The sequence below is a fragment of the Archocentrus centrarchus genome, chromosome 13 (assembly GCF_007364275.1).
Source record: "Archocentrus centrarchus isolate MPI-CPG fArcCen1 chromosome 13, fArcCen1, whole genome shotgun sequence".
Taxonomy (NCBI): domain Eukaryota; kingdom Metazoa; phylum Chordata; class Actinopteri; order Cichliformes; family Cichlidae; genus Archocentrus; species Archocentrus centrarchus.
Genome location: NC_044358.1, coordinates 17,233,320 through 17,303,009, shown reverse-complemented (window position 1 = coordinate 17,303,009; position 69,690 = coordinate 17,233,320). Strand labels below are relative to the sequence as shown.

The 69,690-nt window shown below is 42.2% G+C and overlaps 8 protein-coding genes across 8 annotated transcripts; all 8 read left to right on the top strand.

The window, feature by feature from the left end:
• The first annotated feature begins 7,971 nt into the window (after positions 1–7,971).
• On the top strand, positions 7,972–8,943 carry LOC115790377 (olfactory receptor 2AT4-like). The gene is made up of 3 exons (XM_030744215.1): positions 7,972–8,447; positions 8,550–8,767; positions 8,798–8,943. Exons 1-3 carry the CDS (start codon positions 7,972–7,974, stop codon positions 8,941–8,943), a joined length of 840 nt encoding a protein of 279 aa, XP_030600075.1.
• A 4,355-nt stretch (positions 8,944–13,298) lies between these two features.
• Positions 13,299–14,231, top strand: LOC115790376 (olfactory receptor 2AT4-like). The gene has a single exon (XM_030744214.1). The coding sequence runs from the start codon at positions 13,299–13,301 to the stop codon at positions 14,229–14,231; it is 933 nt and encodes a 310-aa protein (XP_030600074.1).
• A 5,490-nt stretch (positions 14,232–19,721) lies between these two features.
• Positions 19,722–20,699, top strand: LOC115790374 (olfactory receptor 2AT4-like). The gene has a single exon (XM_030744213.1). It carries the CDS (start codon positions 19,722–19,724, stop codon positions 20,697–20,699), a length of 978 nt encoding a protein of 325 aa, XP_030600073.1.
• A 3,223-nt stretch (positions 20,700–23,922) lies between these two features.
• On the top strand, positions 23,923–27,589 carry LOC115790373 (olfactory receptor 2AT4-like; the record flags this gene model as incomplete). Its single annotated transcript, XM_030744211.1, has 2 exons — positions 23,923–24,633; positions 27,569–27,589. Coding segments are annotated over exons 1-2 (732 nt in total), but the record flags the coding sequence as incomplete, so codon positions are not given.
• A 5,016-nt stretch (positions 27,590–32,605) lies between these two features.
• LOC115790372 (olfactory receptor 2AT4-like) lies at positions 32,606–33,580 on the top strand. The gene has a single exon (XM_030744210.1). It carries the CDS (start codon positions 32,606–32,608, stop codon positions 33,578–33,580), a length of 975 nt encoding a protein of 324 aa, XP_030600070.1.
• A 5,581-nt stretch (positions 33,581–39,161) lies between these two features.
• Positions 39,162–40,737, top strand: LOC115790371 (olfactory receptor 52E8-like). The gene is made up of 2 exons (XM_030744209.1): positions 39,162–40,113; positions 40,712–40,737. The coding sequence occupies exons 1-2, from the start codon at positions 39,162–39,164 to the stop codon at positions 40,735–40,737; spliced, it is 978 nt and encodes a 325-aa protein (XP_030600069.1).
• A 5,545-nt stretch (positions 40,738–46,282) lies between these two features.
• LOC115791040 (olfactory receptor 1500-like) lies at positions 46,283–47,260 on the top strand. The gene has a single exon (XM_030745125.1). It carries the CDS (start codon positions 46,283–46,285, stop codon positions 47,258–47,260), a length of 978 nt encoding a protein of 325 aa, XP_030600985.1.
• A 15,514-nt stretch (positions 47,261–62,774) lies between these two features.
• On the top strand, positions 62,775–64,314 carry LOC115790998 (olfactory receptor 1500-like). Its single transcript, XM_030745056.1, has one exon. The coding sequence runs from the start codon at positions 63,337–63,339 to the stop codon at positions 64,312–64,314; it is 978 nt and encodes a 325-aa protein (XP_030600916.1). The 5' UTR covers positions 62,775–63,336.
• The last annotated feature ends 5,376 nt before the right edge of the window (positions 64,315–69,690 follow it).

The following is a 69,690-nucleotide window of genomic DNA, read 5'->3' as shown; positions in this document are numbered from 1 at the left end:
GAAAAGCACAATGGTTCTGCACAGATGTACTCACAACACAAAATTGTCCACAAAACCGTTGAAGTCCAGGGCTTCTGACACCATGTTGTGTGTTGTGGCAAGAAAGGATCCGATCACAGTGATGTTAACCTGGTTCCATTTAATGACGAACAATGTCAGTCGTTACAGCTCACATAGCGGTAACCAGTGGCAACCAACGGCAGGGCAAAACAATGACATAACCCCCAGCGCGCATGCGCAAAACCCAGAACCACAGCATCTGTGAAGGCTCAATACTACTGTGTGCACACTGCACAGTCAATATTCTACAATCCACTTAGTGTCAAAGGGAATCCGTTGCAGCGACGGAGGGCTTTATAGAATCGGAGGGGTTTTCTAACTCCTGATCCCCCACTCCATTCCAGTAGGTGGCGGTAATTCAACTCTGGTTTGGTCAACCGCAAACCCACAAGAAGAAGAAGACGACAGAGAACTGTTAGTGTAACACTCACATTAGCTGGATCAGATCGGATTGCACTTTTTATTTCTTTCCGATATCCAATCCAGTAATTTAGGCCAGGATCAGACCGATACCGATAATGAATATCAGATCGGCACATCCCTAATAATAAGCTGGCCAAAGGAGGAGATGGAAGCCACTGATGTTAAGACAAGAAAGCTCCTTACGATGCATGGAGGGTTTCACCCCAAATCCAACACCCTGAGACTGTATGTTAAGCAGAAAGAAGGAGGCTGAGGACTAGTGAGTGTCAGAACCACTATCCTAGATGAAACAACGAAGATCCATGGATACATCAGGAAGATGGCCACAAAGGATCATGTGCTTAGTGAGTACCTCAGGCAGAAGAAACCTGAGAAAGAAGAGGAGGAAGAAGAACAGGAACCATCAGGGAAGGACAGGCCTCTGCACGGCATGTACCACCGGCAGATAGAAGAAGTGGCTGACATAGAGAAATCCTACCAATAGCTGGACAAGGCTGGACTGACAGACAGCACAGAGGCACTAGTCATGGCAGCAAAAGAGCAAGCTCTGAGTACAAGATCAATAGAGGCTGGGGTCTACCACACCAGGCAAGACCCCAGGTGCAGGCTGTTGGAGTTATGGTATAAATTCCATTCTGTTTATTATGAATTATCATATCTTCTGTTTGTATATTTTCTATAAGTTGTTCTATGTACATATGATACTGTTGTTTTTATGTTTGAAATGGAAACACGTGGTGACATTTTTTACAAAGGAAGTTGTAGTTACCTGCAGGCTGCTCTTAGCCTGCAGAGAACACATATAGGATACGTGTCTCGTATACGCCATGTTACATGCGCACATGTCACAGTATGCTTACGACCATATATGGTAAGGAAAAAGCCAAGAATGTTGTTTATTACATGCTGTAAACTGTGTTTGATGTAACCCAAGTGATCTTATTGTGAAAATCCGAATAAAAGCGCTGCGCAGGAAGCGGTCCTTCAGGACAGATAACTTCCGCTCAGCCGCGAGCTGAGTTCAAGGAACGGATCTCTCCTCCTTGCGCAAGTTCAAAAGAGTTGTGTGTTTGTTCTCTGAGTTATTAAAATGATCTGAACCTATCACAGGCTGTGCAGAGATGCCCCTGAGACAATCCAGCACATAACAGCAGGGTGCAAGATGCTAGCAGGCAGGGCATACATGGAACGCCATAACCAAGTGGCCGGCATAGTATACAGGAACATCTGTGTCAAGTATGACCTGGAAGTCCTGAGGTCAAAATGGGACACACCCCCAAGGGTGGCTGAGAACAACAGAGCTAAGATCTTGTGGGACTTCCAGATACAGACAGACAAACTTGTGGTGGCTAACCAACCGAACATCGTAGTGGTGGACAAATAAAGGAAGAAGGTGGTGATAGACGTTGCAATAACAAGTGACGGGAACATCAAGAAGATGGAACACGAGAAGCTTGACAAATACCAAGGGCTCAGAGAGGAGCTGGAAAGGATGTGGAAGATGAAGGTAACAGTGGTCCCCATGGTAATCGGAACACTCGGGGCAGTGATCCCCAAACTAGGAGAGTGGCTACAGCAGATTCCTGGAACAACATCCAAGATCTCTGTCCAGAAGAGCGCAATACTGGGAACAGCTAAGATACTGCGCAGGACCCCCAAGCTCCCAGGCCTCTGGTAGAGGACCCGAGCTTGGAGGGAAAAAATAGACTGCCTGTAGGGGCGAGCTGGGATTTTTATGCATGGTTTTAAATGCCTGGATCAATTTTACATAAGTCATGCAGTACAACAATCATTTGTGTATATATACACAAATGATTGTTGTACTGCATGAAAGAGACCTTTGCTGGGTTCATGTAAAAAAGAAAACTGGCACGTAGTGGATGTTCAGTGGCATCTATTACAGGGTATGTGTGAAGCCACCCTCAATTACATTTGCAGGAGTTACGGGCCCCAGGAATGGTGCCACCATAACAAAAATGAAATCCCTGCAAATACAGGTAAGGTTCAAGAGCAATGAAGACACAGTGCACTCGGTTTGCCTTCTAGATTGCATCTTATTTAAATTTTCATAAACATTAACAACATTTATGTGTGCATTATTTTCTTTAAGTTCCAGTGTCTTTACAATTCACATATGTCCATATTTCCAATAGTTATAAGCATAGAAGTGAATGTGCTCACACATCAACACTCCAGTATCTTCAATTTACAACCTCTCTGTGCAGGTGGGATAAAATTACACAGTTGCCCCTCCATAAGCAATGAAAAGGTACTACATGTCTATAGTGCACCTTACAGTCATTCTCAACTGTATTTAAAATAACGCTTTTAGCTGTTCAAATTTACGGTAGATACTGTATCTGTTCTGGATACTGAAATTAAGCAATTAATCACACGTTCTTAACAGCACTGTGAAAATAAAACAGTCCCTTATAACGTGAAACATTCATACACTCATTCAGTCTTAACTTTACTTAAAGTGCCAAAACATCTTAAAAATACATCTCTAGGGCACCTGGGAGGCTTAGTGCTGAAGCCAGCGACCACATACATATGCCACGTTGCGGTGCGGGTGGCGCAGGTTCGAGTCCTGGCCCGTCGCCAATTTGCCCCTGTATCTTTCCCCCGTTTCCTGTCTCTCTCTGCTGCTGTGGCCAAAAAAAAAAAAACAAAAAACACATCTCTATTCTAAACAGTAAGGTGTGTGGGAGTACAAATAGCCATCATGTAAAGCAAATAAACCTACAGTGACACTCCTGCAAGACAACACTCAGGGCATATGACCCACAATACTGCAACGTTACTGTGACATACTGTATTTTCTGGACTGTAAGTCGCACTTTTTTTCATAGTTTGGCAGGGGGGTGCAACTTATATTCTGGAGCGACTTATATGTGAAATTATTAACACATTAACCAAAACACTCAGACACTTGACATCTCTGTGAACCGGGGCGCTTTAAGGTAGTCTTGCGTAACCTGTGGGAGCAGTGGATGATAGATGGAGAGCACAGGTTAACAGCGACTGGGAGAATGCGCCACCCAACTTACCTGGAAATCATTGGATGGATCAATAAAGCATGGGCTTCAGCGACAACCAAAATCATCCTGTCGGGATTCAGAAAGGCCGGAATAATTGGAACTACAACTGACGACGAGTCTGACGAAAGTGACATAGAAGAGGAAGCAGCGCTTCGTCTACCTACGGAGTTGGTGGAGTTGTTTAGAAGTGACACCAAGGATGAAGAATTCAATGGACTGATAGTTTGGAAAACTTGTTAGGATGTTCTTTATGCTATGGTTATCTGAATAACTGTTAATGTTACGTTAACATACCAGACACGTACTCAGTTTGTAGTCTATGCGTCATGTAGCTGAATGTGTTACGTTAGCATACCATAGGCGTAACCCTATTCGGCCTGTTCTTTAATCCATTATTAATCTAAATTGCCTTTCAAGATGAAATGTTTTTTTCTTGGTCTTGGATTTTATCAAATAAATTTCCCCCGAAAATGGAACTTATAGTCCAGTGCGACTTATATATTTTTTTTCTTCTTTATTATGCATTTTTTGGCTGGTGCGACTTATACTCCAGAATGACTTGTAGTCCGAAAAATATGGTATTTGCTAGTGGCCTGCATAGCCGGTCCTCTGGCTGAGGCTGCTGCAGGTCTCCAAACTGCTGTTCACAAGTGCAAAATTATGTGACTTTACAAACTTAGCATGCAGAATAATCTTTTCTCCAAATGATAGACAGTGGTATTGTTTTTTTTACCAAGTACTAACCTGCAAATACAGGTAAGGTTCAGGAGCAATGAAGATGCAGTGTGCTCGGTTTGCCTTCCAGATTGCATCTGATTAGTGGACGGAAATTCACCCCCTAAAGCAACCGGGGTGAATCTTCCCTGTAACCAACAGTTCCACCTGAGGTGTTACTCCAACTTTACTGTCCTTCTGTATAGTCCATGTTGCACAATAAATCATCACAAATGTTGGTAATGTTCCCAAAAATATTTTGAGTCCTTGTTGCTGGAAATCACAGATAAGCAAATTAAATAAATTAAGTGAAAAGATTAACACAAAAGTGGAAACACATTTTGGGTGTGCCACACAGGCATTTCCTGATTCCTGGCATGTGATTGTTTATTGCTTTTGTTGACCCCAAAAAAATTATTGCCGAGATCTTCCAAGTTACTGTTGGAGCACAAAAGGAGTTCTATATTAATCAAACAGAACAAGCTTAGAACTTACAATGTCTCCAACAACTTTTCCATTTCATTTGTGGCCCCAACCAATCTAAAAATTTTCTCTCATGGGCCTTCCTACTAAAATAATGCACTTTTTCTTTTGAACTCCAGCAAAGAGATTTTTTGAAATGAAAAAACACACAAAGACAAGCTCTGTACTGTCCCAAGTTTAAAAAACAAAACAAGACCTAAGTGCCTGTTTAACAAGGAGACTGTTTTATTTTTTTCTGCTTTTGGAATTCTTCATTTTTATTTATTCTTTTTTGGACTGTAATTATAGAATAAATTAATTGTCTTGTCCAAAAAAAAATCCATCCATTTTCTTCTTCTTATCTTGGACTGTGTTGCGAGGCAGCTGCCTAAGGTGAGAAACCCAGGCCTCTCCATAGCCACTTCCTCCAGTTCATCCAGGGGGAATCAAGGAGTTCCCAGGCCAGCCAAGAGATATAATCTCACCAGCATGCCCTGAGGCCTCCTCCAAGTAGGACATGCCCAGAACACCTCACTAACGAGAAACCCAGGAGGCATCCTAGTCAAATGCCTGAACCACTTCAGCTGGCTCCTTTTGATGTGGAGGAGCAGCGGCTCTACTCTGAGCCCCTCCTTTGAGCTTATTTCTGATGCTTGTATTCTTTTGGTCACTACCCAAAGCTTGTGACCACAGGTGACTGTAGGGACATAGACTGACCGGAAAATCAACAGCTTCACTTTCACGTTCAGCTCCCTTTTTACAGTGACAAACTGGTGCAGTGTCCACATTACTGCAGACGCAGCCTTAATCTGTGTGTCAATCTCCTGCTCCCTTCTCCCATCATTCATGAAAAAACCCAGAGATACTTAAACTCTTTGAATTGGGGCAGCAACTCATCTCTGTGCCGGATTGGGCACTGCAACCTTTTCCAGCTGAAGACCATGGCCTCAGACTTAGTGGTGCTAATCTTCATGCTGGCCACTTCACACATGGCTGCAAGCCACCACCTGATGAAGCCAAAAGGGACGCATCATCCGCAAACAGCAGAGATTTTGAGGACAACAAGGCAGAAGCCTTCCACCACATGGCTATGCCTAGAAATTCTGTCTATAAAAATTATGAACAAAATTGGTGACGAGGGCAGCCCTGGGCCCTGCCACCAAGGAGTTGTTTAACCACCTCAGTGACCTCACCCCCCGTGATAGGCGACATGTCCCCAGACTCTGGTTCCTCTACAGATGGCTTGTCAGTTGGATTAAGGAGGTCCTCAAAGGATTCCTTCAGGTTGTGGTGAGTTGGATCAGGTGATGATGAGTTGACAGCTCAGCTCCTCTCTTCACCCGAGTGTCCTGAACATACGGCCACAGATCTGATGATACGATTACAAAATCAATTATCGGTCTGCGACTTAGGGTGCCCTGGTGCCACGTGCACGTATGGGCATCCTTATGTTTGAACATGGTATTTGTTATGGACAAACTGTGGTTTGCACAGAAGTCCAATAACAAAACACCACTCTGGTTCAGGTCAGCCAGGCCATTCCTCCCATTCACGCCCCTCCAGGTCTCACTGTCATTGCCCACATGTGCATTGAAGTCTCCCAGTATGATCACCATAAGTCACCAGATGGAGCACCCTCGAGCACCCCGCCAAGCGACTCCAAAAAGGGTGGGTACTCTGAACTGTCATTTGGCACATAAGCACAAACAGTCAGGACCTGTTTCCTGGTCCAAAGGTGCACGGAGACAACCCTCTCACCCACCAGTGAAAACTCCAACATACAGGGAGTAAGTCGAGCAGATACAAGAATGCCCACCCCAGCTTACTGCCTCTCACACTGGGCAACTCCGGACTGGAACAGAATCCAGCCCTTCTCCAGGAGTTCCAGAGTCCAGGCCATGTGTTGAGGTGAGCCCGACTGTATCTAACCAATATCTCTCAACCTCATGCACTAGCTCAGGCTCCTTCACCTCCACTGAAGGAGCCTGAGCTGAAGGAGGACGTGACATTCCATGTCCCGATAGCCAGCCTTGATAGCCAGGGATCGGTCCGCTAGGGCCTCCGCCCTTGGCCACTGCCCAACACACATTACACGTGACCCTTATGATGCCTCCTGTGGGTGGTGGGCCAGCAGGAGGGCAAAAAAAAAAAAAAATGCAGCTAATAAAAAATAATTTAACAATAAAATGCATGATTTTTACGCTAGGATTTATTATTAAATTTAGAGGTAATTTTTTGCAGGGCTGGAAAAGGTGGAACAGTATAAGATTAACACTATACTTCACAAAGAAATTGAGCAGAAATTGCATTTCAATGGGGAAAAAGACAAAAATTATTATAAATAAATAAAAATATTATGATTTCATAAAAAATTTACCTTTGCTGTCACAAAAAACAACAAACTGGCTCCAGAAGACAAGTACATCAGTGTTTCTAGTTTGAGAAGAGATGACTCACAGTCATCAACTGCTGCCCTCAATAAATAGCCTCAGTGTGGCAGCGACTCCAGGATGCTGGCCTTCGTAAACAAGAAATGCAATTTTCTAACAACAGCAAACATATTTCTGAGTGGGCTTTAGCTTTTGAGAGTACTATTAAACCTTAAAAGCAGAAACAAATCAAATTGAAAAAATTTTAATTTTTGGTACTTCAGCATGTCGCACAATCAATACTTTGAACAGGTACATTATTCACTTTGCTAATCTTAGAAGTCAGTTTTGAAAGTCTCTCTTTCTTAAAACTAAAATAAAAAATAAACTGACATTAATGTAGATCTGATTGAATGAATATTGAGCACTGACTGATCCACTGAGAATACAAAGATGGCCTGTAACACAGCTTCATCACAAGGTCGTGCTGAAAGAAGCCTTTTTAAGGAGAGAACCAGCAGGCAACACAGCAGGGTATTCTCCCTGCTGTGTATGAGCAGGGCACATGGAATCAGAGCTTATTAAAGTCTTACTCATGCATATATTATATGTATTAAGGATTCACCATAAAATTAAATGTCTATTTTTTTGCATGCAGGATTGAAACTAAAGACTCTGTTAAATAAAATAAATGAAAACAGGATTTTAAAATAATTTATTATAACAATATAGACACATGAAATAGTTTGATATAGTTTAGCGTGCAACAACAGTTGGATAAACTGGTACATTACATGCTGCACTGTACTCTGCGTTTCAATGTCATCATGTAAATGAGGCTTAACTATTTTATCTCAAGCATTGTATGTTTACCAGTGTTTTCAGGAAGTTCCTGACCCGTCATGGCTCAGCGAAATCAAAGCATTGTGACTGAGTTCATCCTTACTGGATTCCCTGGACTTCATCAAGAGTACTATGGTCTTGTCTCAGCTGCATTGTTTTTAGTATATTTGGTAACTATGATAGCAAATGCTACAGTTATTTTTTTATTTGCAACTGACTGCAGCCTTCATAAGCCAATGTATTATATCATTCTAAATCTGAGTGTATGTGACGTTCTCTTTAGCACAACCACTTTACCCAAGATCATAACCAAATATTGGTTTCAGTCAGGGAGCATTTCATTCACTGCCTGTTTTGTCCAAATGTACTTTGTTCACTATCTTGGTACAGTTAATTCTTATATTCTCTTTCAGATGGCTTTAGACAGGTATTTGGCTATCTGCCATCCTCTCAGATATCCACATTTTCTCACAACATCTAATATTCTAATTCTAAGTATTACTGCATGGACTACTGCCAAAGCAGGCCCTCTAATGTTAGTTATAAGGGCATATCCTCTTCTTTACTGTGCCCCGAACATAATCACTCACTGCTACTGTGATCATATTGGCATAACAACATTGGCGTGCACTGACAGGGCACCTTATGCCGTTCCTGCTTTTGTAACTGCAATGCTTACGCTACTGGGGCCTCTGGCGTTTATAATTTTTTCATATTGCTCTATAATTATAGCAGTTTACAAGATAGCAAATATGCAGGGTCGCCTGAAATCACTGTCCACTTGTAGCACTCAGCTGAGAATAATCTCCCTCTATTATTTACCCAGATGTTTTGTATATTTAGCCAGCAATGTTGGTATTACATTTAGTGCTGATGTGCGAGTAGTGATCATCATGCTGTATAGCCTTGCCCCACCAGTGATCAATCCACTCATATACTGTTTAAGAGCTAAGGACATGAGAGATAGCTTATTGAAACTATTCTGCAGACGAACCGTTCCAGAAAAAGCACAGATTGCAGCCAATAAATAACAACTCTCTTAAACAGGCCTCAATTTATGCCATTCTAATATGGAGGCAACATGAATGTTATGCTGCATGAAAGAGACCTTTGCTGGGTTCATGTAAAAAGAAAAATAGCACATAGTTGATGTTCAATATTAATTAAATAGGTTGAACTTGCAATATTTCAAATAGCTTTTCCATTTTACATATTTGTGGCCCAACCAATATAACTTTCTTCTCTCCTGTACTTTGTCTTTTGAAGTCCAGCAAAGAGATTTAAATGAAAAAACACACAAAGAAAAGATCTGTACTGTCCAAAAAGTTAAAAAAAAATATATAAAATTTAGTTCCTGTTGAATAAGGCACCTGTCTCTTTCATTCTGTTACTTCAAATATAGTATAAATTAATTGTGTTGTCTGTAAAAAAAAAAAAAAAAAAAAAAAAAAAAAAAGAAGTACAATTAAAAAACTGATTAACAAAATGCATGATTTTTGAACTATGGTTTAATGTTACAGTTAGAGGTAATTTTTTTGTAGGGAGGAAAGATTTGAAATAGTGTAAGATTAAAATGATGACATAGCATCAGGGAAACTGAACTTCAGAAAGAGAGCTGAAATATAAATCATGATAAATAAATACAAGTTTTTAAGATTTCATTAAAAATTACCTCTCACAAAATAAAACAATCTGGCTCCAGAAGACAGAGTTTCAGTCTTACATGCCTCTCTGCACCTTCTCTTCTCCTGCCATCCCCCAAAAGCCCCATCCCCTTAGAGACGGTGCCTGCTCCCAGACCATTCAAAAACAAACCAAAAAATAACAAACAACTTAAGCATAAAAAATTGCAAAGAAAGAAGAATATAGCATCCTCAACTGCACCAAAGAGTAAAACTGTTAAATATGCATTATTAAACATTAGGTCTCTCTCTTCCAAGTCCCTGTTAGTAAATGGTTTAAGACTTGATCAACGGATTGATTTATTCTGCCTTACAGAAACCAGGTTACAGCAGGATGAATACGTTAAGTAAGCACAGGCCGAGGAGGAGGAGTAGCAGCAATTTTCCCTTATAGCTTATTAATTAATCAAAGACCCAAAGTTTTAATTTATTTGGCACAGCAGTGGGGAATAAGTTTTATTACAGTAAAAGTCTTTCTGAAAGTGCTTTAAGTTTAAGGATATAATTCCTCCATTATTATGCTCATCAATGCCATGTGCGAGCACAGTGCAGAGCAGCTACCTAAACTCCTGCTCGCAATGAGGTAGATTATCTCATCAATAGTTTTACATTCTCAATGCATATGACTCTGGATCCTGTAGCTCCTTAGTTAATAGACTGCAATTTGTTCATGTAAATGGGGAGTCTTCTTCATGCATTCAGGTTAATTATGGAGTTCCGCAGGCTTCTGGGCTAGGACCAGTTTCAAGGTCTAAGGTGGGTGAACTCAAAAGACAGACTCCTAGGGAAAGTTCAGGTAGGTTTATTTACAAGTCCGATAAAAACGTGGGATAATGCAGAGTCTTCTTTGGGGAGGGGTTTTTTTTTTTTTTTTTTTTTTTTTTTTTTTTTTAAAAGCCTGTCATGTCTGGTAGATCTTGCAAGCAGAACTGTGATCTGAATGCGTTGTTGTGCCAAACATATTTGCTATTTCAAGATGAGCTCTATAGGTTCTCAATAGGCTCTTCTTGTTGATGTTTTAACCCTTTATTTTATTTATCTGAGTTATTTTTCCACATACTATGTAACAGCCAGAGCTGACAGGCTGAAGAAGAGGAAAATAAAGAGAAGAAAAAGGGAGAGAGAAAGGGAGCAAAAAAAAAAAAAGGGGAAAGAGCACAAGTCTATTAATCAGATACTTCATCACTTTAACATATAAAAAAATACTATCAATACTTGCAAAAATAAATTTGTGTGTGAAAAACAAACTTAACAAAGCATGTTACGCACACCAACAATTTTGTTGAGTTGTGATTGAGTGGGCGTTTGTGTCTGTGTCATGTTTGTGTCTGTGTCATGGAACGTACTTACCAGTGAGGGCAAAACGCTGCAGCTCCACCCATCAGAAGCCAGAGGCAGGTACGGAAAGCCCCCGGAACCCCAGGCCACCAGCAGCCCACCAAGGGCCAGGAAGACCCCCGGCCACTCAGTCCAAAGACAACCGCACACCTACCCCAGCAGACGGGAGAGGGTGGTCTCAGACGGAGCCCCCCCAGTCGAGGAGCGAGGGCTCCAGGGAACCCAAGGCGATGAGAAGCCAGCCCCCCCCCAGCGGCCAGCCCCCTGCACTGGCCGGCGGCAGGGCTCCCGGGCCCACGGCACCCAAGGACCGCCCGACCCTCCACAGAGCCCCTTTGGGGAGGGGTTTTGCAGGGCTTCCAGTTCAGGTCTGGTTTCCAGTATGCTCTTTAGGTCTGTTTGCCAAGAAATGAGTTGTCCCGTCTCTCCCTCCACTCTCAATAATCTGTGCACAGGAAAAAACAGGTAAGAATACAGCCAGGCAGCACAGAAAGAATTGCAGGCATGGAGTGTGAGTCAGCCAGACTACCTGTTTCACACTCAACGATCCAGTGAAGACTAGATGTCACTTGTCTGCTTAAATAGGAGCCATGATGAGCACATCAGGAACAGGTGCGTGAGCCAGCCTCCAACAACAGCCGGCTCAGCAGGCGGAGACCAAGGCTAGCCCAGCTCAGAACCACAGGCCAGAAAACAAAGAAACGAGAGAGACAGACAAACAAAAACCAGCAGAGCAAACCCAGGGCCACCACTATAGATGCTTCCCTTAGACAATATTATTAGAAAGCAATGCATACATTTTCAGTGTTGTGCAGATGATAGCCAGCATTATCTAGCCATAAAATCCTTCAGCTGATCCAAAATGCTGCATCTAGAGTACTGACAGGGACTAGAAAGAGAGAGCAGATTTCTCCCATATTGGCTTCTCTTCATTGGCTTCCTGTTAAATCCAGAATGGAATTTTAAATTCTTCTCCTCACATACAAGGTCTTGAATAATCAGGCCCCACCTTATCTTAAAGACCTTATAGTACCATATAACCCTACTAGAGCACTTCGCTCTCAGACTGCTGGCTTACTTGTGGTTCCTAGGATACTTAAGAGTAGAATGAGAGGCAGAGCCTTCAGCTTTCAGGCCCCTCTTCTGTGGAACCAGCTTCCCATTTGAATTCAAGCAGCAGACACTCTCTCTACTTTTAATATTAGGCTTAAAACTTTCCTTTTTAATCATGCTTATAGTTAGGACTGGATCAAGTGGCCGTGAACCATCCCGTAGTTATGCTGCAATAGGCCTAGGCTGCTGGGGTGGGGATCCCCATGATGCACTTGGTGTTCTTTTTCATCCACTTCTTTTCACTCTAGTTATAGACCACTCTGCATTTAATCATTAGTTATGATTAATCTCTGGCTCTCTTCCATAGCATGTCTTTTGTTCTGTCTCCCTCCCCTCAGCCCCAGCCGGCCACAGCAGATGACTGCCCCTCCCTGAGCCTGGTTCTGCTGGATGTTTCTTCCTGTTTAAAGGGAGTTTTTCCTTCCCACTGTCACCAAGTGCTGCTCTTAGGGGGTCGTTATGAGTGTTGGGTTTTCAGGGTGTATAGTTTTTTCTTTACAATATAACGTTCCTTGAGATGACTGTTTGGATTTGGCACTATATAAATAAAGCTGAATTGAACTGAATATTCTTTATTAAACCTTAAAAGCAGAAACAAATCAAATAAAAAAAAACTTCACTTTTTGTATTTCAGTGTGTCACACAATCAATACTTTGAACATGTACATTGTTCACTTTGCTGATCTTAAGAGTAATTGTTGTCTTGTCTTAAAAAATGAAATAAAAAAATAAACTGCCATTAATGTGGCTCTGATTGACTGAATATTGAGCACTGATTGATCCACAGAGAATACAAAGATGGCCTGTAACACACCTTCATCACAAAGTCGTACTGCAAGAAGCGTTTTTAAGCAGAGAACAGCAGGCAACACAGCAGTGTATTCCCCCTGCTGTGTATGAGAAAGGTACATGTAATTGGAGCTCATTAATGTTTTACTCATGCTTATGTTTATGTATATTGTTGAGGATTCACCATAAAATTAAATGTCTATTTTTTTGCATGCAGGATTGAAACTAAAGACTCTGCTAAATGAAATAAATGAAAACAGGATTTTAAAATAATAATTTATTATAACAATATAGATGCAAGAAATGCTTTGATATAGTTTAGAGTACAATTACAGTTGGATAAACTGGTTCATTACATGTTGCACTGTACTCTGAGTTTAAATGTCATCATGCAAATGAGGCTTAACTGTTTTATCTCAAGCATTGTATGTTTACCAGTTTTTTCAGGAAGTTCCTGACCCGTCATGGCTCAGCGAAATCAAAGCATTGTGACTGAGTTCATCCTTACTGGATTCCCTGGACTTCATCAAGAGTACTATGGTCTTGTCTCAGCTGCATTGTTTTTGGTTTATTTGGTAACTATGATTGCCAATGCTACAGTTATTTTTTTATTTGCAACTGACTGCAGCCTTCATAAGCCAATGTATTATATCATTCTAAATCTGAGTGTATGTGACGTTCTCTTTAGCACAACCACTTTACCCAAGATCATAACCAAATATTGGTTTCAGTCAGGGAGCATTTCATTTACTGCCTGTTTTGTCCAAATGTACTTTGTTCACTATCTTGGTTCAGTTAATTCTTTTATTCTCTTTCAGATGGCTTTAGACAGGTATTTGGCTATCTGCCATCCTCTCCGATATCCACATCTTCTCACAACATCTAATATTTTAATTCTGAGTATTACTGCATGGACTACTGCCAAAGCAGGCCCTCTAATGTTAGTTATAAGGGCATATCCTCTTCCTTACTGTGCTTCGAACATAATCACTCACTGCTACTGTGATCATATTGGCATAACAACGCTGGCATGCACTGACAGGGCACCTCATGCCGTTCCTGCTTTTGTAGCTGCAATGCTTACGCTACTGGGGCCTCTGGCATTTATAATTTTTTCATATTGCTCTATAATTATAGCAGTTCACAAGATAGCAAATGTGCAGGGTCACCTGAAATCACTGTCCACTTGTAGCACTCAGCTGATAATAATCTCCCTCTATTATTTACCCAGATGTTTTGTATATTTAGCCAGCACTCTCGGTATTACATTTAGTGCTGATGTGCGAGTAGTGATCATCATGCTGTATAGCCTTGCCCCCCCAATGATGAATCCACTCATATACTGTTTAAGAGCTAAGGACATGAGAGAAAGCTTATTGAAACTATTCTGCAGATGAACCATTCCACAAAAAAAGCACAGGTTGCAACTATTAGTAACCAAAAAAATAAAATCTCTTTTAAACAGGCCTCAATTTATGCCATTTTATTATGGAGGCAACATCAATGTTATACTGCATGAAAGAGACCTTTGCTGGGTTCATGTAAAAAAGAAAAATGGCACATAGTTGATGTTCTATATTAATAAAATAGGTCAAACTTGCAATATTTCAAACAACTTTTCCATTTTACATATTTGTGGCCCAACCAATATAACTTTCTTCTCTCCTGTACTTTGTCTTTTGAAGTCCAGCAAAGAGATTTAAATGAAAAAACACACAAAGAAAAGATCTGTACTGTCCAAAAAGTTTAAAAAAAAAATAGAACTTTAGTTCCTGTTTAATAAGGTGCCTGTTTTATTCTGTTACTGCAAATATAGAAAAATTCATTGTGTTGACTGTAAACAAAAATACAATTAAAAATTATTTAATAGCAAAATGCCTGATTTCTTAACTATGGTTTAATGTTACATTTAGAAGTAAATTTTTTTGCAGGGGTGAAAGATTTGAATAGTGTAAGATTAAAATGATCACATAGCATCAGGGAAAACTAAACTTCAGAAAGAGATTGAGCTAAAATTGCTGTTCAATGGGGGAAACAGACAAAAAAAGCCATGATAAATAAATAAAAATTATTAAGATTTCATTAAAAATTACCTTTCACAAAATAAAACAATCTGGCTCCAGAAGACCGATTTGCAGTCTTACATGCTTTTCTGCAGCTTATCTCCTCCTTCCATCCCCCCAAAATCCATTCTCCTTAGAGACGTTGCCTGCTCCCAGGCCACTCAAAAACAAACCAAATTAAAGCCACAAGCGGCGATGATAGGGCCCTCGCACCTGCCACGCATTGACCCGTGGTGTACCTGAGCTGTGCTGTGCTCACAGGTTTTTTGATCGGATGGTGTACAGAATGTCTGTAACCAATTTGATTCATTTATGGTAAACTATATCTTTTGCTCTTCATATATACCTAATGCAATATTTGGAGGGTGGTCACAACTCCAGCGTGCAAGATGGGGCATGGGTCTAATTGACTTTTTTGATCATGATAGTGTACAGAATGTCTGTAACCGATTTCATAAATTTCCAAGAAACAAAATTTTTGGTCTCCATGTAAACCCAATGGGTATGGTCACGGCTGTGGCGTGCAAAATAAAGCCTGGGTCTCATTCACTTTTTTGATCAGGATGATGTCAGGAATGTGGAAACAAATTTTCATGCATTTCAGAGAAACTAAATTCAGAGAAACTAATTCTGTGGACCATCATACAAATATTCATTTACTTCTGTAGGGGGCGCTATTGCACTTATAGCCTTGAATTCGTAGTTATGGGTTCAGCCTGAGTTTGTACATGAGTGTTTACATTTTTAGCTGATCAGGCAAAACATGTGTCAACGAGTGCACAAACATTTTGGGGCAAGGGAGAAAAACAAAGGCCAAATTCAATGGCCTGGTGTGACAAGGTCATTGAATATTCTATAAAACCATGAATATCTTTTGATGGGCTACTTGTGTAGATGATCTGGACTCATTTTGGTCTCACTGGGTCAAATGCCGTAGGAGGAGATGATTTAAATAGCAGGCCTGAAAATGGCAAAAATTGACACCTTCAATTGAAAATGGCTAGCTTCCTGTAGGATTTTGGGTATGGGTCCAAGAGACTTTCTTGTACATCTTAAGATGTTACGTGAGCCTGCACAATTTCAGATATGTAGATAAAATGTAGATTCGGGGCTACACAAAAAGCATGGTATTTCATGATATTTCCAGGTGTCACTAGGTGGCGGTCTAACGTTTAGGGACTTTATGCATAACATTGTGTTCAGGGAGGGAGGCTTATCAAACCACTAAAGTTTGATGCAGATTGGGCAACGTGGCTTTGAGTTACTGCCATTTTTGTCTTCATGGTGAAGCATTGTACTTTGCCATTGTGCCAGGGTCACGGCCTTTGGCGAAAAACTCACAGTTCTGAAAACAATGTAAGGCCAACTCCTTAAGGCTTTCCAGGGGAAATTTGAGATGCTTCTGCTCAACAACCTTGGAGCTGTACCTCAAAGTTTAAAACATGACATTTCCTGTACCCACTGGGTGGCACTGCGACTGTCAGTAAATATTATATGTATGGGTTTAGGGGAGAATCGTCATCCTACTGAAGTTTGATCCAGATTGGATAATGTAGGTTTGAATGAGAGGGAATCAAAATTTCCTGGCGAATGATTGAAATTCACTGTGGTGTCACGGCCACGCCCTCTGGTGAAAACTCGCCATTTTTGAAATTTAGATTCCCCCTGGTGTGTAGATAAGACAACACAAATATGAAGTTGATAACATCCAAAACCTATGAGTTATTAGAGAAAGTATGAGGCCAGGAAATCAGCCATTTAATTCAAAATTGCAGACTTCCTGTTGGGTTTAGGGCATTGGACCCTTGGTCTTTTTTGTTCATCTGGACATGTTACATATGTGTACCAAATTTCATACATGTACCTGAAACACAACAGTGGCAATTGAACTAAAGGTGGCTCTGTAGAGCCATTTTGAAAGGGCCATGTCGGAAACCATTAAAATACTTAAATTTTCACCAGACCTAACATGTGTGCACAATTTCGTGAATTTTTGAGCATGTTTAGGCTCTCAAAAAAGCAATTCATTTACCTCAATGTCCAAAACAATTACAATAGGGCCTTCACACAGGTTGTGCTCGGGCCTTAAAAATAACAAACAACTTAAGCATAAAAATTTGCAACGAAAGAAGAGTATAGCATCCTCAACTGCACCAAGAGTAAAATTGTTAAATATGCATTATTAAACATTAGGTCTCTCTCTCTTCCAAGTCCCTGTTAGTAAATGGTTTAAGACTTGATCAACGGATTGATTTATTCTGCCTTACAGAAACCAGGTTACAGCAGGATGAATACGTTAAGTAAGCACAGGCCAAGAAGGAGGAGTAGCAGCAATTTTCCCTTATAGCTTATTAATTAATCAAAGACCCAGAGTTTTAATTCATTTGGCACAGCAGTGGGGAATAAGTTTTATTACAGTAGAAGTCTTTCTGAAAGTACTTTAACTAAGTTTAAGGATATGATTCATTATTATCCTCTTCAATGCCATGTGCCAACACAGTGCAGAGCAGCTACCTAAACTCTGCTCCCAGTGAGGTAGATTATCTCATCAATAGTTTTACATTCTCAATGCATATGACTCTGGATCCTGTAGCTCCTTAGTTAATAGACTGCAATTTGTTCATGTAAATGGGGAGTCTTCTTCATGCATTCAGGTTAATTATGGAGTTCCGCAGGCTTCTGGGCTAGGACCAGTTTCAAGGTCTAAGGTGGGTGAACTCAAAAGACAGATTCCTAGGGAAAGTTCAGGTAGGTTTATTTACAAGTCCGATAAAAACGTGGGATAATGCAGTCTTCTTTGGGGAGGGGGTTTGCGGGGCTTCCAGTTCAGGTCTGGTTTCCAGTATGCTCTTTAGGTCTGTTTGCCAAGAATTGAGTTGTCCCGTCTCTCCCTCCATTCTCAATAATCTGTGCACAGGAAAAAACAGGTAAGAATACAGCCAGGCAGCACAGAAAGAATTGCAGGCATGGAGTGTGAGTCAGCCAGACTACCTGTTTCACACTCAACGATTCAGTGAAGACTAGATGTCACTTGTCTGCTTAAATGGGAGTCATAATGAGCACATCAGGAACAGGTGTGTGAGCCAGCCTCCAACAACAGCCGGCTCAGCAGGCGGAGACCAAGGCTAGCCCAGCTCAGAATCACAGGCCAGAAAACAAAGAAACGAGAGAGACAGACAAACAAAAACCAGCAGAGCAAACCCAGGGCCACCACTATAGATGCTTCCCTTAGACAGTATTATTAGAAAGCAATGCATACATATTCAGTGTTGTGCAGATGATAGCCAGCATTATCTAGCCATAAAATCCTTCAGCTGATCCAAAATGCTGCAGCTAGAGTACTGACAGGGACTAGAAAGAGAGAGCAGATTTCTCCTCATTGGATTCCTGTTAAATCCAGAATGGAATTTTAAATCCTTCTCCTCACATACAAGGTCTTGAATAATCAGGCCCCACCTTATCTTAAAGACCTTATAGTACTATATAACCCTACTAGAGCACTTCGCTCTCAGACTGCTGGCTTACTTGTGGTTCCTAGGATACTTAAGAGTAGAATGAGAGGCAGAGCCTTCAGCTTTCAGGCCCCTCTTCTGTGGAACCAGCTTCCCATTTGAATTCAAGCAGCAGACACTCTCTCTACTTTTAATATTAGGCTTAAAACTTTCCTTTTTAATCATGCTTAGGACTGGATCAAGTGACCATGAACCATCCCGTAGTTATGCTGCAATAGGCCTAGGCTGCTGGGGTGGGGATCCCCATGATGCACTTGGTGTTCTTTTTCATCCACTTCTTTTCACTCTAGTTATAGACCACTCTGCATTTAATCATTAGTTATGATTAATCTCTGGCTCTCTTCCATAGCATGTCTTTTGTTCTGTCTCCCTCCCCTCAGCCCCAGCCGGCCACAGCAGATGACTGCCCCTCCCTGAGCCTGGTTCTGCTGGATGTTTCTTCCTGTTTAAAGGGAGTTTTTCCTTCCCACTGTCACCAAGTGCTGCTCTTAGGGGGTCGTTATGAGTGTTGGGTTTTCAGGGTGTATAGTTTTTTCTTTACAATATAACGTTCCTTGAGATGACTGTTTGGATTTGGCACTATATAAATAAAGCTGAATTGAACTGAATATTCTTTATTAAACCTTAAAAGCAGAAACAAATCAAATAAAAAAAAACTTCACTTTTTGTATTTCAGTGTGTCACACAATCAATACTTTGAACATGTACATTGTTCACTTTGCTGATCTTAAGAGTAATTGTTGGAGGTCTTTCTCTTGTCTTAAAAAATGAAATAAAAAAATAAACTGCCATTAATGTGGCTCTGATTGACTGAATATTGAGCACTGATTGATCCACAGAGAATACAAAGATGGCCTGTAACACACCTTCATCACAAAGTCGTACTGCAAGAAGCGTTTTTAAGCGGAGAACCAGCAGGCAACACAGCAGTGTATTCCCCCTGCTGTGTATGAGAAAGGTACATGTAATCAGAGCTCATTAATGTTTTACTCATGCTTATGTTTATGTATATTGTTGAGGATTCACCATAAAATTAAATGTCTATTTGTTGCATGCAAACACAATTAAACTTAAAGACTCTGCTAAATGAAATAAATGAAAACAGGATTTTAAAATAATAATTTATAATATTAACAATATAGATGCAAGAAATGCTTTGATATAGTTTAGAGTACAATTACAGTTGGATAAACTGGTTCATTACATGTTGCACTGTACTCTGAGTTTAAATGTCATCATGTAAATGAGGCTTAACTGTTTTATCTCAAGCATTGTATGTTTACCAGTGTTTTCAGGAAGTTCCTGACCCGTCATGGCTCAGCGAAATCAAAGCATTGTGACTGAGTTCATCCTTACTGGATTCCCTGGACTTCATCAAGAGTACTATGGTCTTGTCTCAGCTGCATTGTTTTTGGTATATTTGGTAACTATGATAGCAAATGCTACAGTTATTTTTTTATTTGCAACTGACCGCAGCCTTCATAAGCCAATGTATTATATCATTCTAAATCTGAGTGTATGTGACGTTCTCTTTAGCACAACCACTTTACCCAAGATCATAACCAAATATTGGTTTCAGTCAGGGAGCATTTCATTCACTGCCTGTTTTGTCCAAATGTACTTTGTTCACTATCTTGGTTCAGTTAATTCTTTTATTCTCTTTCAGATGGCTTTAGACAGGTATTTGGCTATCTGCCATCCTCTCAGATATCCACATCTTCTCACAACATCTAATATTTTAATTCTGAGTATTACTGCATGGATTACTGCTAAGGCATGTCCTCTAATCTTAGTTCTAAGGGCATATCCTCTTCCTTACTGTGCTTCGAACATAATCAGTCAGTGCTACTGTGATCATATTGGCATAACAATGTTGGCATGCACTGACAGGGCACCTTATGCCGTTCCTGCTTTCATATTTGCAATGGTTGTACTATTGGGGCCTCTGGCGTTTATTATTTTTTCATATTGCGCCATAATTATAGCAGTTTACAATATAGCAAATGTGCAGGGTCGCCTGAAATCACTGTCCACTTGTAGCACTCAGCTGATAATAATCTCCCTCTATTATTTACCCAGATGTTTTGTATATTTAGCCAGCAATGTTGGTATTACATTTAGTGCTGATGTGCGAGTAGTGATCATCATGCTGTATAGCCTTGCCCCCCCAATGATCAATCCACTCATATACTGTTTAAGAGCTAAGGACATGAGAGAAAGCTTATTGAAACTATTCTGCAGACGAACCGTTCCAGAAAAAGCACAGGTTGCAACTATTAGTAACCAATAAATAACATCCCTTTTAAACAGGCCACAATTCATTCCATTCTAACATGGACACAAAATGATTGTTGTTCTGCTTGAAAGAGACTTTTGCTGGGTTCATGTAAAAAAGAAAACTGACACATAGTTGATGTTCTATATTAATAAAATAGGTCGAGTTTAGAACTTGCAAAGTTTCCAACAGCTTTTGTACTTTGTGTATTTGTGGCCCAATCAATCTAACTTACTTCTCTCCTGTACTTTGTCTTTTGACGCCCGGCAAAGAGATTTAAATGAAAAAAAAACACACATACAAAGAAAAGATCTGTACTGTCCCAGAAGTGCAAAATAAAATAAAAATTTTAGTGCCTGTTTAATAAGGTGCCTGTCTGGTTTATTCTTACTTTTTTGGAAGTCTTCATTTTTTAAATTATTTTTTTTTAGAAGATAATCTATTGGACTGTAAATATAGAATAAATGCATTGTGTTGTCTGTAAAAAAAAAAAGAAAAAGAAAAATACAATTAAAAAATTATTTGACAAGAAAAAGCATGATTTCTGAATTATGGTTTAATGTTACATTTAGAGTTAAAATTTGTTGTTGGGATGTAAGATTTGAAATAGCATAAGATTAAGATGCTGATATAGCATCATGGAAAACTGAACTTCAGAAAGAGACCTAAAACTGATATCCAATGGGGGAAATAGAAAAAAAATCATGATAAATGAATAAAAAACATTAAGATTTCATTAAAAAAAAAATTACCTTTCACAAAATAAAACAATCTGGCTCCAGAGCACAGAGTTGCAGTCTTACACGCCTCTCTGTAGCTTCTCTCCTCCTTCCATCCCCCCAAAATCCCATCTCAATAGAAATGGTACCTGCTCCCAGACCACTCAAAAACAAACCAAAAATCACAAACAATTTAAGCATAAAAATTTGCAAAGAAAGAAGAATATAGCATCCTCAACTGCACCAAAGAGTAAAACAGTTAAATATGCATTATTAAACATTAGGTCTCTCTCTCTTCCAAGTCCCTGTTAGTAAATGATTTAATAACTGATCAACATATTGATTCATTCTGCCTTACAGAATCCAGGTTACAGGAGGATGAATACATTAGTATAAATGAATCAACACCCCAGAGTCACACTGACTATCATAATGCTGAAAGCACAGGCCGAGGAGGAGGAGTAGCAGCAATTTTCCCTTACAGCTTATTAATTAATCAAAGAACCAGAGTTTTAATTTATTTAGCACAGCAGTGGGGAATAAGTTTTATTACAGTAAAAGTCTTTCTGAAAGTGCTTTAAGTTTAAGGATATAGTTCCTCCATTATTAACCTATTTAATGCCATGTGCCAACACAGTGCAGAGCAGCTACCTAATCTCTGCTCCCAGTGAGGCAGATTATCTCGTCAATAGTTTTACATTCTCAGTGCATATGACTCAGGATACTGTGGCTCCTTTTCTAATAGACTACAATTTGTTCATGTAAATGGGGAGTCTTCTTCATGCATTCAGGTTAATTATGGAATTCCACAGGCTTCTGAGCAAGGACCAATTTTATGTAAACTATACATGCTTATCAGACAGTATTAATAAAAGGCATTGCATATATTTTCATGGTTATGCAGGTGATACCCAGCTGTGTTTATACCTGAAATACTATATCACTCCAATAGAGCACTTGAGCACTCAGACTGCTGGCTTACTTGTGGTTCCTAGGATACTTAAGAGTAGAATGGGAGGCAGACATTTCAGCTTTCAGGCCCCCCTTCTGTGGAACCAGCTTCCCGTTTGAATTCAGGCAACAGACACTCTCTCTACTTTTAATATTAGCCTTAAAACTTTCCTTTTTAATCATGCTTATAGTTAGGGCTGGATCAAGTGACCATGAACCATCCCGTAGTTATGCTGCAATAGGCCAAGATTGCTGTGTGGGAATCCCCATGATGCACTCATTGTTTCTGTTTCATCCACTTCTTTTCACTCTAGTTATAGACCACTCTGCATTTAATCATTAGTTATTTTTAATCTCTGGCTCTCTTCCACAGCATGTTTTTTGTCCTGTCTCCCTCCCCTCAGCCCCAGCCGGTCACAGCAGATGACTGCCCCTCCCTGAGCCTGGTTCTGCTGGATGTTTCTTCCTATTTAAAGGGAGTTTTTCCTTCCCACTGTCACCAAGTGCTGCTCTAAGGGGGTCGTTTTTAGTGTTGGGTTTTTAAGGTGCATAGTTTTTGCTTTATAATATGAAGTGCCTTGAGATGACTGTTTTGATTTAGCACTACATAAATAAAGCTGAATTTAACTGAATATCTTTATTAAACCTTAAAAACAGAAACATCATATTGAAATAGAAAACTTCATTTTTTGTATTTCATTGTGTCACACAATCAGTACTTTGAACAGGTACAGTATTCACTTTGTTAATCTCAAGAGCAATTGCTGGACAACTTTCTCTTGTCTTAAAGAAATAAAAAATTTTTAAAAATTAAAAGATAAAGTGTCTGTGTAGGTTCTCAGTCATCCAGGTTATAATAAGAAAAAAACTGCCATTAATGTAGCTCTGATTGACTGAATATTGAGCATTGACTGATCCACTGAGAATACAAAGATGGCCTGTAGCACAGCTTCATCACAAGGTCATACTGAAAGAAGCCTTTTTAAGCAGAGAACCAGCAGGCAACACAGTATTCCCCCTGCTGTGTATGAGAAAGGTACATGTAATCAGAGCTCATTCAAGTTTTACTCATGCTTATGTTTATGTATATTGTTGAGGATTTACCATAAAATTAAATGTCTATTTTTTTGCATGCAAACACGATTAAACTTAAAGACTCTGCTAAATAAAATAAATGAAAACAGGATTTTAAAATAATAATTTATAATATTAACAATATAGATGCATGAAATAGTTTGATATGGTTTAGAGTACAATTACAGTTGGATAAACTGGATCATTACAGGCAGCACTGTACTGTGAGTTTCAATGTCATCATGTAAATGAGGCTTAACTGTTTTATCTCAAGCATTGTATGTTTACCAGTTTTTTCAGGAAGTTCCTGACCCGTCATGGCTCAGCGAAATCAAAGCATTGTGACTGAGTTCATCCTTACTGGATTCCCTGGACTTCATCAAGAGTACTATGGTCTTGTCTCAGCTGCATTGTTTTTGGTATATTTGGTAACTATGATTGCAAATGCTACAGTTATTTTTTTATTTGCAACTGACCGCAGCCTTCATAAGCCAATGTATTATATCATTCTAAATCTGAGTGTATGTGACGTTCTCTTTAGCACAACCACTTTACCCAAGATCATAACCAAATATTGGTTTCAGTCAGGGAGCATTTCATTTACTGCCTGTTTTGTCCAAATGTACTTTGTTCACTATCTTGGTATAGTTAATTCTTTTATTCTCTTTCAGATGGCTTTAGACAGGTATTTGTCTATCTGCCATCCTCTCAGATATCCACATCTTCTCACAACACCTAATATTTTAATTCTGAGTATTACTGCATGGATTACTGCTAAGGTATGTCCTCTGATGTTAGTTATAAGGGCATATCCTCTTCCTTACTGTGCTTCGAACATAATCAGTCAGTGCTACTGTGATCATATTGGCATAACAATGTTGGCATGCACTGACAGGGCACCTTATGCCGTTCCTGCTTTCATATTTGCAATGGTTGTACTACTGGGACCTCTGGCGTTTATAATTTTTTCATATTGTACCATAATTATAGCAGTTTACAATATAGCAAATGTGCAGGGTCGCCTGAAATCACTGTCCACTTGTAGCACTCAGCTGAGAATAATCTCCCTCTATTATTTACCCAGATGTTTTGTATATTTAGCCAGCAATGTTGGTATTACATTTAGTGCTGATGTGCGAGTAGTGATCATCATGCTGTATAGCCTTGCCCCCCCAATGATCAATCCATTCATATACTGTTTAAGAGCTAAGGACATGAGAGAAAGCTTTTCGAAACTATTCTGCAGACGAACGGTTCCACAAAAAGCACAGATTGCAACTATTAGTAACCAATAAATAACATTTCTTTTAAACAGGCCTCAATTTATGCCATTCTATCATGGAGGTAAATTGATTGTTGTACTGCATGAAAGAGACCTTTGCTGGGTTCATGTAAAAAAAAAAAAAAAAAAAAGAAACTGACACATAGTTAATGTTCTATATTAATAAAATAGGTCGAGTTTAGAACTTGCAATGTTTCCAACAGCTTTTTTATTTTGTGTATTCGTGGCCCAACCAATCTAACTTACTTCTCTCCTATACTTTGTCTTTTGAAGTCCAGCAAAGAGATTTAAATGAAAAAAAAAAAAAAGAACACACACAAAGAAAAGATCTATACTGTTCCGGATGTAAAAAAATAAAATTAAATAAATAAAAAAAAACTTAAGTGTTTGTTTAATAAGGCACATGTGTGGTTTATTCATTCATTCTTTTTTATTCTTTTTTTGTTTTTTTAAGAAGAGTGTATTGAAGTGTAAATATAGATAAAATCATTGTGTTGTGTACAAAAATGAAAAATACAATTAAAAACATTATTTGACTAGAAAATGCATGATTTCTGAACTATAATTCAATATCACATTTATAGGTAAAAATTTTTGTAGCAATGAAAGATTTGAAAACGTGTAAGATTAAAATGATGACATAGCATCAGGAAAAATTGAACATCAGAAAGCGATTAAATTAAAACTTCTATTCATTGGGGGAAACAAAAAAATCGTGATAAATAAATCTAAAATTAGCAACAAATTATTTAAAGATAAAAATTTGCAACGAAAGAAGAATATAGCATCCTCAACTGCACCAAAGAGTAAAACAATTAAATGTGGATTGTTAAACATTAGGTCTCTCTCTTCCAAGTCCCTGCTAGCAAATGATTTTAAAATTGATCAAAGTATTGATTTATTCTGCCTTATAGAAACCTGGTTACAGGAGGATGAATACATTAGTATAAATGAATCAACACCCCAGAGTCACACTATCATAATGCTGAAAGCACAGGCCAGGGAGGAGGAGTAGCAGCAATTTTCCCTTACAGCTTATTAATTAATCAAAGACCCAGAGTTTTAATTTATTTGAAAGGCTGATTTCTATCCTTGTCTACCCTGATTAAAAAACTTGTTTTATTTGTTATTATCTATCGTTCACATGGTCCCTTCACTGTGTTTCTGTCTGATTTCTCAGACTTTTTATCAGATTTAGTGCTCAGTTTAGATAAAATAATTATAGTGGGTGATTTTAACATCCACGTAGATTCATTTGGCTTTTCTCAAAATGTAAATTACCCACCCACCACTTTAACCATACTCTGGATCTTATCCTGACATATGGTATAGAAACTGAAGACTTAATTATATTTCCTGAAAACCCCCTCCTGTGTGATCATTTCTTAATAGCATTTAGTTGAATGATGGCACAGCAATGGCGAATAAGTTTCATTACAGTAGAAGTCTTTCTGAAAGTGCTGTAAATAAGTTGAAGGATATAATTCCTCCGATATTATGTGCTTCAATGCCATGTGCCAACAGTGCAGAGCAGCTACCTAAACTCTGCTCCCAGTGAGGTAGATTATTTTGTCAGTAGTTTTACATTCTAATTGCATACGACTCTGGATACTGTGGCTCTTTATCTAATAGACACCAGTGTGTTCATGTAAATGGGGAGTCTTCTTCATGCACAAAGGTTAATTATGGAGTTCCAGAGACTTGTGAGCTAGGACCAATTTTCAATCAATTTTATTTATATAGCCCTAAATCACAACAAACAGTCTCCTCGAGGCACTTTGTGTTGTGGGTAAAGACCCTACAATAATACAGAGAAAACCCAACACTCAAAATGACCCCAAGCATTTGGCAACAGTGGGAAAGAAAAACTCCCTTTTAACAGGAAGAAACATCCAGCAGAACCAGGCTCAGGGAGGGGCAGTCATCTGCTGTGACCGGTCGGGGCTGAGGGGAGGGAGACAGAACAGAAGATATGCTGTGGAAGAGAGTCAGAGATTAATAATAATTAATGATTAAATGCAGAGTGGAGTATAAACAAAGTAAATAAGGTGAATGAAAAGAAACAGTGGACCATGGGAACCCTCCAGCAGCCTAGGCCTATAGCAGCATAACTACGGGGTGGTTCAAGGTCACCTGATCCAGCCCTAACTATAAGCTTGATCATAAAGGAAAGTTTTAAGCCTAATTTTAAAAATAGAGAGGTTGTCTGCTGCTTGAATTCAAATGGGAAGCTGGTTCCACAGAAGAGGGGCCTGAAAGCTGAAGGCTCTGCCTCTCATTCTACTCTTAAGTATCCTAGGAACCACAAGTAAGCCAGCAGTCTGAGAGCGAATTGATCTATTGAGGTGATGTGGTACTATAAGGTCTTTGAGATAAGGTGGGGCCTGATTATTCAAGACCTTGTATGTGAGGAGAAGGATTTTAAATTCTATCCTAGATTTAACAGGGAGCCAATGAAGAGAAGCCAATATGGGAGAAATCTGCTCTCTCTTTCTAGTCCCTGTCAGTACTCTAGCTGCAGCAGTTTGGATCAGCTGAAGGCTTTTCAGACAGCCTGATAATAACGAATTACAATAGTCCAGCCTAGAAACAGTAAATGGATGAATTAGCTTTTCAGCATCACTCTGAGAAACGATGTTTCTAATTTTAGAAATATTGCACAAATGTAAAAAAGCGGCCCTATATATTTGTTTAATATCTGCATTGAAGGACATATCCTGGTCAAAAATGACTCCAAGATTTCTCACAGTGTTACTGGAGGCCAAAGTAGTGTCATCCAGAGTAAATATCTGGTTTGACACCATGTTTCTAAGATTTGTGGGGCTGAGTACAAGAACTTCAGTTTTTTCTGAATTTAGAAGCAGGAAATTAGAGGTAATCCAGGCCTTAATGTCTTTAAGACATTCCTGCAGTTTAACTAATTGATGTGTACCATCTGGCTTCATTGATAGATAAAGCTGAGTATCATCTGCATAACAATGAAAATTGATGCAATGCTTTCTAATAATACTGCCTAAGGGAAGCATGTATAATGTAAATAAAATTGGTCCTAGCACAGAACCCTGTGGAACTCCGTAATTAACTTTAGTGTGTGAAGAACAAATAGGACTCTATTAGATAAGTATGATTCAAACCACTGCAGTGCAGTACTCTTAATATTTATGGCAGGCTCTAATCTCTATAAAATGTTATGGTCAACAGTATCAAAGCTGAACTGAGGTCCAACAGGACAAGAACAGAGATGAGTCCACTGTCAGAGGCTGTAAGAAGATCATTTGTAACCTTCACTAATGCTGTTTCTGTACTGTGATGAATTCTGAAACCTGACTGAAACTCTTCAAATAAACCGTTCCTCTGCAGATGATCAGTTAGCTGTTTTACAACTACTCTTTCAAGAATCTTTGAGAGAAAAGGAAGGTTGGAGATTGGCCTATAATTAGCTAAGACAGCTGGGTCAGTGATGGCTTTTTAAGTAGAGGTTTAATTACAGCCACCTTGAAGGCCTGTGGTACATAGCCAACTAATAAAGACAGATTGATCATTTTTAAGATTGAAGCATCAATAATTGGAAAGACTTCTTTAAACAGCCTAGTAGGAATGGGATCTAATAAACATGTTGCTGGTTTAGAGGAAGTAACTATTGAAGTTAACTCTGAAAGATCAACTGGAGCGAAAGAGTCTAAACAAATACCAGCAGTGTTGAAAGCAGCTGAACATGAAGATAAATCTTTGAGATGGTTATGAATAATTTTTTCTCTAATGTCTAAAATTTTATTTGTAAAGAAATCCATGAAGTCACTACTAGTTAAAGTGAAAGGAATACTCGGCTCTACAGAGCTCTGACTCTTTGTCAGCCTGGCTACAGTGCTGAAAACAAACCTGGGGTTGTTCTTATTTTCTTCAATTAATGATGAGTAGTAAGATGTCCTAGCTTTACGGAGGGCTTTTTTATAGAGCAGCAAACTCTTTTTCCAGGCTAAATGAGCATCTTCTAATTTAGTGAGATGCCATTCCCTCTCCAGCTTACGGGTTATAGCTGCACATTTGTGAATGATACCACACAGTCAGGAACTTCTGATCTGAGGCTTTCTTTTTCAGAGGAGCCACAGTATCCAAAGGCGTACGCAGTATGGATGTAAAACTATTGAGAGCAGAGTTTAGGTAGCTGCTCTGCACTGTGTTGGCAAATGGCACTGAAGAGCATAATAATGAAGGATTTATAATCCTTAAACGTCACTACAGCACTTTCACAAAGACTTCTACTGTAATAAAACGTATTCCCCACTGCTGTGTAATCCATTAAAGTAACTGTAAATGTTACTAAGAAATGATCAGACAGGAGGGGGCTTTCAGGGAATACTGTTAATGTCATCTACCAGCTATGTGGCAGGCAGAAAGAGAACCCCAATGCAGGACATGCCAGGCAAAGGTAAAAGAAAATTCCACTTTATTTACTGGTGTTCAACATAAAGCCAGACTAGGCAGAGCTGGTAGCAAAACTCAGGGCACAAAATACTAGACTTAATACCAAGGAAGAGCAGGACACACAGCAGGAGAAACATACAAAGACAACACAACAACAGGCAGCAAAAACACGGGACTTAAATACACAGAAGGGCTGATGAGGGAAGAGGAAACAGGTGGGAACACAGGTGATGCTGATTATCTTGACAAGACTGGGGAAGCAAAACTGAAGACAACAGACAGGGACCAGACAACTATCAAAGTAAAAGAGGAAGACAGAAGAGGGAGACAAAGACACAGATTTGGCACCAGGAAAACATAAGGAACTAGAAATAACAAACTGAAGCCCAATACACAGATAACAAAAAACACTGGGCCACCGGCCCAGGACCATGACAGTTAAGTCTTCAGTTTCTATGCCATATGTCAGGACAAGATCCAGAGTATGATTAAAATGGTGGGTGGGCTCCTTTACATTTTGAGAGAAGCCAATTAAATCTAATAATAGATTAAATGCAGTGTTGAGGCTGTCATTTTCAGCATCTACATGGATGTTAAAATCACCCACTATAATTATTTTATCTGAACTTGTCATGGCGTGCTGTGTGGCAAATGGAGGCAGACCCCAAAATGCAGGACACGCAGGCAAATGTAACAGAAAGGTGGTATATTGAGAAATGATACATGAACAGAGCTAAACAGGGCTGGATGGGAGCCCGGAATTAAATACTAACGGACAGGGCAACACAGCAAAGGGAATGTAGACGATGATGCAACAAGGAACAGACACAGACTGAGCATTTAAATACACACACTAGGTTATCGGGGAACAGGCAACAGGTGAGGGGCAAAGCTGAACGTAATTAACCAGACGAGACAAGGGGAAGCAAAACTAAACACAAAGCACCAGGAACACAGGACTATCAAAGTAAAACAGGAAACACATACAGACACAGGACAGAGATGCAGGGGAGATAGGAACAAAAGGAACTAAACCAAAACTATAACAAAAGAAAACTAATAAACATAATCAGAGTTATAACTTAAACAAAACCAAAAGAACACAAAACACTGGGCCACTGGCCCAGGACCATGACAGAACTGAGCACTAAATCAGCTGAAAAGTCTGAGAAATCAGACAGAAACTGAGTAAGGACCAGGTGGACAATAGACAATAACAAATAAAACGTTTTGTTAATTTCCCAATTAGGATAGACAAGACTAAAGACTTTCAAAAGAATTACACTTTGTCTGGGTCTTTGATTAATAAGCTGGAATTGAAGATTGCTGCTACTTGTGGTGTCTGTACTGCTATGTTAAATTCTATAAATGCATATATGGTCTGTTTCCTTAAAGCCTTTGTTGGTTTGTGCAGAAGGGTAACTTGAGATGCAGCACAAAGGAATGCAAAGAGGGCCCTTGTAGAGTCTCTGGCCTTCCATATAAGGAGTTGACCATATGTCCAGTATAAGGTTGTAGGTTGAAGTTGTTTTCATAGCCATGTATGAAAAGTTAGGAATGTGGGGGGTTTTACCAACCCTATATAACCTTTGTTTTCCCCTTGCTGAGTTGAGTTAGGGTGACTGGAAATACCCTCTCCCAGGCTGCAAGGAAAAGCGCCTGTTTTGATATTGTCTTTTTGTAATAAACTTTGTATATGCATTAAGACTTTGTCAGCGAAGGATTTCTTCAAACACAACATTATGGCATCAAGATCAAGAAACAACATACTCCTCCTCCTCGACCTGTGCTTCGAGCATTATGACAGTCAGTGCGACTTGGGGTGTTGATTAATTTAAACTAACATATTCATCCTGCTGTAACCAGGTTTGTGTAAGGCAGAATAAATTAATATATTGATTTTATGTACACTATACATGCTTCTCTTAGACACTATTAATAAAGGCATTGCATACATTTTCATTGTTCTGCAGATGATACCCAGCTTTATCTATCCATGAAATCCTTCAGCTGATCCAAAATGCTGCAGCTAGAGTACTGACAGGGACTAGAAAGAGAGAGCATATTTCTCCCATATTGGCTTTCCTTCATTGGCCTCCTGCTAAATTCAGAATTTAATTTTAAATTCCTTCTTTTTCACAGACATACTGTAGTCTTGAATAATCAGGCCCCGCCTTAGTAGTACCATAGTACCATATCACTCCAATAGAGCACTTCACTCTCAGACTGCTGGCTTACTTGTGGTTCCTAGGATACTTAAGAGTAGAATGGGAGGCAGAGCCTTCAGCTTTCAGGCCCCTCTTCTGTGGAACTAGCCTCTCGTTTGACTTCAAGTAGCAGACACTCTCACTACTTTTAATATTAGCCTTAAAACTTTCCTTTCCTTTTTATAGTTAGGGCTGGATCAAGTGACCATGAACCATCCCGTAGTTATGCTGCAATAGGCCTAGGCTGCTGGGGTGGTGATTCATTCACTTCTTTTCACTCTGGTTATAGACCACTCTGCATTTAATCATTAGTTATTTTTAATCTCTGGCTCTCTTCCATAGCATGTCTTTTGTCCTGTCTCTCTCTCCCCTCAGCCCAAACCGGCCACAGCAGATGACTGCCCCTCCCTGAGCCTGGTTCTGCTGGAGGTTTCTTCCTGTTAAAAGGGAGTTTTTCCTTCCCACTGTTGCCAAGTGCTGCTCGTTTTGACTGTTGGGTTTTCTCATTGTATAGTTGTATACTGTTTACAATATAAAGCACCTTGAGATGACTGTTTGTTTTGATTTGGCACTATGTAAATAAAACTGAATTGAATTGAATATTCTTTATTAAACCTTAAAAGCAGAAACAAATCAAATTAAAAAACAACAAAAAAACTATTTTTTGTATTTCAGTGTGTCACACAATCAATACTTTGAACAAGTACATTGTTCACTTTGCTGATCGTCAGAGTAATTGTTGGAGGTCTTTCTCTTGTCTTAAAAAATAATATAAATAAAACTGCACTGATTGATCCACTGAGAATACAAAGATGACATATAACACACCTTCATCACAAGGTCGTACTCCAAGAAGCCTTTTTAAGCAGAGAACCAACAGGCAACACAGCAGTGTATGCTCACTGCTGTGTATGAGAAAGGTACATGTAATCTTAGCTAATTAAAGTTTTACTCATACTTATGTTTTTGTATATTGTGAAGGATTCACCATAAAATTATATGTCAAACTGTAAATGTAAACTTAAAGACTCTGCTAAAAGAAATAAATGAAAACAGGATTTTAAAATAATAATTTATAATATTAAAAATATAGATGCATGAAATGCTTTGATATAGTTTAGAGTACAATTACAGTTGGATAAACTGGTTCATTACATGTTGCACTGTACTCTGAGTTTAAATGTCATCATGTAAATGAGGCTTAACTGTTTTATCTCAAGCATTGTATGTTTACCAGTGTTTTCAGGAAGTTCCTGACCCGTCATGGCTCAGCAAAATCAAAGCATTGTGACTGAGTTCATCCTTACTGGATTCCCTGGACTTCATCAAGAGTACTATGGTCTTGTCTCAGCTGCATTGTTTTTGGTATATTTGGTAACTATGATTGCAAATGCTACAGTTATTTTTTTATTTGCAACTGACCGCAGCCTTCATAAGCCAATGTATTATATCATTCTAAATCTGAGTGTATGCGACGTTCTCTTTAGCACAACCACTTTACCCAAGATCATAACCAAATATTGGTTTCAGTCAGGGAGCATTTCATTTACTGCCTGTTTTGTCCAAATGTACTTTGTTCACTATCTTGGTACAGTTAATTCTTATATTCTCTTTCAGATGGCTTTAGACAGGTATTTGGCTATCTGCCATCCTCTCAGATATCCACATCTTCTCACAACATCTAATATTTTAATTCTGAGTATTACTGCATGGATTACTGCTAAGGCATGTCCTCTGATGTTAGTTATAAGGGCATATCCTCTTCCTTACTGTGCTTCGAACATAATCAGTCAGTGCTACTGTGATCATATTGGCATAACAATGTTGGCATGCACTGACAGGGCACCTTATGCCGTTCCTGCTTTCATATTTGCCATGGTTGCACTATTGGGGCCTCTGGCGTTTATAATTTTTTCATATTGTGCCATAATTATAGCAGTTTACAAGATAGCAAATGTGCAGGGTCGCCTGAAATCACTGTCCACTTGTAGCACTCAGCTGATAATAATCTCCCTCTATTATTTACCCAGATGTTTTGTATATTTAGCCAGCAATGTTGGTATTACATTTAGTGCTGATGTGCGAGTAGTGATCATCATGGTCTACAGCCTTTCCCCCCCAATGATCAATCCACTCATATACTGTTTAAGAGCTAAGGACATGAGAGATAGCTTATTGAAACTATTCTGCAAAAGAACTGTAGCACAAAAAATGCAGATTGCAACTATTAGTAGCTAATAAATATCACCTCTTTTACACAGGCCTCAATTTATGCCAAGGGACATAACAGAGAGGCAAAAGGCTTCTTGTGTAGCATTAAGGAGTCTTTTGCTGGGTAGGCATTATTTGATTTTCAGTGGTATCCGTTGTGGGGTATGGAGAAGACAATGTTAAGAAATTTTGCATTTTATGACATGTGATTGAATATAACTGTTGCTTCTATTGACCCCAGAATTTACTGCAGAGATCTTTCAAGTTAGTGTCAGAGCATGAGTGGAGCTCTGTCCTTATCCAAATAGGGTGAACTTAGAATTCACAATATCTTAATATAATAATAAACCCACAAGTACCAGAACTTTACTGTCAACTAATATCCAAGTGTGTGTGTGTGTGTGTCTATATATATATAATGTGTGTGTGTGTGTGTGTGTGTGTGTTTGAATTATTTAAGCAATATTAAGTAATAAGTAATAATTAAGTAATGTTACAATATATATACTATAAAGATTGATATTCAGCAGTCAGTATTTTGTGGGAAATGGGGATAAAAAAGAATCACTTGTGATTTTTTCTATCTATGGAAAGTGCTATATAAATTAAATGTTCCCTACTTTTACAATAGTTTCCCTTTTTCTCCTCTATTAGGTGCTCATCACAAATTCTGTCCAGTTTTGTGTATCATTTAAAAATTGGTAGTGTGGTCCACTCTTTAGCTTCATCCCTTTTACACCTAAAATCATAATAAGTACCTTGTTGAGACTTAGAGAGGCCTCTTCTCAACTGATAGTGAACTGCTAAATTCACACATCAACACAGTGTTTGAACAGCTGTGTCTGTGAGTGCTCCTGAATTCATAAGGCTACATGAAAATAAGTAACAGTCAAAGGATGCACTCTTGTGGCGAGCCTATGGAGGTAAATACGGTGTCTCAGAGATGGGGGGAGGACTAGCAGCAATCTTCTACTCCAGATTATTAACAATAGACCTAGACAAAGTTTGAATTCATTTGAAACCCTTGGACACAATTCTCAGACTTTATATCTGATTTAGTGGTCAGTTCAGATAAAATAATTACAGCTGGTGATTTTAACATCCACCTAGATGCTGAAAATGACAGCCTCAGAACTACATCTATTATTGGACTCAGCTGGCTTCTCTCAAATGAGCTCACCGACATCTTTGATCACAGAACCTGAACATTTAATAGTATTCCCTGAAAAAACTCTTACAGAAATTGATTACAAAGCAGTGGGGAGTAAATTTGTTATTTACTCCCCTGCATCAAGGGAACAGTTTACCATGATGTCTCTCCACAGAGTTTACCTTGCCTGGGATAGGTTTAATGGGGCCCCACCCTGGAGCCAGGCCTGGGGAGGGAGCTTGAAGGAGAACATCTGGTGGCTGGGCAGTAGCCCGAAGGGAAGATATGGGCCTGCATTCCTGTAGGGCACATGTGTCAGTCTCAAGGCCCGCGGGTCAGATCCTGCTTGCCATATTATATGTGGCCTGCCAGATGATTTCATATGGCTATTATTAATGGCCCGCGGGTAAGTAGCGCTCCCACCACTTATACTACAAATCCAGCAATGCACTGCAACAGATGCCACACAGGCCAAGACCCACTAACCCTTTTTCCCGTGTTGCTAATGACACATTGATCAGTGATCAGCTGATAAAAACATCGGTCAGTGCTTTTTACAGTGACATCTAAGCTACCCAGACCCCCAAAAAATGGCCAAGCGAAAAGTGGAAAACAGAGGTTTTCCAAACGTGGGAGGCAGAGGACCTGATCGCTGACATCAGAGGTAAACCGTGTGTCTCTTTTCCTCGGCTGCGATGTGTGGGAAAGAGCGGATTGGTGGAATGGATGCAGGAGAAGATGCAGAGGGAGACCTGCACAGGTGAGCTGACAGTGCATCACTGCTCACACACCTGGAAACGCTGCGCAGCAAAGTCCTAAAGACAGAACACGTCATAAGCACCGTAACACAGACAGTGCAGAGGCAAAGCTTTAAATCACTGTCAGTTTCTGTCTTTTCTGGAGGAAATACCTTCTGAATTTGGTGGTGTGCCTTATCACACAGGTGCCATGAGCTGTCTGAGGAAATCTGTCGATTCATAGAAAGCAAAATAAAAGTCTAAGCAGGGCTCCCGGATAAAAGTTGGCTTGGTGAGTCGGCCTTTCTCTGCAATATAATGAAGCATCTTAATGCATTAAACCTGCAGCTTCGGGGACCTGCAAGAGGTGCAAATACAAAAAGGGAAATTATGCCACTTTCAATGTTGCCAAAAAAAATCAGACTAAGTCTCCACCATTGTGTTTGCAGCTGCTCTTTTTTTGCTGAGAAACTGGACACACTGCGCAGTTTATGCAGTGTTTTTTTAATTATATTTCTTTTCAAAAATTTAAAAAAATATATATATAATTTTATATTCTATTTAATGTAAGGAAAACGTTGCTGTATTCTGGCCATTCAGATTCATAATGCTGATTAAAATATTTTAAGTTTTAGACTGTTTTAGACGCGTCGTAGGGGTCAGGTGCAATATGTATCGGGCGGCGGCCAAGGGCAGAGGCCCCGGTGGACCGATCACTGGCAATTGAGGCTGGCTACCAGGACACAGAATGTCACCTCTCAGCTGGTGAAGAAGCCTGAGCTAGTGCGTGAGTCTGAGAGATACAGGCTAGATATAGTCGGACTCACCTCAACACATGGCCTGGACTCTGGAACCAGTCTCCTGGAGAGGGGCTGGACTCTGTTCCAGTCTGGAGTTGCCCTTGGTGAGAGGCAGCAAGCTGGGGTGGGTATACTTGTGTCCCCTCAACTTGCTGCCTGTAAGGTGGAGTTTTCAATGCTCATGTGGGCAATGACAGTGAGGAACGACCTGCCTGATCCGAACCCGAGTGATGTTTTGTTATTGGACTTCTGTGCAAACCACAGTTTGTCCATAATGAACACCATGTTCAAACATGTCCATAAGTGCATGTGGCACCAGGACAGATTATCAGATCTGCAGCTGTATGTTGTGGACACTCAGGTGAAGAGAGGAGCTGAGCTTTCAACTCATCACCACCTGGTGAACAGACCTGGCACACCTAAACATATAGAGTGGATGCAGTGGGAACACCTGGCAGAGAGCTCAGTCTGCCAGATCTTCAACTCCCACCTCCAGCAGAACTTTGATAGCATGCTGAGGGAGGCTGGGGCTGCTGTTCCGCAACTCCTTTTTTGCTCAGTTGCAGGGTTGTTGGTGCCTGTTGTGGTGGAAATTCTGGAACTAGATAATAGACACTGGAGGTGAAGGGCCCCATCAAGTTGAAGAAAAAGTCATAATGGACTTGATTAGTCTGTGGGACTCTGGAGGCAGCAGATGGGTACCAGCAGGCCAAGTGATACGCAGCTTCTACCACCTGAAGGACATCTCCAGGCTCCCGCCAATACTTTTAGACTCTGCAACTGAAATTCTCATTCATGCCGTCATCACATCCTGCCTGCTTTGGACTGTAGGAGGAAACCAGAACACCCAGAGAAAACCCATACAGGCATAAGGAGAACACAAACTCCACACAGAAAAGCCCCAGCCAACTAGAAAGTTTGAAACAGAAACTTTCTTGTTGCAAGGCTGGAGTGCTTACTACTGCATGCCTAAAATCAAGTCTCAGCTTTGTTTCACTGTCTAATCTACAAGTGCATGATAGCTCAGCCGCACACATTTTGACTCTTTCATGTACACTCTCCTTTAGTACAAATTAGGGATGCGCCGATCCGATATTCAGTATCAGTATCGGTCCGATACTGGCCTAAATTACTGGATCGGATATCGGAAAGAAATAAAAAAACGTAATCCGATACATTAAATAACGTTTCGCTCACATTAGCTGCATTACAGGGCTCAGTCGTCTTGTTCTTCTTGTGGGTTTGCGGTTGACCAAACCAGCTTAGAGCTGCATTACCGCCACCTACTGGAATGGAGTGGGGGATCAGGAGTTAGAAAACAACCCCCTCAGATGTCTGTGTAGATTCTCAGTTATCCAGGTCATAGTAGTCTCTGGAGCTTGAAAAAGGCGACTGGACTTCTTTTTGTTTCTTGAAGACGTTTCACCTCTCATCCGAAAGGCTTCTTCAGTTCTCAACCAAATGGTGGAGAGACCCAGGTATTTAAACCCCTGTGGGCGTAGTCCCCTGGAGGTGGTTATGACCCTCTATTGATCATGTGCTTGAACACATGTGCCCAGGTGTGAAGGGGGCGTGGGTCATATTTAATCAGTGGTTTCAGTTGAAACCAATTTAGGACTCCGCTCCATTGTTTCCTGTGGCCTATTGAGGTCACTGGAACAAAGGTGTGAATGGGGGTTGAGACGTCTGGGAAGGGAGCTCAGGACAGCACTGTAAGCGGGGGAAAGTTGGTGACGTAATCCACCTCCTCTGTTCAATGATGGTTGTTCACAGTGGACATAGATGGCTTCTTTCACTCCTCTTTCAGAGGAGTGGACATAGATGGACATAGATGGCTTCTTTCAGAGGAGTGAAAGAAGCCATCTATGTCCATAGATGGCTTCTTTTCAGAGGAGTGAAAGAAGCCATCTATGTCCATAGATGGCTTCTTTTCAGAGGAGTGAAAGAAGCCATCTATGTCCATCTATGTCCACTCCTCTGAAAGAGGAGTGAAAGAAGCCATCTATGTCCAGAAAAGCGCTGTACAATAATTAAAACACAATATCACCCCCCCCCCCCCCCCCCCCCCCCCCAGAAAACACTATGTTAAAAACATAATAACATTACCATATTAAAAGAAAAAGAATAAAAATAAAGTCAGAAACCAGAAAGCGTGGTTAAACAGAAAAGTTTTCAACTATTTTTTAAATGATGCCACAGAGTCAGCTAAATGGAGCTGGAGTGGTAAACAGTTCCAGAGCTTTGGTGCCACTGCCTAAAAAGCTCTGCCCGCCCTGGTCCTTAGTCTTGTATGTGGGACAACTAAAAGACTTTGATTTTGTTGTGTGAGAGACTGTTGACTTCTTTTTTAAAAAAATTCTGTTTTTATGTTTTTAAATGCCTGGATCAATTTTAAATATCGGATTTATATCGGTTTAGGCCGATATCCAAATGTAAAATATCGGTATCGGACATAAAAAAGTGGTATCGTGCCATCCCTAGTACAAATGTCTTCAGAATTAAATTCTTGGCACAGAATTTCAGAGTCAGTGCACCCCTAAATCTTTAGAAAACAGCACTTGGGGACATTCTGGCCAAGGAAAATGGATTACAAACCAGCTTGACAGGAAAAAAGAAAGCTGTCCCACTGAGGATACAGGTCAGGCTTCATAAAAGGTGGATGCTGCCTGCCACCCAGACACTAGAGTTTAGAATATAGAGTTGCAATCAGAAAAAGGCAAGAGGTAGATTCAAAGTGTAAGGGAGAGCATCAAAATAATTCGATCATGGGATACTAAATGAAACATTCTTTTTTAAATATCTACTACATTATATTGCATGTTAGTATATTCTGTAAATATTTCAAAGGTCTAAGTAATTTTACCTTTCAGTTCTGTAATTTACATTTTTGTTCTTATGAAATTTTATTTGTAGCTGAAATTATGATCACCAATGTTACAAGGATGAAAAGTTTCCTCATCCTTGGATTTCCAGGACTTTCACCACAGTATTATGGACCTGTATCAGCTCTGCTTTTTTTCATTTACTTAGCTATTGCAGTGGGAAACATTTTCATTCTATCATTTGTTGCTTATGAAAAGTCCCTGCAAAAACCAACATATCTGGTCTTTTGTCACCTGGCACTGAACGATTTAACATTCGGCACTTTGACACTGCCAAATATCATATATAGGTATTGGTTTGATAATGGCACTATTTCATTTTATGGTTGTTTTACTCAGATGTTTTTTGTTCATTATTTGGGATCAGCTGTGTCTTTCATCTTGTTGGTAATGGCTCTTGATCGATTTATTGCAATTTGTATTCCTCTCCGTTATCCTGTTCTAGTTACAAACAAAATCATATCTGTGCTGTGTGGGTTTGCTTGGTTCATACCTCTGCCTTTGATGGTAGCTATTGTACTCCATGCCCTAACTTTGTCTTTCTGTAAATCAAACATCATTGCTCAATGCTACTGCGACCACATATCTATAACAAGCCAGGCATGTGGAGAGAATGTTAGAATTGTTGTAGTCACTTCACTGTGTGTAGCCATGTTTTGTCTTTTGCTTCCTCTTGCATTCATTTTGTTTTCCTACATTTCTGTTATTGTGGTTATTTTGAAAATGTCCAGTGATGCAGGGCGCAAAAGAACCTTATCCACTTGTACTCCACAAATATTCATCACATGTCTCTTTTACCTACCCAGATGTTTTGTTTATGTGGCTACCACTGTTGGATTTTCTTTCAGCTTAGATATTCGGATTGTGTTAATATTGCTGTATAGTCTTCTTCCAGCTGCTCTGAATCCAGTCATATATTGTTTCAAGACTAAAGACATTAAGCACACTTTGATGAAGAGGCTGCAAAAAGCGAAAATTGGAATTGAGATAAAACTTTCCCCTTAATATTTAACTCTGAGAAGTGAATTAGTATGCACCTGATAAGCCAAAAGCAGGATTTACCTTTCCCAGACACTTCTGTGAAAGTAACACTATCTTCATCATCCAGTTTCTTTTCAACTATTTCCCTCTCAAATCTAAATCCCAACCCCATTATTTCTTTTTTGTGCACATTTTTCATACATAATGACCATGGAAAATTGTTTGGAAAGTGTCACTTCTCATACAAAGTATAATGGTCAAAATCTATGCTGTAAAAATATGCTTTGCAACCTAAGTGACCCATATCATGAAACATCAGGGGTATGAAATGAGAATGAATCGATTTATCTTCTCACTGAAAATGCTTACACATTTCCACTTGAACACATATTTATAAACGGACATGAGATGGCTATTTTTGTTGGTACTGTTGTTGTTTAAAGCATATACACATTTAGATGGGTAAACAACACATTTTCTTTCTCATTTTGTTCTTCAAATAAGTAATTATAACATTAGTATCCATGTCATTTAATGTTTAAAACATGTAAAATGTACTCTGCTTCTTTGTAACCATCTTGTAATTATAAAATACTAGGTGATGTCTTAGATATGGACTAACAATTGTTACTGATCAGACTATTGTTAACTGTGTATGTGATTCTGGACTTATACAGACACACAAAGAATTAAACACAGACATGCATGCAGCCTCTTGTTATGCCTCCATATTCTTTGACATTCACAGTCTACAGGGTTTACAATTTTTAACAGTACATAACATAAAGCCATAACAATTATTAATAAGGTTTTCAGACAACACACTTGAGAAGCTGTATAAATTGATTGTTACACGCTCAGCTCCATCTTTACTACAACAAACCGGTGCAGTGTCCACATCACTGCAGACGCAGCCCCAATCCATCTGTCAATCTCCTGCTCCCTTCTCCCATCACTCGTGAACAAGACCCTGAGATACTTCTACCCCATCCTCCTGGGGCAGCAACCCGTCCCTGAGCCATAGTGGGCACTCCACCTTTTCCGGGTGAGGACCATGGCCTCAGACTTAGAGGGGCAAATTCTTATGCCAGCTGCTTCACACGCGGCTCCAAACTGTTCCACTGCGAGCTGGAGGCCACCGCCTGATGAAGCCAAAAGGACTGCATCATCAAAAAGCAGAGATGAGATTCTGAGGACACCAAGGCAGAAGCCTTCCACCAAAAATACGAATATGAATACGAATATGAATACCTTTATTAGTCCCACAATGGGGAAATTACAGTTAACAGAACACCCAAGAAGTTCTGTTCATAAAAATTATATAACAAAGAGCAGGCCTGGTGAAGTGCAACACCCACAGGAAATGAGTCCGACTTATTGCCAGCAATACTGACCAAGCTCTCACTACGGTTGTACAGGGACTAAATGACCAGACATCCCATACTTCCCCAGTATCCCCCACAGGATACCCCAAGGGATGTGGTCAAATGCCTTCTCCAAGTCCACAAAACACATGTAGACGGAATGGGCAAAGTCCCACACACACACATTCTAATACCCTTGAGAAGACAAAGAGCTGGTCCAGCATTCCAAGACCAGGACGAAAACCAAATTGTTCCTCTTGGATCTAACATTCAACTATGGACCCTCTTTTTTAGCACCTGGCATAGACCTTACTGGAGAGGCTGAGGAGTGTGATCCCGATAGTTAGAGCATACTCTCTGGTCCCCCTTCTTAAAGATGGGGACCACCACCCTGGTCTGCCAATCCAGTGGCACTGCCCTAGATCACCATGCAATGTTGCAGAGGCATGTCAACAAAGATAGCTCTGCAACATCCAGAGTCTTCAGGAACTCAAGGTGAATCCACCCCAGGTACCCTGCCACCAAGGAGTTGTTTAAATACCTCAGTGACCTCACCCCAAGTGATGGGTGACTCTGCTTCCATTACAGAAATGTGTCAGTGGGATTTAGGAGGTTGTCAAAGTATTTCTTCCACCGCCCAACTATGGCCTCAGTTGTAGTCGGCAGCGCCCCACCTGCACTATAAACTGCGTGAGCAGAGCATCATTTTCCGCACAGGAGACTGGTTCCAGAGCCCGGGCCATACATTGAGGCAAGTCTGACTATATCTAGCTGGTATCTCTCAGACTCACGCACTAGCTCAGGCCCCTTCACCACCAGAGAGGTTACATTCTGTGTCTCAATAGCAAGTCTCAATAGCCAGTGATCAGTCCGCTAGTCCCTCTGCCCTTGGCTATCACCCAACACACACTATACTCAACATCTATGATGCCTCCTGTGGGTGGTGGGCCTACAGGAGGGCGGGCCCTTGCCTTCTGTTTGGGCTGCACCCAGACAGGCACCATGGGCTAATGCCTGGGCACCAGACGTGAGTCTCCCTCGAGCTCCCTCCCCAGGTTTGGCTCCAGGGTGGGGCCCCAGTAACCCTATCCTGACCAGGGTAAACAGTTCCCTTGGTGTATCTTCCAAAGGGGTCACTGGAATAATTCTTTGTCTGGCCCCTCACCCAGGACCAATTTGCTGTGACAGACCCTACCAGGGGGCAAAACCCCCAGACAACATTGCTCCTGGGATTACTGTGACACACAAACCCTTCCACCACAATAAGGTGGTTATTCACGGAGGAGTTAAATGTGATCCATCTATCTTTATTAGTTGGCTATGTAGGCTTTTAAGATGACAGTAATTAGACTGTTACTTAAGAAGCCATCACTTGACCCAGCTGTCTTAGCTAATTATCGGCCATTTTTCAGCCTTCCTTTTCTCTCAAAAAATGCTTAACAGAGTAGTTGTAAAACAGCCATCTGATCATCCGCAGAAGAACGGTTTATTTGAAGAGTGTCAGTCAGGTTTCAGAATTTATCATAGCGCAGAAACAGCATTTATGAAGGTTACAAATGAGCTTCTTATGGCTTCTGACTGTGGACTCATATCTGTGCTTGTCTTGTTAGAGCTCAGTGCAGCATTCAGTACTGTTTACCATAATATTTTATTACAGAGATTAGAGCGTGCCATAAATATTAAGGGTACTGCACTGCAGTGGTTTGAATCATACTTATCTAATAGAGTCCTATTTGTTCTTCACACACTAAAGTGGAGTTCCACAGGGTTCTGCGCTAGGACCAATTCTATAAACACTATACGGGCTTCTGTTAGGCAGTATCATTAGAAAGCATTGCATACATTTTCATAGTTATACAGATGAAACCCAGCTCTATCTATCCACGATGCCCGATGACACACATCAATTAGCTAAACTGCAGGAATGTCTGAAAGACTCAAAGGCTTGGATGACCTCTAATTTCCCAAATTCAGATGAAACTGAAGTTATTGTACTTGGCCCTACTGTCATGTATCAACTGTGTGGCAGGCAGGAAGGGGACCCCAAGGCAGATGAGGTAAGGAAAACAGTCTTTATTAGGCGTAGTGCAGGGTAACGCCAGGAGTAAAAAACCACAAAACTGAAACATAAATAGACGTGAACAGAAAACCAGGAAGAACACGGGAGGTACACAGCCGGGGAGCAAACGATGACGACACGACGACAGGCAGAGAAAACACAGGACTTAAATACACAGAAGGGCTGATGAGGGAAGAGGAAACAGGTGGGAACACAGGTGATGCTGATTATGTAGACAGGGGGAAGCAAAACTGAAGACAACAGACATGGACCAGACAATTATCAAAAATAAAACAGGAAGTGACTAGACCAGGTACATGTAGACTTGACACAGGGAAACAAGGGACTAGAGAAAAACAGGAATACAGAAGAGAGCAAAACACAATCCGAGAATAAAACTGAAATAGCACCAAAAGAACATAAAACCCTGGGCCACTGGCCCAGGACATGACACCTACAAACCTTAGAAACATGGTGTCTCACCAAATACTTACACTGGATAGCTTTATTTTGGCCTCTAGTAACACTGTGAGGGATCTTGGAGTCCTTTGTGATCAGGACATGTCTTTGCACATATTAATGTAGGACTGCTTTTTTGCATTTGCTGAACATTTCTAAAATTAGAAACATCCTATCTCAGAGTGATGCTGAAAAAATAATTCATGCATTTGCTTATTTTTCTTCCCACTGTCATCAAGTGCTTGCTCAAGGGGGTAATTTAAGAAGAAGAAGAAGAAACAGCCTTTATTGTCCCACAGAGGGGAAATTTGGGTGTAACAGCAGCCGCAGTTATTATAAATATAAATAAAGATATAATAATTCACACTATTAAGAAAAGAATATATATAAAATCAACAAACAATATTAACCTTAATACTACTAATAATAATAACACTATATACAATGTACATGATGTGCCTGTGTGTTGAACCTTAACAGGCCGGACTATTTACAGTATATTATATATTATCCTACATTGTGTAGGCTATTGTGGTTTTTGTTGGGAGCAGTGATGGTTATAAAGTCTTACAGCTGCTGGGAGGAAGGATCTGCGGTAACGCTCCTTTGTGCATTTAGGATGCAGCAGTCTGTCACTGAAGGAGCTCTCCAGCTCAGCAACAGTTTCATGCATGGGATGGGAGACCTTGTCCATCAGTGATGTTATTTTGGTCAGAGTCCTTCTGTCTCCCACCACCTGCACTGAGTCGAGAGGACATCCTAGGACAGAGCTGGCTTTCCTGATGAGCTTGTCTATCCTCTTCCTCTCAGCTGTAGATAAGCTGCTGCTCCAACATACTGCTGCATAGAAGATGGCTGATGCCACCACAGAGTCATAGAAGGTCTTCAGGAGTGTCCCCTGCACTCCAAAAGACCTCAGCCTTCTCAGCAGGTAGAGTCTGCTCTGACCCTTCCTGTAGAGCGCATCAGTGTTATGAGTCCAGTCCAGTTTATTGTTTAGGTGAACACCCAGGTACTTATAAGAGTCCACTATCTCAATGTCCACTCCCTGGATGTTCACCGGTGTCCGTGTGGTGGGTCTGCGCCTGCGGAAATCCACCACCAGCTCCTTGGTTTTAGCGGCGTTGATCAGGAGGTGGTTCCCCTGGCACCAGTCCACAAAGTCCTGAGTCCACTGTCTGTACTCTGAGTCATCCTCACCTGTGATGAGGCCAACTATGGCAGAGTCGTCAGAGAACTTCTGCAGATGGCAGCGTGGGGAGTTGATGGAGAAGTCTGCAGTGTAGAGGGTGAAGAGGAACGGTGCCAGCACAGTTCCCTGTGGGGCCCCCGTACTGCAGACCAGCCTGTCAGAGACACAGCCCTGTGTCCTCACGTACTGTGGGCGGTCAGTGAGGTAGTCCAGTATCCACTCGGAGATGTGGTGGTCCACTCCTGACAGTTCCAGCTTGTCTCTCAGAAGTCCTGGCTGGATGGTGTTAAAAGCACTGGAGAAATCAAAGAACATGATCCTCACAGTGCTTCCAGGCTTCTCCAGGTGGGTCAGAGCTCAGTGCAGGAGGTAGATGATGGCGTCATCCACCCCGATGCCAGGCCGGTAGGCGAACTGCAGCGGGTCCAACGAAGACGACACCATGAGGCGTAGATGGTTGAGGACCAGCCTCTCGAGGGTCTTCATTAGATGCGATGTCAGGGCTACCGGCCTGTAGCTGCTAAGATCCTTTGGATGTTTGGTCTTTGGTACCAGTACCACACAGGAGGTCTTCCACAATTGTGGTACTTTCCCCAGCTTCAAGCTCAGGTTGAACATGTATCCCATGATGCCACACAGCTGATCTGCGCAGCACCTCATTTTGACTGTTGTTATTATTGTATGGTCTTTAGCCTACAATATAATGCCCATTGAGGTGAGCTTTTGTTGTGATTTATATAAAATAACATTACACTGAAATTTCTTCTTTGGTTACTTGCTTTAAAGAAATATTTTTTTTAGTATTACACAGAGAAGTTCTGACAGTCAACAATATAGACCTTTCATCACATGGGAGTTGTTTCCTCTGAGTTTTCTTCACTGCATCATTCTCATTAGACCAGACTACTGAAAACTTTTACAATATAAAAGACTGCTGTTGTAAGAACATCATGTTCTTTCAGACTTAGAGGTGATAAGAGCAGAGATAATGAATCATTATTCCAATTGAATATCCAACTGTGCTCAAAGTTTGTGTCGTTTTTGTTAAGACTAAAGTATTGTTTTTTTAATTTTAGTTTTGGTTTAATGTTGTTTTTGTGTATACATGACTATGAAATACACCAATATTACCAATATAAAGGATTTTATTATCACTGGATTTCCTGGACTTCCTCCTGAATATTATGGTCCCGTGTCTGTGCTTCTTCTTCTGGTTTTTCTCGCTATTGTGATTGGAAATGGTTTCACTATAGCTGTAATCATTTGTGAGCGTACTCTGCACAAACCAATATATGTGATCTTTTTTAACCTTGCAATGACAGACATGTGCTTCGGCATGGTAACTCTTCCAAAAATCATAGCCAGATACTGGTGGAAAGACATGATATCTTCATTTGGAGCTTGCTTTACACAGATGTATTTTGTTCATTCTTTGGGAGCTACTCATTCTTTCATTTTGCTGATGATGGCTTTGGATCGCTTTGTTGCCATAGGGTTTCCATTCAAATATCCAGTTATATTTACAAACAAAGCAGTGTCTGTTGCTTGTACCATGTGCTGGGTTTTAACATTCATGCGTGTGTTGGGAACTGTGTTCCATGCCTTGACTTTGCCTTACTGTGACCAAAATATTATCATGCAGTGTTACTGTGATCATGTATCAATAACTCGGCTGGCATGTGGCGATGATGTGGCATATGTGAACAGTGTTGCAGTTGCTAATTCAATGGTCACTCTCCTGGTTCCTTTAACAGTCATAATATTATCTTATTTTTCTGTCATCATAGCTGTTCTTACTATGTCTCACACTGAGAGGCATCACAAAGTGCTGTCCACTTGTGCTCCTCAGATCTTTATTACCTGCCTTTACTATGTGCCGAGATGTTTTGTTTATCTCGCTAACCTTGTGGGGTTTAATTTCAGTCTTCTTGCTCGGGTTATTATTACAATGATGTACAGCCTCACAACTCCTGTTGTTAATCCAGTGATCTACTGTTTCAAGACCAAAGACATTAAGAACGCTTTGATGCAGAGATTTAATAATAGAAAAGTAAACATTGCAATCAAAACTTACTGCAAATGAATTGTTAATCAGCAGCATTGGCAAACCACATGGGTTGGCCGTGCAAGACTGAAAACTTCTATTTTATTTTATTGAGAAGACTAACAACAGGTAATTTTTTAAAAAAATGATGAAAAGCTCACAAATTATGGATGCAAATTTGTGTATGTTAGATTAGCTAACTCATTTTAAGGTTTGTAGTTTTATTTTATTTATTCATTGAAACCATTTTTAAAATGGGTGTGATTAAGTCTATTATACACCTTTTTAAATCTGAAGTTGTTTTTGCCTCCGCCTAAATGAAAAAAACAAACTCAGAAAAGCTTTCTACTTGTTATAACAATTATAGTACAATTCATTTCAATCTGTTCATGTATCTACATTTGAGATGTTCTCAGCACATGTAGCTTTTTTATTATTAAAAACCTAAGGTCCAATAGCCTATTGTGAAGTATGCTTTAATTATATATTAATGTAATCTCTTTACTTGGGTTTCATTTATACAATTTAAAAAGAGAGAGAGGATAATATAACCTTCCTTCCCTTTTCTCTTTAAAGAACACTCCAGTGATATCCATTACTCCATTAGTGGCAGTGGCGCAGTGGGTAGGCACTCGCCTTGCAGCTGGAGGGTTGTGTGTTTTGCCCAGGTTGTGTCCTTGGGCAAGACACTTAAACCACATTGCCTAACGGTAGCACCAGTCTCTGGCTGCATGACTGCAGATGCTCGTCTCTGGATGAGTGATGAGTGATCTGGAACGATCATTTCGTTGTGTGCACAATGACAATGAGCACACAACATCTAATATATGTGTCAAATAGATAATCTTTGCTAAATTAGCAGAGTACAGCATCCAAAAAGTCTTCAAATCACAGCTTAGTCTTGACGTCCTATAACTGTGGGCTGTAACAGACCACATGCTTATGGCGCATTTCGGTCCGGGTGGTGCAGGTTTGAGTCCTGGCCTGTCACCAGTTTGCCCACATGTCTTCCCCCATGAATAAAAACCGCTGTGGCCAAAAATGGGAAAATAAATAACCAATGTTGCTTTTTAAAAGCCTACAGGTGTTATCAGGTGATAAACGTTATCATGTTTTACTCCTTAATTTTAGAACAGTTAAATGCACATAGTATATTGAAGGTATGTGCAAGAAACCCTTTTATATATTTGAGTATTCAGAATATTTAGATGACTTTATAGACTGAACTCTTAGATTACGTTGACTTGACTGACTCTCATTTTACACTCTCCTGGACACAGTAATTTTTTATGAATAAAAGTGAATTGAATTGAATTGAATTGAATTGAATAAGCGCAAATGACAGTCAAGACCCTGACCCACTGCCCGAGACACACTGCATCTGACCTCTACAACGCCTCCTATAGTTGGTATGCCTACAGGAGGGTCGGCTCATGCCTCCTCTTCACATGTGACCATAGGTCAGGGTAGAGATGTAGATCAACCATTAAATTGACAGCTTTGCATCAATGCAGACACAGCTCCAATCAGTCTGTCTATCTCCCACTCTGATCAGATTGGAAGTGTGGTCTTCGGAGAAGATGTTCATCACTGCTGCAGCAGCCCAGCACCCAAGATTTGTCCAAGCTGCAGCAATCCAGTGCCCATACCTCATTGCAGCTGTTCAGGACAGTTCCCCTCTGGTCAGTTCACCTCTGTCCAGGTCCATGCCAGTTCCTGTATCAAGGACAAGGGTCAGCAAGAATCTTTCCGTCTCTTCTCCTGGGTCATCCAAAACCAGGCCCCTGGTTCTCAACCTAGGTTAGCCAACACCAACACCAAGCCCAAACCTGCCCTAGCTCCAAAGGTGAAGGTGGATAGGTCCCAGCCTGTCCCTGTCCCCAGAATGGTCAACACCAGGACTTCCCTAGAGACTGCTCTGCCCAGGGTAACCCAAAAACTGCTTTGCCCAAGGCCCCTGTGTTGTTTTTGCCAGCTCCTCAAATTGCTGCTTTTCCTGAGCTCTGTCTATTTTCTGTGCTGGCTACCCAAGAGAATGCTGCTTCCTAGACTACCTACCTGGACCCTCCCAGAGACTGAACCCCAGCTGGTCTATTCTGCACAGCCCCAACCAGATGAGTCCCTGTGCCTTCCCAGCCTACAGAGAGTTCAGTGTACCTGGTGCAACCCAACCATGAGTATCCTGTGTAGCACCAATCAGGTGGAGCCTGACTATGTTGAGCCTGTTGTTGCTGAGCCTGCTGAGCCTACTAGCCCTGAGTATCCCAAGTATGGGGCTCCAAAGCCACCTAAGTCTGAGGCTGAGCCGGAGGATCCCAAGTGTCCGGAGCCTGTGGGTTGCAAGCTGCCTGTGTCACGATGAGGGGCTGTGTGCGGAGGGAAAGGACCCAAGTGCAGGACTGACGCAGATGTAAACTAAAAACGACTTTATTTCAAAAATACAAAAAATACAAAACTCTAAATCTCCACCAGGGCAGGAACAAACTAGAAGCCTGGGAGAAACCAAAAACCAAAACACATAGCTAGGAAGGGAACACTGGGGGAAAACAATGATGACGACGCAACAATGAACAAAGGAAGACTCAGGGCTTAAATACACACAAAGGAATTAGGGCAAGTGGAAACAACAGGGGATGACAGGTGAACCAAATGAGACTAATGACAAAGGGGAAGCAAAACTAAACACAAAGCACAAGGAACACAAGACTGTCACAATAAAACAGGAACTGACCTAACCAAAAACATGCTGACTTAACAGACTGACAAAGGGAGTGAGAACATGACCAACTAAACCAGACCTGGGACAAAGGAGAGACACTAAGAAACACAGAACTAAACCAAAGGAAACCTAAATACAAGAGGGTCATGACTTACACACACACGGGAGTATAGGGAAAACCAGAACATAAAAAGCCAAAACAGAAAACAAAGAAACTAAGATTCAAATACTAAACTATAACCAAAACTAGAAATAGAACAGAACTTCACAAATAGAAACCAAAACACTGGGCCACCGGCCCAGGACCATGACAGTTCCCCCCCCCTCAAGGGCCGGCTCCAGACGGCCCAAAACACGAAAACAAAAGCCAGACCTGGGTGGGCGGCGGGGGACCAGGATGGAGGGCTCGAGACAAAAACAAAACAAAACCCCAAGGAGCAACAATGTCCAAAAAACAAACCAGAAAAGAAACAGAAGGCAGCAGCACAAGGCTGGAAAAATGTCCAAACAAAAGAAAACAATTCTGGAGGCCGACCGCGCTCCCAGCGGCAGCTGCGATGAAGGCGAGCAGGAGGCCGACCGCGCTCCTAGAGGCGGCGGCGGAGATGAAGGCGAGCAGGAGGCCGGCCGCGCTCTCAGCGGCGGCGGCGATGAAGGCGAGCAGGAGGCCGACCGCGCTCCCAGCGGCGGCGGCGACGAGGACGAGACAGGACTGGAGGCCGACCACGCTCCCAGCGGCGGCGACGACGATGAAGGCGAGCAGGCTCAAGGGACTCGAAAGGCTCCAGACACTTGAAAGGCTCAGAAACACTAGAAGAGCCAGGGAACTTGAAGGAGCCAGGAAACTTGAAAGAGCCATGCTGCTGAACAGGAGGCCGACCGCGCTCCCAGCGGCGGCGAAGACGAGCAGGGGGCCGACCGCGCTCCCAGCGGCGGTGACGAGACAGGACAGGAGGCCGGCCGCGCTCCCAGCGGCGGCGACGAGACAGGACAGGAGGCCGGCCGCGATCCCAGCGGCGGCGACGAGACAGGACAGGAGGCTCGGACAGAGCGTGACTTTCCAGCATGAGCTCAGGCCAAGCGGGACCCTCCAGCACGGGTTCTGGCTGAGCAGCATGCACAGGCTCTGGCGCAGGACCCTCTGGCTCAGGGAGCTCGGGCTGAGCAGAACCCTCCGGACGCTCGGACTGAGCGGGACGCACGGGCTCTGGCGCAGGACCCTCAGGACTCTCAGGACGCTCGGACTGAGCGGGACGCACGGGCTCTGGCGCAGGACCCTGAGGACTCTCAGGAGGCTCGGACTGAGCGGGACGCACGGGCTCTGGCGCAGGACCCTCAGGACTCTCAGGACGCTCGGACTGAGCGGGACGCACGGGCTCTGGCGCAGGACCCTCAGGACTCTCAGGAGGCTCGGACTGAGCGGGACGCACGGGCTCTGGCGCAGGCTGGGGCTGCTTTGCAGGGCGCGCAGTCGTCTCCTCCGACGGCTGGGGCTGCTTTGGGGATTGTTCGGGTGAGTCTGATAGTGGTGGTGAAGACAGATGAAGTGCAGGCTGAGGCGGAGCGGAGGCCCGTGGTGCAGGCTGAGGCGGAGCAGAGGAGGGAGCTAAGGGAGTGACCAAAGGGACCGAAGGGGAAGGAGCTGAGGTGATAGGAGGGAGTGAGGGGACTAAAGGAACCAAAACTGAAGGGACCGAAGCTAAGGGAAGTGGAGCTGAGGGCGCTAAAGGAACTGAAGCTGATGCTGAGGGAGCTGGGACCAAAGGGACTGGGACTGAGGCTGCAGGGGGAACCAAAACTAAAGGAGCTGACTGAGTGCGAGGCAGAGCTACAGGAGCTGACTGAGTGCGAGGCAGAGCTACAGGGGCTGACTGAGTGCGAGGCAGAGCTACAGGAGCTGACTGAGTGCAAGGCAGAGCTACAGGAGCTGACTGAGTGCGAGGCAGAGCCACAGGAGCTGACTGAGTGCGAGGGAGAGCCACAGGGGCTGACTGAGAGCTAGGGAGAGCGGAGGCTGGAGCTACAGCTGACTGGGATAGAGCGGAGGCTGGAGCTACAGCTGACTGGGATAGAGCGGAGGCTGGAGCTACAGCTGACTGGGATAGAGGGGAGGCTGGAGCTACAGCTGACTGGGATAGAGGGAGAGCCACAGAGGCTGACTGAGACCCTGCTGCTGCAGCTAACGCTGAAAACTGATGCGATGGCTTGGACCTAGCTGCCCCCACCCGCGGAACAGGAACGGGTGCAGAGGTCAGCCCGTCCGTGGCTGCCCCCACCCGCGGAGCAGGTACGGGTACAGAGGTCAGCCCGTCCGTGGCTGCCCCCACCCGCGGAACAGGTACGGGTGCAGAGGTCAGCCCGTCCGTGGCTGCCCCCACCCGCGGAACAGGTACGGGTGCAGAGGTCAGCCCGTCCGTGGCTGCCCCCACCCGCGGAACAGGTACGGGTGCAGAGGGAGCTGGAGCTAAGGGAGCAGGGCGAGCAGAGGGAGCTGGAGCTAAGGGAGCAGGGCGAGCAGAGGGAGCTAAGGGAGCCGAGTGAGCAGAGGGAGCTGAGAGAGCTGGGTGGACAGGGGGAGCTGGAGCTACAAGAACCTGAGGGACTGGAGCTGAAACTAAAGCTAAGGGAGCAGGAGCTAAGGGAGCTGAAACAGAAGAGGGTGAGAAACCAGGGAGGATTATTTCCACAATGAAGTCCTTTATTAATGCCGGTAGGAAATCCAAAAACCTTGGGTGGGCGGACACCAGTCTGTGAACAATATGCTTCACTGCTTCCCGAGCCCCTTCATCGGGCAGCTCGAACCATTGTGCACAGAGTGCCGATACAGAGTCAGTGAATTCCTGTTGAAATTCCTCTGGTGTGTAAATAATCCCGGATGAGGTGTGATTATCAGAGAGATCCGTATGTGTGGCACTCACAAATTGTCCGGTGGTTTCACTAACAGGGGCAGTAGATGATGGTGGTTTTTGCTGCGGAGAGCCACGCTTCCTCCTGCCTGTATGAACAGGAAGCGCAGCAGCGGCAGGCTCTTCCTCCCACTGATGTGCCAGGAACGCAGCGGGTGAAGAGCAGGCTGGTGCCGATGACGAAGGCGGCGTATTCCACTGAGGTGGAGAGGAGAAATACCCGTCTTCTCTAATCTCCGTCATGACGGGCAGAGTATAGGCAGCTGTTGCAGCAGGCAGCTGCCGAAACAAAGCATGAGCTCGTGACGGAGGTGGGGAGCGGCGACGGCGAGGCTTCCTCCTCCAGCCGGGCCCTCCCAGGGCGAGGCGCGTGCCGACGAACCGTGACTCGTCTTCACAAGCGAGCCATGGCTCACACACGTCGGGCTCGAAAAAACTGTAGTCCGCTGGGTCCATAGGGGTTGCGTCGTTCTGTCACGATGAGGGGCTGTGTGCGGAGGGAAAGGACCCAAGTGCAGGACTGACGCAGATGTAAACTAAAAACGACTTTATTTCAAAAATACAAAAAATACAAAACTCTAAATCTCCACCAGGGCAGGAACAAACTAGAAGCCTGGGAGAAACCAAAAACCAAAACACACAGCTAGGAAGGGAACACTGGGGGAAAACAATGACAACGACGCAACAATGAACAAAGGAAGACTCAGGGCTTAAATACACACAAGGGAATTAGGGCAAGTGGAAACAACAGGGGATGACAGGTGAACCAAATGAGACTAATGACAAAGGGGAAGCAAAACTAAACACAAAGCACAAGGAACACAAGACTGTCAAAATAAAACAGGAACTGACCTAACCAAAAACATGCTGACTTAATAGACTGACAAAGGGAGTGAGAACATGACCAACTAAACCAGACCTGGGACAAAGGAGAGACACTAAGAAACACAGAACTAAACCAAAGGGAACCTAAATACAAGAGGGTCATGAGTTACACACACACGGGAGTATAGGGAAAACCAGAACATGAAAAACCAAAACAGAAAACAAAGAAACTAAGATTCAAATACTAAACTATAACCAAAACTAGAAATAGAACAGAACTTCACAAATAGAAACCAAAACACTGGGCTACCGGCCCAGGACCATGACAGCCTGAGCATGAGCCAGATGGTCCCGTGTTGCAGAGCCAGAGAGTTAGCCTCTGAAGGTACTCTGCCTCTTTTGCCATCACCAGCCCTCAGCCAAACCTCCAGAGGAGTCCTGTCACTTCCACCATCACCAACTCCAGCTCCAAAACTCTGGAACGCTTTGCCAATAGAGATTAAACAGACCTCTTCATTGGCCACTGTTAAGAATTCTTCAAGTAGAGACGTTCATACAGTTAGACCTTTATTCTGAAACACCCGTTTATTTTGAAAGTGCCTAGTTCATTTCCTGTTTCCAGTGTGTGTTCAGCTTCGCTTGTCATACTAGCAGCAGTACCGCAGTCACTGATGATGTAAGTTGTGTTTATGAGAAAGCATGATGATATGTTAAGTTGGTTATCACTTCTGACAATGTTAGATCCTGTTAGATCGCTCCAAGTGTGTTGTTGAGCTCTATAGAATGTCCGATTTGTAGCGTTAGCATAATCGCGAGTTAGCATAATCGCGAGTTAGCATAATCGAGCGTTAGCATTACGCTAATTAGCATTACGCTAATTAGCATTATTGTGTGACTGCTAGCTTTCAGTCTATATGTTGAATGGGTGTATGCAGATGATTGCCTGCTCATATGACGGTGCATCTTTCTTTATGTTATGTATCTACAGAAACTGCCATGTATCAAGGCTGCTTCAGTTCGTCATTAAATGTTTAAATCCCTTTGATGAGTCTGTGCTCTCTGACCGGAGCCCTGCAGTGGTCAGTTAATCTGGTACCCAGCAACAGAGGTCGAATCCTCAACAAAGGTCCTTCGAGCCGGATAATTGACTGCTGTAGAATATGTCATCAGAGGAACATTCAGCATCCCTCCCTCACACAGATGTGATGGCGCGACATGTGAGACAGCACCGCACGCCCAAGCACCTAGAAGAATACATCCTTGCCTACAATCCACATAAGCCTGCCTTTTCCTCCCACCCCAATGAAGGAGGGTACGAGGAGCAGAGAGGAGCAGCAGCCATTGTGAACAGCGGACAGGCAGATGCCGCGTTTCTTCTAGGCACCAAAGTAACCTCACGCAGGTCAAGTACAGGTGACCCACTGAGCACAGTGTCACTCAAACAACTCATTGACTCTATATCTAGGAGTGAGGAGGAAGAAAGAGCAGAAATAGCTCAAGTCACCAACAAACTGCGCCAATATGAATGCAGACAACGTCATCGTCAAGAACTGTTAGAGCATATTACATTATTCCTGCAGGAAGAAGAGGAGAATGAAGAGTGTCACCATGTGAAAGATACCACACCCACTCACACACAAACACAGGCACCACTTTGCCCCCCTACCTGTGTCGACTCTACAAACTGCTCCCCATCCACAGAGAAGCAGGTATGCGATAGAGAGCCTCGCACTGAAAGACATACACCAACGAGTGTGATTCCAACATTGGAAGGAGAGGTGGGGCCGAGAGACCACACCTTTGCAGCTGGCAGTGAAAGGGCTAACTCTGCATTCACACCGGTATGTCCGGAACCCATAAGACATTCCAACTCCCCCTATTCAGACATCTCATCCGGTATGGTGACACCAACTCCAACTCACCAGCATCCTATAACAACAGTTCCCTCACCGTCCCAAGTGACAGGCCCGTATTCCGGTGGAGAGGTGTTTATCTCCAGGCACCAGCCCCAGGTACAGCAGCTATTGACGACCACAGGTGTGCCCTATAAGCCCACAACGGATTATCATGGATCACAAATGGGCTCAAACTACACCTTACCTCAGGATCTCTCAACCTACAGTTCGCACCACTACGCTCCTGTGCAACCACCAACAGTTCCACACCAGGCTCTGCCACCTTTCCCAGCGGTGAGTAACAGCTTTCCAGCTGCTCAGTCGCAGATTCCTACAGGCCAAACTATGAATCCATACAACTTTGGTCCGCAGCCTCGCTCCATATATGGTGTGCCTAAACCTAAAATCCCAGACTTCACGGCAGATAGTGAAAGGGAGTTTGCTAACCTAAAGTTAGCTTTAGACAACCTACTCGAACCCCATTCTGAACTGACTGAGAAATACAAATACCATGTGCTGCTCGAACACCTAAAACTTCCTGAAGCACAGATGATTGGCCAGGCATGTCGGCATGAGCCATTCCCATACACAGCAACCATGCAAGCATTACAACTTCAGTACGGCCAGCCACACCAGCTAGCACAGAGCGAAATAGCAGCTATTCTGACAATCCCTGATGTAAAGTCTGGAGATGCACACACCTTCCAGAACTTCGCTCTCAGAGTCCATCTCTTAGTGAGCATGCTGCTTTCCTTAGAGGGACCTCGGGGAATGGAACTCAACTGCTGCTCCCATGTTGACCGCTTACTCAGTAAGCTGCCCAAATATCACAGGGATGGGTTCATTGAATACCTCCAGTTACATGGGAAGCTTAACACCACAAGCCTCAACCCTTACAACCTGCAAGACCTGAATAGCTGGCTACAAAGTAAAGCTCAACAACAACGCATGTCAAACAGATTAGCACAACGCTATCAATCAGAGAAACCTGCTAGTAGTGGGAAGGAGCAAATCCCATTTAGGGGCAAAGGTCGGAGTGTAGCAGTCTACCATGGTACAGAACCCAGTCAACTAAGCACCTTCATGCCACCTGGCAAAGGGAAGATGTTTAAAGTACATTGCATCTTCTGTGACAGTAAAGAGCATTACATCAGTCGCTGTCCCAGCATCAAAGAGCAATCAGCTGTAAAACTGGACAGATGGCTAACAGAGACCAAGCGCTGCTGGAAATGTGCGCGTAACCATACACCTGAGTGCTGCACCCTCAAGAAACCCTGCAGCGATTGCGGTGACATCCACCTCCAAGTGCTCCACAATGTTGCCCAGCGCCGTTCCAACAACCAAGAGTCAAGAGCCTTAGAGAGTCGCGTATACTTGACACCGAGTATAGCGTCCAGTAAAGTACTCCTGAAGGTGGTTCCGGTCTTGTTGCACAACAATTCCAATTCACTAGAGACCTTTGCTGTCTTAGATGATGGAGCACAACGGACAATGATCTTGCCGCTAGCAGTTCAACAGCTCCAGCTGAACGGGGAGTCTGAGACTCTTGCCCTACGCACTGTACGGACGGACGTCACGCACCTGCAAGGGTCAAAGGTTAACTTCGAGATCTCCCCCAAAGAAAACCCATGGAAGCGGTACAAGATACAGGGAGCATTTACAGCAGCAGGTCTAGATCTGGTGGAGCAGACCTACCCCGTGCAGATGTTGCAAAGACGACACTCCCACTTGCAAGGAATACCGCTAACATCATTCGACAAAGCACGGCCACTGGTGTTGCTCGGCTCAGACCATGCGCATCTCATTACCGCCACTAAGCCAACCCGCAGAGGATTTAATGGCGTCCCATAGCCATCCACACAGCCCTCGGATGGGCCCTACAAGGTGCAGAAAGGTGTTTACCAGGGCAGCCCTCGGCGCAGCAGTGCCTTTTCACCTCAGTTGCTAATCCAGACGAGCAACTGTTCTGGAATGTTGAAAGATTATGGCAACTCGACGTTTTGCCTTTCCGAAATGACAAACTGGTTGTGCGCTCTCGTGAGGACCAAGATGCTATCAACCTCCTAGAAACAAAAACAGTGCGCCTGGAAGTTGAAGGAGTCCACCGGTATGCAACCCCCCTCCTTAGAAAACCAGGAGCACCCAAGCTTAACAGCTCGATCCACTCAGTCATGGCCCACCTGAGGAACGCAGAGAAACGGCTCAAGAGAGAACCCGAAAGAGCAGCAATCTACTCAGTTGAGATAGACAAACTCATAAAGACGGGCTATGTTAAGAAACTTCAGCCCAGTGAAGCGGAGCAGTCAGCAGAAGCCTGGTATCTCCCTCACCATCTTGTATGTCACAACAACAAACCACGTCTGGTTTTTGATTGCTCTTTTCGGCATCAAGATGTCTCCCTGAATGAGCAACTCCTACCTGGGCCAATGCTAGGTCCATCGCTGGTGGGTGTCCTCATCCGATTCAGGCAACACCAAGTAGCAGTAAGTGGTGACATCCGTGCGATGTTTCATCAAATCCGCCTTCTACCCGAGGACAGACCACTCCTGCCGTTCATCTGGAGAAACATGCACTGTGAGAACACACCAGATGTGTATGAATGGCAGGTGTTGACATTTGGCACAACAAGCAGCCCATGCTGTGCCATCTTTGCACTGCAGCACCATGCTCGCAACTATGAAGAAAGCCATCCGGAAGTGCTACAGTCTGTTCTGCGGAGCTTCTATGTCGATAACTGCCTTGAAAGTTTTCCAACCGGATCTGCAGCCAAAGAAAGAGTTGACCAGCTGCGCACTCTACTGGCGGAGGGAGGGTTCGATCTCAGGCAGTGGGCCAGTAATCAACCATCAGTGATAGCTCATCTTCCCACTGATACAAGATCTTTAGCCACAGACCAGTGGCTGAGCCAGAGCTGTACTGATCCACTTGAACCCACCTTAGGCCTGCGATGGAACTGTGCAGCCGATACCCTAGGCTATCGGTATCGAATTATTGAACACTCCACACTGACCATGAGGACAGCCTACCAAGTACTGGCTAGCCAGTATGACCCTTTAGGATTCATGGTACCATTCACAACCCGCGCCAAGGTGCTAATCCAGCAGTTCTGGTCCAAGCAAAGAGGCTGGGATGATCCAGATTTACCGCCTGCCCTCCGAGAATCCTGGGAAGCCTGGGAGAGTGAACTGAAACACCTTAACAAGGTATCTATTCCTCGTTGTTATTCACCAAACCCTGTGGAAGGTCAAGATGTCAAGTTTGATCTTCACATCTTCTGCGATGCTTCGGAGCGAGCCTATGGAGCAGTGGCCTACCTGACAGTCCATACAAGAGACGCCATCTACACCTCCTTCGTGATGGCTAGGTCAAGAGTAGCTCCCAAAAGACAACAGTCTATACCCCGCTTAGAACTCTGCGCGGCACTAGCTGGGGCTCAACTTGCCAAACTCCTAGAGACCGAGATGACACTCCCTATCCGACGAACAGTTCTGTGGTCTGACTCCACCACAGTTTTGGAGTGGCTCCAATCAGATTCCTGTCGATATAAAGTGTTTGTCGGGACACGTGTATCAGAGATACAAGAACTGACTGACCGACAAGCTTGGCGGTACATCGACAGTCCAAACAACCCGGCTGATGACATAACGAGGGGAATGTCATTGTTAGACCTAGCAAGACCTGGTCGCTGGAGCCAAGGGCCCCCACTCCTCAAACGAAGCCCCGAACATTGGCCGAAAAAGCCCGAGCACACTATGACAGCAAGTTCGTCAGAACTGAAAAGTATCACCTTTTGCTGCTATACAGCAGTGGACACCGATGATGTCATTCCTGAGGCAACGCAGTACAACTCATGGAAGGAACTAATAGAGGCCACACGACAAGGTCACGGGGCGGCCACAAGCCCAGAACACAGTCAGCTCTTCAGCAACAGGGATGCCGAAATCTTGCTGCTGAGAGGGTGTCAAGTTCATAGCTTCCCAGAAGAAGTTGCTGCCCTTAAAGCACAGAAATCTGTGACAAATCACAGTCGTCTGCTCACCCTCGCCCCAGAATGGGACGCTGAAACCGGTCTCATACGTGTAGGGGGAAGGTTACGGAGACTACAGAACCCAAGCATCGGAGAGGTCCACCCCATTGTGCTGGATCCAAAGCATCCTGCAGTGAAACTTCTGATCAAAGACATGGATGAACGCTTGCTGCACCCAGGCACAGAACGAGTCTATGCTGAATTGCGGCGACAATATTGGATCTTGCGGGGACGACAAGCCATCCGACACCATCAACTCAACTGCCCAACCTGCCAACGCTGGAGAGCTCAGCCAAAGGTACATCCATCCTCTTCCGCTTATCCGGGGCCGGGTCGCGGGGGCAGGAGCCTAAGCAGAGAATCCCAGGCTTCCCCCTCCCCAGCCACCTCCTTCAGCTCTTCCGGAGGGACCCCAAGGCATTCCCAGGCCAGCTGAGAGATATAATCTCTCCAGCGTGTCCTGGGTCTACCACGGGGCCTCCTCCTGGTGGGACATGCCAGGAGGCATCCTAATCAGATGCCCGAGCCACCTCAACTGGCTCCTTTCACTGTGGAGGAGCAGCGGCTCTACTCTGAGCCCCTCCCGGATGGCCGCACTCCTCACCTTATCTCTAAGGGAGAGGCCAGCCACCCTTGGAAGGAAACTCATTTCTGCCGCTTGTATTTGCGATCTTATTCTTTCAGTCACTACCCAAAGCTCGTGACCATAGGTGAGGGTAGGAACGTAGATCGACCGGTAAATCGAGAGCTTCGCTTTTACACTAAGCTCCCTCTTCACCACGACAGACCGGTGCAGCGTCCGCATCACTGCAGAAGCAGCCCCGATCTGTCTGTCGATCTCCCGCTCCTTTCTCCCATAACTCGTGAACAAGACCCCGAGATACTTGAACTCCTCCACTTGGGGCAAGAACTTGTTCCTGAGCCGGAGAGGGCCCTGCCACCAAGGAGTTGTTTAACTGCCTCAGTGACCTCACCACCAGTGATGTTCAAGTCATCTCCCTCGTCCCCAGACTCTGCTTCCACTACAGAAGGCGTGTCAGTGGGATTCAGGAGGTCCTCGAAGTATTCCTTCCACCGCCCGACTATAGCCTCAGTTGAACTCAGCAGCACCCCACCCACACTATAAACCCTGTGAGTGGAGCACTGCTTTCTCCTCCTGAGTCGCCTGACGGTTTGCCAGAATCGCTTCGATGCCGTCCGAAAGTCTTTTTCCATGGCCTCACCGAACTCCTCCCACACCCAAGTTTTTGCTTCAGCCACTGGCCGAGCTGCATTCCGCTTGGCCTGCCGATACCTGTCAGCTGCCTCCGGAGTCCCACAGGCTAATCAAGCCCGATAGTCCAATATCATCTAAATATTTTTTTTCTTTAGGGACACTGGTTGTCACTGGCAGAGAGCTGGAATGGCCCCTGGGTGGATTGGACATGGTGCGTTTGCTGGGCAGCTTAGGTGAAACACAAAGAAAGAGATTCCAAAATAGCTTCCTTGGCTTCTTCAGGCAAGAATTCCAAGAATATTTAGTAATAAAGGAAAAAAGTAACTCACTAGTACAGTAATTCCCAAAATCTTTAACACAGAAAAAAATTATTCAGAGTAAAGGGTAGACTACAGGCACATGGTATGCTGTTTAGTGCAGATGCCTTGAGATTTGTAACAAATAGCCAAAGAATAAGCAAATATATGTTTCAAAATCACGCTTTAAAGAAACTGATCATTTTTCATATCCATCTTTTTTCTGTAATGTATTCTTTTAGGGCAATGCAAATGAAACTGTCTTTTTATATTATAAATGTGTAAGTTTGCAATGGCATGACTTGTAAGAGTAATAATATCTATTGTAATACTTTAATGAAATTCCATCCATCCATTCATTTTCTTCCACTTATCTGGGGTTGTGTTGAGGGGGCAGCAGCCTAAGGAGAGAAGTCCAGACTTATCTTTGGAGGCCTGCTGTTGAAGTTCTGCTGGAGGTGGGAGTTGAAGATCTTGTGGACTGGGGCCTCTGCGAGGCATTCTAAGTGCACCCTCATTATACATTTAGGTGTGCCAGGTCTGTCCAGCATCCTCTTCCAGTTCATCTGGGGGGACACTGAGGAGTTCCCAGGCCAGCCAAGAGATATAATCTCTCCAGTTTGCACCAGGGCCTCCTCCCAGTAGGACATGGCTGGAAACTCTCATCTAAGAGGCACCCAGGAGGCATCCTTGTCAGTTGCCCGAACCACCTCAATTAGTTCCTTTCAATGTTGAGCAGCAGCTGCTCCAGAATGACTACACTGCTCACCCCTATCTCTAGGGGCTAGTCCAGCCACTGTTCAGCAAAAGCTCATTTCTGCTGTTTGTATCAGCAATCTCATTCTTTTGATCACTACCCAAAGTTTGTGACAATGGGTCAGAGTAGGGACATAGATAAACTGGTAAATCAACAACTTCGCTCTCACACTCAGCTTTGTCTTCACAATGGACTGGTGTAGCATCCACATCACTGCAAATGCAGGCCCAATCCATCTCTCAATCTCCCGCTCACTTCTCCCGTCACTTGTGAACAAGACCCTGAGATACTTAAACTCCTACACCTGGGGCAGCAACTTGTCCCTGAGCTGGAGTGAGCACTCCACCCTTTTGCGGCTGAGGACCATGACCTCAGACTTAGAGGTGCTAATTCTCATGCCAGCCCCTTCACACTTGGCTGTGAACCCTTCCAGTGTGAGCTGGAGGCTACCACCTGATGAAGCCAACAGGATAATGCACAAAAAGCAGAGAGCGGAAGCCTTACACCACTTGGCTATGCCAAGAAATTCTGTGAATAAAAATTATGAACTGAATCGGTGAAAAGGGCAGCCCTGGCGAAGTCCAAAACCCACATAAAATGAGTCTGACTTCATGCTAGCAATACAGATTAAGCTCTCGCCATGGTTGTACAGAGACCAAATGACCCCCAACAATAGACCAGACACCCCATACTGCCCAGAGTATACCCCAAAGGATGTGGTCGAATGCTTTCTCCAAGTCCACAAAACACATGTAGACTGGATGGGCAAACTCCCACACACACTCGAATATCCGTGAGGGGATAAAGAGCTGGTCCAGCGTTCCACGACCAGGACAAAAACTGCATTGTTCTTCTTGAATCTGAGGTTCGACTAACAGACAGATCCTCCTTTTCAGCACCAGGGGAGTGGGAGTTGGGGAGGGCTGAGGAGTGTGGTCTCCCAATAGTTGGAGCACACCCTCAGGACAAAAACTGCATTGTTTCCTTTGGATCCGAGGTTCGACTAGGACCCTCCTTTCCATCACCCAGACTCAATTGCCAGGGATACAAGACTTCCTGTGGGTGATGGGCCTACAGGAGGTAAATTGTTTGAGGTACATTTTTTGAGATCCATATGAAATTAATCATTTCCTTAGTATTACCCAGAAACCTCAAACTGTATAGACTGTTGTATGTATAAGACAGTATAAGTAATGAGACACTTCAAAAGTCTGAGTGCACAAGGGAGTTGTTTCCTCTGAGTTTTCTTCACTGCATCATTCTCATTAGACCAGACTACTGGAAACCTTTACAATATAAAAAGACTGCTGCTGAAAGACATGTTCTGTCAGAGTTAGAGGTGATAAGAGCAGAGATAATGAATCATTATTCCAATTGAATATCCAACTGTGCTCAAAGTTTGTGTCGTTTTTGTTAAGACTAAAGTATTGTTTATTTAATTTTAGTTTTTGTTTAATGTTGTTTTTGTGTATACATGACTATGAAATACACCAATATTACCAATATAAAGGATTTTATTATCATTGGATTTCCTGGACTTCCTCCTGAATATTATGGTCCCGTGTCTGTGCTTCTTCTTCTGGTTTTTCTCGCTATTGTGATTGGAAATGGTTTCACTATAGCTGTAATCATTTGTGAGCGGACTCTGCACAAACCAATATATGTGATCTTTTTTAACCTTGCAATGACAGACATGTGCTTCGGCATGGTAACTCTTCCAAAAATCATAGCCAGATACTGGTGGAAAGACATGATATCTTCATTTGGAGCTTGCTTTACACAGATGTATTTTGTTCATTCTTTGGGAGCTACTCATTCTTTCATTTTGCTGATGATGGCTTTGGATCGCTTTGTTGCCATAGGGTTTCCATTCAAATATCCAGTTATATTTACAAACAAAGCAGTGTCTGTTGCTTGTACCATGTGCTGGGTTTTAACATTCATTCGTTTTTTGGGAACTTTGTTCCATGCCTTGACTTTGCCTTACTGTGACCAAAATATTATCATGCAGTGTTACTGTGATCATATATCAATAACTCGGCTGGCATGTGGCGATGATGTGGCATATGTGAACAGTGTTGCACTTGCTAATGCAATGGTCACTCTCCTGGTTCCTTTAACAGTCATAATATTATCTTATTTTTTTGTCATCATAGCTGTTCTTACTATGTCTCACACTGAGAGGCATCACAAAGTGCTGTCCACTTGTGCTCCTCAGATCTTTATTACCTGCCTTTACTATGTGCCAAGATGTTTTGTATATCTCTCGAACACTTTGGGGTTTAATTTCAGTCTTCTTGCTCGGGTTATTATTACAATGATGTACAGCCTCACACCTCCTGTTGTTAATCCAATGATCTACTGTTTCAAGACCAAAGACATTAAGAACGCTTTGATGCAGAGATTTAAAAACAGAAAAGTAAGCATTGCAATCAAAACTCACTGCAAATGAAAATTAATGCTAATATTGTACTAAATATTGTACTATTGCAAGACTGAAAACTTCTATTTTATTTTATTAAGAAGACTAACAACAGGTAATAAACAATTTTAAAAGGATGAAAAGTTGATAAATTATGGATGTAAATTTGCATGTATTAGATTGTCCAACTACATTTTAAGGTTTGTAGTTTTATTTTGTTTATTTATTCATAGAAAACATTTTTAAATGTGTGTGATTGTATGAATTTTTTTTGCAGTCTGAATCTATTATGCACCTTTTTAAATCTGAAATTGTTATTGCCTGCACCTAAATGCAAAAAATAACCTGTACACAAACAGAGAAAAGCTTTCTACTTATTATAACAATTATAGTACAATTCATTAAAATCTGTTCATGTATCTGCATTTGAGATTTTCTCAACACATGTAGCTTTTTTGTTATTAAAAACCCAAAGTCTTATATCCTATTGTGTTACATGCTTTTTGCACATATTACTCAGGTTTTAGTTATACAGTTTAAAAATATAGAGAAAATAATAGAGCCCTCCTCCCCCTATTCTCTTTAAAAATCACTCCAGTAAAAAAAAATAATAAAAAGTATATATATATATATGCGTGTGTGTGTGTGTGTGTGTGTGTGTGTGTGTGTGTGTGTGTGTCAAATAGAAAATCTTTACAAAATAAATACAGTAAAACATCTAAAAAGTCTTCTGATCACAGTTCAGTCTTGACATCCTATATTAAATAATATTAATAATAGTGTCTCTGGAACAACTGATACTATATCTCATGACCACTAGATGTCATTTTACAATAAAAAATAATTGGTATCTAACACACAGCCTGTACAAAGGTACAGTGGAAATATGTTTTTGTGGAAGAAAGCATGAACATGCACCGCTCATTGAAGCTTTGAATTAGAGTATCTGAGTATGTTTGATGGAGAGAAGCGTGTGAGCCACACCTTTAATGTTACCGTAGATGATGAATAATCAAAATAATTACTGAGTGAGTTGTTCAGCTGCCTTGTAAGCATGTTACTGAAAACAAATATATTTTATTAATCTAAAATTACAATCTTTACATCACACAGGATTTCAAATTTCACTCTGAGAAAAAATTCTCTCTGAAAAATAACCAGTGTTTCCTTGCTAAAGCCTATAGGTATTATCAGGTGATATCTTTTGTTATATTTTACCCCTTCATTTTAGACCATTAAAATACGCATGCTATTTTGAAGGTATGTGCAGGAGCCTCTTATTTATTTGAATATCCTGAATATTTAGATGGCTGTATAGACTGAACAGGAAACTCTTACAGTAGTCTCTTTTACATACTCCTGGATGCATTAATATTTCTTTCACATTTCAATAAAGAATGAAGTCTCTCTCTAATAAAAACTTTAAACATATACACACAAAAGTAAACTAGTGCCCTACTGTAATGAACATGTATGAAAAACAGCATCATGGATGCTGTAGTACTGAAAAAAATAAGGGTTCAAAAACATTCAAGAGACAGGTCAGGATATTGAGAATAATTTGTAGCATATAAACAATTTCATTGTCCATTCAGATTAAATGTTATCTTTCTATATATGTTCATATAAAGGTAATCATCAGACACAATCTCAGGCTGCTCTGTAGATACACAATTAGCTTTGACCTGACAACCAGCAAAAAAACAATGAAGTAAATGTAAAAAGAGGTTCGTTAACTGGTCAGTTACATATAAAATCCTGTAATTAATTTATGTTATGTTATTGATCAGACTGTTTAACAATATTTCATGATATCGAATTATTTCAATAATTTGCAGGAGACAGACCACCTGAAACTTTTACTTCGCCTGAATGGATGATATGAAAATCAAATAATTTCCTCTATGTCACTTTGCATGTCATAGCTGTGACTGGATTCAATGGGTAGGCATGCGATATCTTCAAATACAGGAGCATAGCTGCTAAAAGGTAGGTGCATATTTAAAATATTTTTCCACTCCTCAAATATACTCTCATTATCAGCTGATAGATGTGGTTGTTTTAAGAATGGGTTGAAAGGTAGGGTCTCTCGTTGCCCTAATGAATGGTCAGGTATGTGATCAGAACAGGTAAATGTGCTGTGTGTTTCACTCTCACATGAACCATCCATCACTGTGGTTGGCTCTGGGGGTCCAGACTTCACAGAATATTGATGTAATATTTTTTCCATCGGAGCGTTTAGTTTGCTAATTTCTTCAAAAGTGAGACTTTGCATTGGCTCCAGAAATTCTGGTTGTCCAAATCTCCTCATGTAGCACGAGCGTGTCTGTTGGGACTTCTTTAAGTCAAGCTTATTCAGCAACTGTTCATTTATCAAAGTAACATTTTGATGCTTTGAGGGGCTTTTTTCATCACTAGAGCTTTCTTTCTTAAATCCTGCAAACAGCATCCTCAAATCTCCCCACTGTTTCGGATCAGCTTTCACACATTTTGAGCTGTATAAATGCTTCTGCCAGCTGAGTTTCAGTGAGGCGCTGTCCGAATGAAATGCACTGCAGATGCTGCTGATTTCATAGTACTCAAGCTCACTTTTTGGCAGTGGCTGAACACTTGACAGACCGTTATCACAGTAAATCTCTATACTTGACTTTGCTTGATTGGCACTCATGCGGTCAGGTCCATTCCCCTTTTCTGGTGACACAGCTTCTGCGTTGTCATCAAGGGAAAACGCAATGTTGTCTGCCCCTTGCTCTGTTTTCACTGGCAAACTCTCACTCTGACATCTTGCATCAGAATGTCTTACTCTGTAAAGTACAACACAACTTGCTGCAATCACCAGAATGAAGATTAGAGGAAGAACCAGAGCGATGAGCCACAGTGGCATGTTGCCTTGCATTTCAGAGCATTGATCGTGGCCGTCCTTCGTGACGATGCACAGATCACAAAAATGGTCAGAGACATTGTGTAAACAGATGCAGAACTTGTTCTGCACATCAAGTCCACACTTCCACTGGTTTTGACAGTTTGAAAGACAAGTCCTCTCGGCAACGTCCTCCTCAGAGCAAGGCGAGGGGAGGCAAACATCTGGAGAGCTGCAGCTGGATTGGGAAAGAGTCGAGCTTGGCCTGACATCCACCATTACGCTGTGTCCGCTGACAGACAGAGAGTAACCTGTCACATTGAAATACTGCACACATCCACTGAATCCTGTCACCAACAAACAAAAACAGTTTTACTCCCACTTTACTCCTTCCATGCAACTTTACCCATGTTTTTATATGATCAGTTTAAACAGCAAAGAAAAGCCAGTCTGATTAAACAGTTGGTATGTTTCTGTGTAAAACTCTCATCCGGAGCATGACAAGACCGTATTGTATGTGATATACATGTTCTGACCTTTGTTTAATTATTAAAAACCTCAGCATTTTAAAAATAAATTCAAATAAACTGTACACCTTTACCTGACTGGACTGTTTCTCTCGTTGGAGCAGCACCGAGAACGATCTTTTCTACACTAACTGGAGTGAGATCCAAACTTTGGCCGGTGATGTTCAAAACTGGTTTACCATCCACGGAGAAGAAAGTGTTCTGCCCGTCACTGAACAAGGAGAGGAGATGCCAGACCCCATCAGCCACAGGAGGGTCCACAGTGAAGTCTGACAGGTGTCCTGACAGTGTGTCTTTAAATGTGTATGCAGGCTTTCTGTCTTTTATCTGAATCAGAAGAAAAAAAAACAGGTTTACACTTTATGCAATACATGATGAATAAGTATCTAAATATATTTCAGGCCTACCTTCAGCATAATTTATCCTCTCTGTCCATCAATGAACATCAGCACCCCGTCATGTTTGGTCTTGAACCTGATGCTAATTGCTGTTCGGTCTTTAGTGTTTCCCACTCTTTCATCCAAAATCTCCTTCATCAGGTAGTCTCTCTTAAATTTCTCCTTAATAACATAATCAATGTAGTCACTCCCATTAAATCTCAAAACAAGCTCCTCTGACATTTCTGTGAAAAGGTTACAAAAATAACTACATAATCTTCTACTCTTAATTATAAAACAGAAACTCAACATAACACATGTAGTATTATTATTATTTTTTTTACCTTTGTCACAGTTTCTTCCAGTGAAAGAGCTTTTACACTCACAAAAATAATCAGACCAAAGGTCATGGCATACACCACCATTCTTGCATGGGACACTGTAGCATGGTGACACTGTTGCTCGAGGACACCTAAAAATAAATATGATATAGAAGACAGACACACACAATAACGACCTTTTCTCCATTAGAGCCAAGGATGTTTAAAGGATGAAGACATCTATATGTTTTAATGTTAATAGGCCTACCTATCAAAGATGTTATATGCTGCTAGGGCCGTCGAGGGTCTTAGCAGGATACCGTTAATGTGAATGTTTCGAATACATCCAACAAAGTCATGGGTTTTTATCTGAGCAGGGTGCACTAAAATAGGTTCAGTAGTCCTTAATCCTCCAAAGGTCATATTACTGTTGCCAACATCAAGTGTCCTGATTGGAGATAAAGACAAAGAAATTAAGAAAAAAGAAAAAAATGTTGCTGATAAGGATGAAATTGGAAATAATAAATATTGCAATTAAATATTTCACTGCTACCTTTCTGAAATACTGCCATCATTCTTTGAAAAACAGAATCCATTACTTTCATAATCTGTGCAGCTGTCCACGTGCAGTGAACCCGTCTGTGAAATGCAATAGCACTACATGAATGTAACTCTAATTCACTTAAATACTCTACGTGAACTGCAGGAGTAATGTGTTATGTTTGTACTTCAGTGAAAACATGATCTGAGTACTCTAACACATTACTGTTGCAGTTCACCTAATCAGTTATTTACTTACTCATTCAAATAAGTAATCCATTAATAGTGAGTACAGTTGCTGGTCACTTCATTAGGTACACCAGTTCATTTGACAGTTAATGCGAATATTTAATCGGACAGCACCTCGATGCATTTAGGCATGCAGACATAGGCGAGACAACCATGAAGTTCAATTTGAGCATCAGAAGAGGGAAGAAAGATGCCGTTCAGGCTGGTCTGAATGTTTCAGAAACTGCTGATCTGCTGGGATTTTCCCACACAGCCATTTCTAGGATTTCCAGAGTATGCTCTGAAAAAGAGAAAATATCCAGCAAGCAGCAGCTCTCTGCACTACAATGCCTTGTTGGTGTCAGAGGACAATCGCCAGACTGCGTCAAGCTAATAGCAGGGCAAAAGTAACTCCAGTAACCACTCACTACAACCAAGGTATGCAGAAGAGCATCTCTTCTGCATGTCAAACCTTGAAGCAGATGAGCTACAGCAGCAGAAGACCACACTGGGTGTCACTCCTGCCAGCTAAGAATAGGAATCTGAGACTACAA

What these genes read in the sequence shown, in the direction of transcription:
- LOC115790371 (XM_030744209.1), top strand. Translation starts at nt 39,162, where the DNA reads ATGATCACCAATGTTACAAGGATGAAAAGTTTCCTCATCCTTGGATTT. An exon ending in GAAAATTGGAATTGAGATAA is followed by an intron (nt 40,114 to 40,711) that starts AACTTTCCCCTT and finishes AGGTGATGTCTT; the next exon opens with AGATATGGACTAACAATTGT.
- LOC115790374 (XM_030744213.1), top strand. Translation starts at nt 19,722, where the DNA reads ATGGCTCAGCGAAATCAAAGCATTGTGACTGAGTTCATCCTTACTGGA.
- LOC115790998 (XM_030745056.1), top strand. Translation starts at nt 63,337, where the DNA reads ATGACTATGAAATACACCAATATTACCAATATAAAGGATTTTATTATC.
- LOC115791040 (XM_030745125.1), top strand. Translation starts at nt 46,283, where the DNA reads ATGACTATGAAATACACCAATATTACCAATATAAAGGATTTTATTATC.
- LOC115790377 (XM_030744215.1), top strand. Translation starts at nt 7,972, where the DNA reads ATGGCTCAGCGAAATCAAAGCATTGTGACTGAGTTCATCCTTACTGGA. An exon ending in GCCAAAGCAGGCCCTCTAAT is followed by an intron (nt 8,448 to 8,549) that starts GTTAGTTATAAG and finishes GTGCACTGACAG; the next exon opens with GGCACCTTATGCCGTTCCTG. An exon ending in ATATTTAGCCAGCAATGTTG is followed by an intron (nt 8,768 to 8,797) that starts GTATTACATTTA and finishes ATGTGCGAGTAG; the next exon opens with TGATCATCATGCTGTATAGC.
- LOC115790376 (XM_030744214.1), top strand. Translation starts at nt 13,299, where the DNA reads ATGGCTCAGCGAAATCAAAGCATTGTGACTGAGTTCATCCTTACTGGA.
- LOC115790372 (XM_030744210.1), top strand. Translation starts at nt 32,606, where the DNA reads ATGGCTCAGCAAAATCAAAGCATTGTGACTGAGTTCATCCTTACTGGA.